The 72089-nt window shown below is 35.7% G+C and overlaps 4 protein-coding genes and 1 non-coding gene across 9 annotated transcripts; 3 read left to right on the top strand and 2 right to left on the bottom strand.

Moving 5' to 3' along the window:
- The first annotated feature begins 25832 nt into the window (after positions 1 to 25832).
- Positions 25833 to 28037, top strand: LOC121253966 (protein yippee-like At4g27740). The gene is made up of 2 exons (XM_041153916.1): positions 25833 to 26152; positions 27613 to 28037. Exons 1-2 carry the CDS (start codon positions 26057 to 26059, stop codon positions 27835 to 27837), a joined length of 321 nt encoding a protein of 106 aa, XP_041009850.1. The 5' UTR covers positions 25833 to 26056; the 3' UTR covers positions 27838 to 28037.
- A 10346-nt stretch (positions 28038 to 38383) lies between these two features.
- On the bottom strand, positions 38384 to 45001 carry LOC121253965 (protein MAIN-LIKE 2-like). Of its 4 annotated transcripts, XR_005938541.1 has the most exons (7): positions 44711 to 45001; positions 40726 to 40820; positions 39993 to 40631; positions 39734 to 39901; positions 39265 to 39654; positions 38839 to 39129; positions 38384 to 38667 (listed from the first exon to the last, which is right to left on the bottom strand). XR_005938541.1 is itself a non-coding variant. In XM_041153913.1 (6 exons), exons 2-6 carry the CDS (start codon positions 40813 to 40815, stop codon positions 38917 to 38919), a joined length of 1500 nt encoding a protein of 499 aa, XP_041009847.1. In that variant the 5' UTR covers positions 40816 to 40820; positions 44711 to 45000; the 3' UTR covers positions 38687 to 38916. The 4 variants fall into 4 exon arrangements, 3 of the variants coding, with proteins under 3 accessions (XP_041009847.1, XP_041009848.1, XP_041009849.1); XM_041153913.1 differs by lacking the exon at positions 38384 to 38667 and having other exon boundaries at positions 38687 to 39129; positions 44711 to 45000; XM_041153914.1 differs by lacking the exons at positions 38384 to 38667; positions 44711 to 45001 and adding an exon at positions 41500 to 41843 and having other exon boundaries at positions 38687 to 39129.
- On the top strand, positions 42892 to 43030 carry LOC121256836. Its single transcript, XR_005939122.1, has one exon. It is a non-coding gene; the product is annotated as a small nucleolar RNA Z247 (small nucleolar RNA).
- Positions 45002 to 49238: 4237 nt separating the features above from the next.
- On the top strand, positions 49239 to 52033 carry LOC121253964 (protein yippee-like At4g27745). Of its 2 annotated transcripts, XM_041153911.1 has the most exons (4): positions 49248 to 49387; positions 49928 to 49941; positions 50086 to 50211; positions 51519 to 52033. In XM_041153911.1, exons 3-4 carry the CDS (start codon positions 50116 to 50118, stop codon positions 51744 to 51746), a joined length of 324 nt encoding a protein of 107 aa, XP_041009845.1. In that variant the 5' UTR covers positions 49248 to 49387; positions 49928 to 49941; positions 50086 to 50115; the 3' UTR covers positions 51747 to 52033. The 2 variants fall into 2 exon arrangements, with proteins under 2 accessions (XP_041009846.1, XP_041009845.1); XM_041153912.1 differs by lacking the exon at positions 49928 to 49941 and having other exon boundaries at positions 49239 to 49383; positions 50077 to 50211.
- A 10741-nt stretch (positions 52034 to 62774) lies between these two features.
- Positions 62775 to 64958, bottom strand: LOC121253963 (dof zinc finger protein 1-like). Its single transcript, XM_041153910.1, has 2 exons — positions 64734 to 64958; positions 62775 to 64226 (listed from the first exon to the last, which is right to left on the bottom strand). The coding sequence occupies exons 1-2, from the start codon at positions 64755 to 64757 to the stop codon at positions 63345 to 63347; spliced, it is 906 nt and encodes a 301-aa protein (XP_041009844.1). The 5' UTR covers positions 64758 to 64958; the 3' UTR covers positions 62775 to 63344.
- Between the last annotated feature and the right edge of the window lie 7131 nt (positions 64959 to 72089).

The raw sequence follows: 72089 nt of genomic DNA, 5'->3' as shown, positions 1-72089 counted from the left end.
CTGGCGTATCCCCCATTGCTTAGCCATATCAAATGGGGGGAACCTTTGCTATTGTACCTAGCTGCGAATCTAGATAATGTGTCTGCCTCATTGGTAAGGGAGGAAGGAACGGAGAAGAAGCCTGTATATTACATAAGCAGAGATCTAAGGGAAGTTGAAACACGGTAGCCAAAGATGAATTGATCGTCTTTGTTGCTGTAACAGTCGCACACTAACTACTACCCTATTTTTAGGTGTATCCCATAAGTGTAGTTACGACAGCACCCTTATAGAGGGTGCTACAATGACCCGACACCTCAGGTTGACTAGTCAAGTGGTCCATTGAACTCAATGAATACGTCATTAGCTACATTCCCAGAACAGTCATAAAAGGGCAAATCCAGCTGATTTTGTAGCAAAGCTCACAAACTTTCAAGAAGAGATACCAAAAGCCCCTAAGGGAAGTCATGGCAAGTATACGTGGACAAATCGTCTTGCCGAACAAAAGGAGGAATAGGTGTAGATATGATAATAGACAAGGGTGTAGAGACGCACCATGCAATAAGATTAAACTTCAAAGTAACAAATAACAAGGCTGAATACAAAGCGATACTTGCGAGGATAGCTATAGCAGAGACCTCGGGAGGAAGGGAGGTCAAAATGAAGGCAGACTCACAAGTCGTGGTTGGCCAAGTGATGGGGAGTATTTGACGAAGGGCGAAAAATTAATAAAATATCTCCATCAGGTTCATGAGGGGCGTATCCGCCTTCTGTATTTCTAGATCGAGCGCATCCCACGGTCTGACAATTGGAAAGCTGACCAGTTAGTACGAGTAGCCTTGGCAAAGCAAGAAGAGGCTCTATCGCGGGAGGTCAACACCAGAGCTATTGACATGCCGGCTATAGGAATTGAGATTCTGGAGGTAGGTAAAGGCACAATGGAGTAGAAGGATGACATAGTCGGATACCTAGAGACTAGGAACCTCCCCACCCTCGAGAACAGGCAAGGAAGTTAAAAATAGGGCCACCCATTTCACCTTGATGGATGGGATATTATACAAATAAGGGTTCTCAGCACCACTATTCAGGTGCATTTTGAAAAAAGAAGCCAACTACGTCATGGAGGAAGCGCACAAAAGAATATGGGAAAATCATTCAGGGGGAGAGCCCTCGCAGCAAAGGTTATGAGAGTGGGGTACTACTGGCCGAAAGTCCTAAAAGACACTAGAGAATTTTTCAAAAGATGTGTCCAATGCGAGCTGCATGCGCCAATCCCAAGCAGTCCGCCCGAAGAGCTGAAATCAATTGTCGCCCCTTGGTCGTTCGCTCAGTGGGGGTGTAGATCTGGTCAACCCCATGCTGCCAAGTAAGGGAGGAACTAAGTTTATCATCATCGTCGTAGATTATTTCACAAAGTGGGTAGAAGCTGAAGCGATGGCGATGGTGATTGCACAAAGTGTTACTAAGTTCCTGTGGAAGACAATAATATGTACGTTCGGGATACTGCAAAGCATTATCTTTGACAATGGAAAACAGTTTGATTTCGAACATTACTGTGGGTGGTACACCGAACTTGGGATCAAGGCAAAATACTCGTCTCCAGGGCATCCACAGGCGAATGGACAAGTTGAAGCAACTAACAAGACTATTGTGGGAATATTAAAGAAGAATGTGGGCGAGAAAAAGGAGACATGGGCGGACAAACTCCCCGAAATATTATGGGCGTACAGAACAAGGCATCCTCCCGCTACAATCATCACCAGAGTTACATGGTCAAGGCACCTTCCCGCTACAATCTGATCGCCAAAAGTTACACGGTCGAGGTATCCTCCCACTACACTCATCACTAGAGTTACGCAGTCGAGGCACCCTCCCTCTAAACTCTTATCGCCAAGAGTTACACGATCAAGGCATCCTCCCGTTACACTCATTGCCAGAGTTACGCGATCGAGGCACCCTCCCGCTACACTCGCATTGCCAAGAGTGCAGCGGTTGAGGTATCCCCCTGCTGCACTCTCAACACTGAGTGCAACACTAAGAGTTACGCGGTCGAGGCATCCTCCTGCTACACTCACATCGCTAGAGTTACGTGGTCGAGGCACCCTCCCGCTACACTTACATCGCCATGAGTAATGTGGTCGAGGCATCCTCTTATTACACTCTCAGCGCTAAGAGTTACATGGTCGAGGCATCCTCCTGCTACACTCATTGCCAAAGTTATGCAGTTGAGGCACCCTCCCACTACACTTACATCGCCAAGAGTTACGCAATCAAGACATTTTCCTGCTACACTCATCGCTAGAGTTACGTGGTCGATGCACCCTCCCGCTACACTAACATCGCCATGAGTAATGTGGTTGAGGCATCCTCCCGCTATACTCCCAATGCCAAGAGTTACACGATCGATGCATCCTTCTGCTACACTTATTGCCAAAGTTATGCGGTTGAGGTACCCTCCCACTACACTTGCATCACCAAAGTTATGCAGCTGAGGCACCCTCCCACTACACTTGCATCGCCAAAGTTATGCGGTTGAGACATACTCCCACTACACTCATCGCCAAAGTTACGCAGTCGAGGCATCCTCTCGCTACACTCCTATTGCCAAAGTTATGCGGTCGATACATCCTCCCTCTACACTCACTGCCAAAGTTACGCGGTCGAGGCATACTCCCACTACACTCTCATCACCAAGAGTTATGCAGTCAAGGCATCCTCTCACTTAGGGTTGTAAATGAACCAGTCTGTTCGATAGCTCGCTTGGTACTCGTCCAGTTAAACTCGAATCAAATTCGACTCGTGAAAAAAAAAACTTGCCCATGAAAGCAGATACATACTCAATTAGTAAATGACACATACCTGACAAAACTCTACTCGACTCAGTTAAGGCCCACTCATTTATGCTCGAGTCGACTCATTAGCTCGACTCGATTAAAGTTCATTAATATATTGATAAATATATACATACACCTATGTATATATACATATATACATATTAGCTAATAATATAAGCATAGCACTTTTATAATTAAATATATAATATCTAAGCTAATTACTTATGCCTATATATTGAATATACTCCATAGCTATACTTTATAATTTATACAATAATTAGTCGATAAGATTTAATAATTTCATATACTAGTATATGATAATCATATGCGAAATAGATATATGCTATCATATTATGTGTATGTATTAATAATTTATGTAGGCATATAATATATTGTTATTATGGATAAATATCAACTAATTAGATATTAATTATTTATACAATTTTAAAATCTTATTATTCAATAGAGGTTCTACTTGTTAGTTGTAGAAATTTAATATTTAATATTTTATTTTTTATTTTTTTATTTATCTAATTTATTAATTATTAAATCTTATTTAAAAAATAAAAAAAATAAACAATTCAAGTCAAGCTCGAGCTCGAGTTGGGAGTTTTGCCTACTGAGTTGAGCTTGAACAAATAATAAATAAAAATCTCGAGCTTGGGCTTGAGCTTGGGCTTGAGTATTTTGAATTGAGCTGAGCTAGGCAAGCCAAAGACCAGCTTGACTCAGTTCGATTATAGCCTTACTCCCGCTACACTCGTCGCTAAGAGTTACACGGTCGAGACATTCCCTCGCTACAATTTCATTGCCAAAGTTACATGCTCGAGGTGTCCCCGCTATCTTATCGCCAAGACTTTCATTTGCCTAAATTACGTGGAAACGAGGTAAAGGAAAACAACGAAATAACAAGAATCATAAAAACAACACACTAGCACAATTTACACACAAGCAACAACATCATAATAGTCAAAACATCGTCTTCCACTAAGATGAAAATAATTGTCCCAACATAAATGGTATTCCACCAAAACATAAACATTTAAAATCTAAACAGAAAGACTAAAATTGGGCTTCAAGAATGACGAGGAGGGGGAAAGGCATCTGGCTTGGTATCTCGCCCAAGGGAGTCGAAAACATGGTAAGCAGAGGGGCTGGCTCGAATCGACTTCCATTTTAGAGTGCCAAGATCCGTCCCTGAATTGGCGAGCAGGAATTCCCTCAGTTGTTTGATCCCGAGCTTGTATCCAAGGCCCCGGGCTCAGCTCTGAATGGAGTAGGTAGCTATTAGTTGAGGTAGAATGCAAGCAACCTCACCTTGAGAGTGAGCTAGCTCAACGTTCAACTTGGTTACCTTCAACTTCGACTTTGACAACTATTGACCTTCTCACCCTCGGCAATACTCAGCCAAACGTTTGCCTCTCGACATCCCTCTTCGGAAGCAACCAAGCGAGTGGCATAATCGGCATTCTTTTGCCTCAACTTCTCTGCCTCCTTCTCCATCTGGCTAAGGCAGGCGAGTAGGGTATCCCATTAAGCTTCCCTGGCCTCTGCTTCGCGACTGCATTGACTAACTTCATCTACGCAGCTCGGCATCTCTGATTCAAGCCGATCGACTTGCCTGCGCAAGGATGCAAACTGACCCTCAAGTTGATGGGAGTAAGATTCCACCCAAGATAGCCCCTCGGCTATCTCCTCTTTCTTTGCCCTGACGGTGAGAACGACGTTGTGAGCATGGCCAATAAAACAACTCATGGACTGGTTTTCTTCTTCTAAGTCTAAGCGGTTGTCAACCAAAATAGCCGCAAGACGATCCACCCCTAGGGCTGTAATCAAGCTAAGCTGAGCCGTAACTTATTATTATTTTCAATAATATTTAATAATTAATAAGTTAGATAGATAAAAAATAAAAATATAATATTGAATTTGTACAACTAACAAGTAGAGTCTATATTGAATTATAAGATTTTAAAAATTTAAAAATAGATAATATCTAACTAGTTGATATTTATCTATAATAATAATATATTATATGCCTACATAAATTATTAATACATAGACATAATATGATAGCATATATCTATTTCATATATGGTTATCACATACTAGTATACGAAGTTATTAAATTTTACCAACTAATTATTGTACAAATTATAAAATATAACTATGAAGTATATTCAATATATAGACATAAGTTATTAGGTTATATATTATATATTTAATTATAAAAGTACAATGCTTATATTATTAGCTAATATGTATATATGTGTATATATACATAGGTATATGTATATATTTATTAATATATGAATGAGCTTTAATTGAGTCGAGTTAAGGAGTTGACTCGGGCATAAACAAGCGGGCCTTAATGAGTCATAACCGAGTCGAGTCGAGTTTTGTTGGATATATGTCATTTACTAATCGAACGGGTATTTGCTTTCACGGGTAATTTTTTTTTTCACAAATCCAATTCAATTCGAGTTTAACCGGGTGAGTACCGAGCGGGCTATCGAACAGACTGGTACATTTACAGCCCTATCCACCCCTTAGAAACACAACTAGATCACTATCAAATGGGCAGGGACCATGGAAAGGTGAAAATTCAAGGCAAGAGAAACTTACTGGAGACAGGATGCTACAAAGATTACGAATGATGGCACGAAAGGCCTCTTCCCGACAAGCGCTTGAGAGCTGAGATGCATCGTTAGGGAGAGAACTTGATGAACCATGAAAATAAGTGGATCAGAAGGACATGCCGGTGAAAGGTATGGAACCTTCTGGAGGTGGTGAGCCTTGGCTGAGCAAGGACTGAGCCTTGGCTGAGCAAGGACGAAGCCATGGTAGGATTAGGAGTGCTATGAGGAAAAGGAGTAGGTGCATTTACCTAAGTAGATGATGGCGGATGATCAGGAGGGACCACGATGTCTTCCCGGTCAAGTGATGCCTAAGGAGACTCGGTGAGAGGATGGTCAACTAGGAAAGTTGGAGAGGGCTCACCGCTTCCGAATGGGGAAACACTGAAGGGTGGATAAAAGGATGGTCAACAGGGAAAGGGTGGATAAGGGCCCGCCACTTCATCTGCGGGAAACTCCTAACCTTCACCATATATAAAGAAAAATTTCATTTACCAGTCTTTGGCGTGGGAATACTTGCGTTCCAGTTGAACCAATCGATTGTGAGCCCTGTGGGCTCTAGAACCTGCCGGCAAAGAATGCAAGTTGAACGAGATCTAGCACGACGTGCACAGGACAAACAAAAGGCAAACGAAGCTCAATCAAAAACATAACCAAGTATAAGGGCACAGAAACGACCAAACCTCTCATGTCCACGGCTCCGCGGTGCGGCTCAGGCAAGCCCAAAACAACGGAATCAAGGATCCTGTAACAATCCCTCGCAGAGTTTAGCTCGTGACGGGTTGCAGATGGAACCTACCAATGGCCTTCAAAGACAGAGCGAGGATTAGCGATCACCCCCTTAGAGCGAGGAGGTGGATTGTGGGGTAGTGAAGGCCTGTCTCTGCTAGACGATGAAGGGCGAGAAGATTTGGAAGAGGTCATTGTTTCAAAAGATAACTATTAGGGTTCACAGGAAAGCAGAGTGTCTAAGAAGAAGAGAAGAGTACCAAAAAGGTTGAAGTGAGGAGAAACAAATGAGTGTTTGGAGGAAAAAGGTAACTGAACATAAAACGACAAAGGGGAATGTGAAGAGGCACGAAAGTGGAACGACGCTTTGATAATGGCAACACGAAAGGACAAAAAAAAAAAAAGAATACGAAGCAACACCATCATTATAAGTCTCGTCAAGCCGCGCATGATGAGACTTCGTAGGGTAACTGGAAGGGATTTAATCCCCTCCCCTTTCGGGGCCTGCTGGACCGTATTGTGGGCCTAGGCCCAAGCCTAGCTCGATAAGCCCTAGGTCGAGAACTTGGCTCATTGAGATTATATGGTGATAACCATCCTAGAATCCCGAGTAAGTTGTTATCTATTATCCATTTCAAAAGGCAAAGGAAGTTCGTATAGCTATCCCATCACTTGAATTTCAAATGATAGATTAGGCGGTTATCACACCAAATAGAAGGCATTGTGGGTTCTATTTATACCCACCCAGGTACGACAATCATCATCTTCTACCTACTAAGAGATCCCTATTATCTTTTTTAACTTAGGCATCAGAGGCATTCTCACGCACCCTAAGCTCTTTCTCTCTATGCAAGCCAACATAAAGAGGGCGTGGGATCTCCAACTTGTTTGAGACTCTACAAGCTCTTCAATCTTCAATATAAATTAGCTTGGAGTATTGTTATTACTACTAAGTCCTTTTGGACAAACTTTTTAAAGCAAAAATACTCAGGAATATTTATCAGTATCTCTTAACTCTACAACAAGAAATTAAGCCTGTGGAAAGTTAAAATGGTTCTGTTAAATTTTGGTACAATAATTCGGTAGGAAATGGATCTCTTGCGTGCAAGTCTTTTGTAATCACTAACCCTAATACGTTCAGGATGTCTTGCTCTAAAGTAGGTTGGAATGTTTCAAAATTGGTAGGTTCGGGAGATAATGCTTTGATCCTTTAAGTGTTGAAGATCCCTATAAAATTAAAAATGAGATCAAGTTTAAGGACTAGAAAATACTCTGTTGACTGTGTGTTTATGTGAAATCACCACTTGTACCAAAAACTTAAGTTGATGGAAAGAGATAGATTTAATCATTTATATTTATCTTAACACTCTTCCTCACGTGTGAGCTAGACTCTCACTCAATAAGTGGATCCAACATGTGAAATATTTAATTAAATGGATAAAATGTAAAATCAATATTCGAATTCAGGACCTCAACTTTAGATTCAAATATATACACAGAAGTGTGTGTGGGATTTATTATCAATTGTAGCTCTTTAATCTCATTGTTGAAACTACTTCATTACTTCTTGTGCACCGCTTTAATGATCATAAATATCCTCGCCGGTAGTACTTTGGAATCTAAGAAGAAATCCTTACTGTTTACTCTTGGATGCCATTTGAGACTTTCCATACACATAGAGAGGGAAATGGGATAGCATATGGCCTTGCTCAAAATGGTGCGGTTAGTGAATGTGCTTCCTTTGACTTGAACTCCCTAAGAATGTACTTGGTTTGTATGCCATTCAAAATGCTTAGAACTTTCGACATTAGAACTCTTGCTTTTACTCTACTAGTTAAACATACATTTATTTAGGATTTTTGTAAAATCTTACATTTGAAGTCGTAATTTTATGAATGACCAATAACTCCTGCGCTTTTCCCGATTTGAGATTAAGCCCTTTGTTTTTTAGGATTAACACCCTATGACAAGTTTATAATTAACTCAATCGGTCACAAGTTGAGTTTATTCTACTCAACGAAAGACACATGTCACTTTCGAGAGCAGCTGAGTTGAATTTTCTTTTCTTACTTAAAAAAGATCCAAATAAAAATAAATAAATAATTATTTTAAATTAAAAACACAAAAAGAAAAAAAGTTATTAAGAAAATGTTGAACGGAGGGGAGGGACTCTCCCCCGCCAACCACCCGCGAACCAAACCAACCTGGTCTAGCGACGACTAGAGGTTAGAAAAGGGCCACCAAGTAGTGGCCGTGATGGAAACGAAACTTGAAAGTCTACTGCAAAGTGGAGCAGCCGCAGTAGAGTAGGACACGAAGTGGGTTGAAGTTGTGTTTCATTCTAGGAAGAGTTATTATGACTGTCAGTTATTTTATTACTTTAAATTAGTTCATATCAGTTAGGCTTGTTATTCTAATTAGAATAGGAGTATGATTGTTCTTTTTATTAGAATAGGAGTAGGTTTTTGTATATGGTTAGGTGTGGATGACTGTAAATACAAGGGTCTATAGTTTATTTGGAATTATTAGACAGAATATAAAATTGTGGTTTGTTCCAACCCTAAGTGGATCGCAATTTATCATTTTCATTGTAGTAAGATCATGGTTCCGTTAGTGGTATCAGAGCATGTCTACGACTAAAGAACGTCTTGAAAGCTTGGAATACAGTTTGCATGAGGAACGAGAAGGGGCCAAAGACACCAGTTCACTGCTTCAAGCAACGAAAGAAAGTTTGAAGGCAATCAAGGAGTTTTTGGAGGTATCACAGGAGCAACCCTTCCATCGACCAGACAAAGACTTTTCAAAGCGGGAAGAAGTGGGCTCACACTCATAGATTCCGCACCAAGGAGAAGGGGAACACCAACAATTCCATCCACGACAGTTTAAAATGGACTTTCCGCATTACTCTGGCAGTGATCCAGTGATGTGGGTAAACCGAGTGATATAGTTTTTTGAGTTTTAAGGCATTGTTGAGGATCATAAGGTGCGATTAGTCTCCTTCCACTTAGAAGGTGGGGTAAATTTATGGTGACAATGGGTTCAATGAGTCTACAAGGAGGACGAAAAGCTCATCACTGGAGATGACTTTGTGTGGGAGATATTTGTGCAGTTTGGACCAACCGAATACAAGGAATTTGATGAAGCACTATCTCGGATTCGTCAAACTGGGTCTCTTCAAGATTATCAGCATGAGTTTGAATGACTAGCAAGCAGAGTGGTTGGTTGGCCTCAATAGGCACTAAAAGCACATTTTTGGGAGGATTTAAGGACGAAATCACTACGGACGTCCGGATGTTCAAACCAAAAAACTGCGTGACACCATTAAATTGGCAAGAATGAGGGACGATTGGTTAAGTAAGCAAATGAAAAGTACACATCTAGAAGAAGTCGAACACCAGTTCAAGCAACAAGGGCCCTTCAAGTGGTCACTATGCTCTTACAACAAGTAATAGCAACAATCTAGAGTTCAAAAGATTAAGTTGAGAGGAGATGTAGAAGAAGCAAGAGAAAGGGGAATGTCTTAATTGCGATGAAAGGTTTACACCGGGACACAAGTGTTAGACACCTCAAGTCTTCCTTCTCGAAATAGTGGAAGATGCAAAGTGGGAAGAAATGGAACAGTTAAAATGACAGTTTCCATCATTGCACTTTGGGGACAAGGTTGTTGTGGAAGAGGATAGGAATGATGGAAACGGAACTTGGATGTCTACTACGAAGTGGAGAAGCCGCAGTGGAGTAGGACACGAAGTGGGTTGAAGTTGTATTTTATTCTAGGAAGATTTATTATTTAATTAGAGTAAGAAGAGTTATTATGACTGTCAATTGTTTTGTTGTTTTAAACTAGTTCATGTTAGTTAGGATTGTTATTCTAATTAAAATAGGAGTATGGTTGTTTTTTTTTTTAGAGAAAAGTGCAGAGCCAGTCGGGTGTTTAGCTCTCTTTTACACCAACCAATAAGATCTCAACAAATATGAGACTTATGTGATTTATGATATATACTAGTGCACTAAATCAACCCTATTTCATTTCTCTCCCCTCTCCCTTGTCTCCTCTCCCTTCTCCTTTCTTCTCTTTCCCATTTTCCCTTTCTCTTGTCTCTACCCACGCCCTATCCTGGAAAGAACCCTTCTAGTAAGTTTATTTTAGTCTTTTAGGGTTCGATTTATTCATGGTGATGCAATTTGTGGGTTCGATATAGTAGATCAAACTTGGTTTTCTGGGTTCGATTTCTACAATTTTTCGTGGGTTCGAGATAGTAGATCAAACTTGATTTTGTGGGTTCAATTTCTGCAATTTTTTGCAGGACCGAGGCAATAGATCGACCTCAGTTTTGTGGGTTTGATTTCTGCAATTTTTTAGTGTTCAGTTTTATTCATGGTGATCTAGGTTCTCTTTCTTGAATTCACTAGTCTCATGATACTTTTCCTAGAAAGTTTATCTCTTTCTTGAATGCATATTTGTCGCCTTGAAAAAAAAAAAGAATTTTTTCGAAGAGAATGTCGGGGAGTAATTTTGTTATTTGGTTGTTTCTTTTGCAATGCCAGACTCTCTTTTGCAATGGCATTTTGATCAAGGGCAGACTCTTTTTTGCAATGGCATATTGATAAAGGGACGATTCATTAAAGATGTCATTGTTTGTTTAATGGATAAGCCATTATGCAGGTCAAAGATAGAATAGTCTGAATATTTTTAAACTGTTGAGGGGGCAACAATCGGAAGAGAGGGAGGGGGTTTCGAATGAGAGATTATCTGCTTTAGAGAGAGAGTATGTATTTTAGAGAGAGAGAGAGGGGAGTAGGCGACGGGGGTGGAGAGAGAGAGGGGGGAGATCATTGGAAAAAAAATTTCAAGAATCATCTGCATGCGGATGTAAACTTGATTTTGCTAAAACGCCTGTGTGACAGCTACTCATTGGCGGGTGTAAAAGGGGACTACACACCTGACCGGCTGGGAGCTTCTCTCTTTTTTTTTTATTAGAATAAGAGTAGGTTTCTGTATATGGTTAGGAGTTTATAACTATAAATACAAGAGTTTTTAGTTTATTTGGAATTATCAGAAAGAATATAAAACTTGTGGCTTGTTCCAGCGTTAAGTGGATCACAATTTATCACATTTCATCAGGCCGCCACCTGGACCACCACAGGGTGGGTGGAGGGGAGCCTCTAATGCTATTTTCTTATATTTGTTTTGTATTTTTTAAATTTAAAATTATTCAAATTGATGTTTTATTTTTATTTAAAGTTTTTAAGTAAGAAAAAAAAACTTCTACCACGTGACAACTCTAGAGAGTAGTGGCGGAACCAACAAGTTTTGGAGGGGGGCCAACTTTTCCATCATGTGTTTGATTTTATGTACAATAAAAAGAGATTAAAAAAATCATAAAAACATAGCTACATATAAAATTAGCTCTTGATAATTTGCTACATACACAAAAATAAAATTCTAAAAACAGAATTTAATATATGTTTCGGATTTCTGACAAGCATTTTCCATGGAATAATATTCATTTATTATTATATTAGTAATTAAATATTTAGAATTTATTTTCTTCATAGAAATTATCAAGTATTTTTTTGAAGATCATCTTTTATTCTAGTATGTAAGCTAGCTTATCAAATTTCATGTAAAATCTAGATATTTTCGTATCACACTAAACATATAATGTTATAATTGAGACCTTACATAAATTTTTTCTTGCTCAATGAAGTTTAAACAATAATACCTATCAACTATTTTTTTTTAGGGATAAGAATATACTTACTACCTCCTACCACCCTTTCACTACTCTATAGTGTATTTGAAATTTTTTATTATTTTATTATTTTCTTTTAAGTATTTTTTAACATCCTTAATCATTAAGAAAAAAATTAAAAAATATATACAACTTTACTAATAGTCACTTTTTTAACCATTAAGTAAAAAAATCTAAAAAAATCTAAAAAATCTAAAAAAACTAAAAAATAAAAAGTAAAAAGAATAGTAAAATGGTGGTATGAGGGTAATAAGCCTATTATTATCTTTTATATATATATATATATAGATCATCAACCTTAAATATTTTTTCTTATATTTTCACTTTGGATTTTGTATTTAAGAAGCCCAATATTGTATAACAAAAAACCTTGGAATCCAAATTAATAAGTTTATTATTTCTTTTAAACTTAATTTTAATTTAATTTTGATGAGGCCGTATCCTTAAAAATTGATAATATATGGAAATCATATAAAGCTTTGGGACTATACGAAAAAAAAACTGAGAGAGGTATTTCTAGATATATTGAAATTTTAGAAATTTTAAAGAGTATATGGGGATTATAAATTTTTTGAGGGAACATTTTTATATTTACAGAATTTTGAATAACATATGGGAGGGCGTTTTTGAATTTTCAAAAAATCTTATGTATGGCATTTCTCTATTGAGCAGTGCTAGCACGGACCAGTCCTGAGAAGAACGAAAGTTTTTTTATTTTTTCTGATTTTTTTTATTCATTTTTTTGATATTTTTTAATCTTTTTAAAAAAAATCATAATATTATTAAAAAACACTACATTAATCATTAAATAAAAAAAATACTGAAGAAATGCTCGAACCCATTATCGGGGGGGATCCCAAGCATTTTTAGGACAAGTTTGGGGAGTGGGATGAGACACAAAATTCTCATCTCATCTCATTTCATCATTTTATATTTTTCAAATCTCCATACAAAATACAATAAACAATTCAATTTTTTCAAATCTCAATTTAACTTTTTCAAATCCCAATATAATAATAATACTAAAACATAATATTTTAAACACTAAAACAAAACACAAAATTCTCATCTCACCCCCCACTGCTAGTGAGTGACACGCATGGGTCCACCACTGCTAGAGAGTGACACGCGTCTTCCATTAAATAGGATGGGTGGAATATATTACGAGAGGTTAAACATGTGAAAGCATAAAATGTTCATCCTAAAAGAAATTGTTGTCTCCCCTACCCTATTTGTGTAAAACTAAAAAAAATAAAATAAAATTTTTCTCAATAAAAAAAGCTTTGTCCAAAAAAAAAAAAACTTTATCTTATATCTATTACTTATATAATTCTTGAAATCTTTCCTTTGCCGTTATTGAGATATCTAACGCTCTGTTTTAATACTAAAAGTATTTTAGATTATTAATAAATAGTAATTAATAGTTTATAAATAATAATGAACTGTTTGTAAATAGTATTAAAATATTTTTGAGAATAATTATATTTTCAAACAGACCTTGATTATCTTAAATTCTTTTATTATTTTATTGGTTTCTTAATTTTTTTTATTATTCTCTTAATTACAACACCAACTTCTCCACTTCACCCGTTAAGAACATTCACTCGCCTATCTCTTATATACACTTCCCTTACTTTTTTTTGTTTTTTTGAAAATCACTTCCCTTACCATTTAAATGCTCATTTGTTGCATAAAAAACCCTTTTGATTTCAATTCTAAAAAACGTTTCATAATTTTCATGTCGAGAAGACTTTTCAAGTTCCACTTCAATTGTAGTTACTATACAAAAATAATGATTTTCTTTTCATTTTTCTTTTCTTATAATAAATTCAGGGACTTCTTTCTCGCTTATAGGGCGAGCCTAAGACTAGTGCTATATAATTTTCAGAGTAGAGGAGTTCATTTTGGTCTGGCCCAAACTAGGGGCCCAAGTCCCATCATCCACAAAGGATAGTTACTCAAAGGAGTCGTGTAGCTTAATGTAAATCCTAGCCGCCTTGATTATTAGAGAGTGAATATGGGTAATGTGGTGATTAGATAACTTCGATTCATCAAGAATAAGCTTTATAATGGTTAAATATTGTGCAAAGTTAATCATTTTATAGTATTCATCCAATATTCTCAATACCTATATATAGGAGCAATAGATAACCTTCGAATCACTTGATTGTATATTTTTGAATTATTAACTCTCACTTATTATTGATTTAAGCATCAGATGTGTCATAGGCATATCGCGCCACCCACTTAAAGATTTGCAGGTTAACGATCACGATCAGTGGTGGGACACGTCCTTTACACATAGCATAAGCTTTATTTTCATGAAATAAGATAATAAAACTCATCCTACTTTTAATAAATAATAATTAGTGCTACAAAGCAACATAATAATTTATCATTATTGTTGCATTTAAACTTTGACTCAAAATATTGAATCAAAAATTTAGAATAGTTTTACCTGCAAGTATACAGGTGTTGTAGTATCGAACATGGTTGAATCCACAGAGATTGACTTACATGATATAGAGAATAAAATTAAAAAATGAAAACATATTATTAAAAGGAACATGCAATCAAATGGAGAGGGAATTACTGAGATGATGATTTTTAAAGTAATAGAATATAACTGAAATGATAAAATAAATCAATAAGGAGAACGACTAAGGTTTTGAGGATCTGTCTAATAATTTAGAATATTGTTTCCAATCAATTTAGCTTAGTTAAACTAGAATAAGGATTCCGTCTAACTGAAAAATTTAACATTTAAGCCCATGAAAACTAATCACTAAAGATTAAGTTTGAACAATTGATGGTAGAAACATTCACAGATCTATTTGAATATCACATGAATTTTTCAAGCACCTAATGTATTCGGAAATCACAATGGATCAAGATAAATATATAGATAATCAAAGTATCCAATAATAACACCATTCAATAGATCAAACTCACAATATAAACTCTATTGTTGATCCAAAACAATATCTAAATCATTAGACTTCACCTCTAACCTTAGTACCAAAATTTAGCCAACCATGTTCATCACAAGAGCCATGGATTTCAAGGACAAATTCACCATAAGAAAACTAAAATAAAACACAAAACCAAATATTACAAAACAAGCTTGAAAAAAACAAACTAACTCTCAAATAAAATGAACTCTCAAATAAAATGAATGTAGAGAAACTAAAAATGACTTCTCCCCAAACTCTCATGATCTTCCCCCTCTTCGTCAGCCCTTTATATAGAACTCCTGCGTCCTCGCTGGCCCCTTTCTCTCTTATATTTTTTTCTTCTTCCGTGTCTTGCGTCGATGGCCATTATGTTAGGGGCCTTGATCTATTCTCTAAACATTAAGGTCCACGAGCTCGCCTTGGTGATGGTGATGACCGAATGGGCCTTGCTAACTTGCTTGGCCTTCAACTTTCGTGGCAATAGAGGGTCCCTAGATTGATGAAGGTTTAGTGTTGAAGTGATGAAAGTGATGATGATGATGATGATGCAATTAGGTGATCTAAGTGTTTGATGAATGCAATGCAACGTGGTACGGCTTGTGCTTGTCCTTGAGGATGGTGCCGAATGGAATGAGCTAGGGTTGGATGGGAAAAGTGAGGTTAGGGTTTCGGGGCTAGGGCAACTAGGGCTGTCATGATTTGGGGTTTGGATAGGGGTTGGACGGTTTGAAAATGAAGAAGGAAAGATTCCTAAATGGTAGGAATCTTTTAAAGGATGATAGGAATTCAGTTTTGGGCAATTATGGTAAGTCTTGGCTGACTTGAGATAATGTAGGGATGGAAAGATTTAAAGAATTGAAGATGGGATGGAAAGTCCTTAAATCAAGGGATGAGATTTGGATGAAGTCAAGAATTCCTAAATTATAGGAATTACCTTATTGGGAACTAGGGTATTTCGGCTAGGGTTTATGGGTATGGAAGGAAGGCTAATAATCGTAAGTGGAGATATGGATATTGGCTTGGACGTGGGAATGAAGCAGTGTTTGTTTAGTGGGAAAGCTCAAGAAAATTATAAGAACAACGCAAGCATAATAAAGATGAACAATAAAAGATAATAGAAGACAAGAGAATGAATGAATAATACTCATAAGATTGGATAACTTGAATCACACCTATTTATGAATTGCAATGTGTGATTCTCTCTTTAGGGATTCATGAATTGCACCCAAAAGAGCCCGAGTGCAAAGACACCGAAAATGACCTTAAGAACAATAATAGTCTCCACAAGCAAATTGTCAAAATGTGAAAATGAAATGGCTAATTGCCTTATTTATAACAAAAGCATAAGAGGAAACCCTAAAGTGGTTCCTTGTAAATGATGGCTTGGGTGGCCCCCACGTGGCCCTTGGCAGGCCTTGGGCCACGGCATGGGCCATGTGCTGGTTGGCTTGAATTGGACTTGGTTGGCATGGCACAGCCCAGGCTGGGAGGCTGGCCGTTGGCCTGCTAGTGCTGGTGTTGGCCTGGCATGGCCTAGGCAGGGGCTTAGGCATGGGCATGCTGCTACGGCTGCTGCTGATGACACTTCATGGCTTAGGCATGGGCCTGGGCCTGGGCATTGTCATGGCATGAGCATGGGCGTGCGGCGCAGGGGCGTGCGCATGGGTGTGCGTTGTTTTCACACAGTCACTAACCTCACTAGGCATGCGCATGTTGGGCAACTGTTAGGGACCCCGGTCTTGTCCCTAACACTAAGGTCCACGAGCTTGCCTTGGTGAAGATGATGAGCGAGTGATCTTGCTATCTTGCTTGGCTTTCACCAAAGAAATGATGTTTGAGTAATGGAATGATGAAGATGATACACTTTGGGTAGGCTAAGTGTTTAGGCTAAGGCAAATTAATGTGGGTGGCTAAACTTGTTCTTGAGTGAGGTGCCAAGATGATGGAGGCTAGGGTTGAATGGACGAGATGAGGTTAGGGTTTGTTCTTGGAGAGTGGCGCCAAGTTGATGGAGTGGGAGTGTTCTAAGAGTTGATTAGGGTTGTTTGATGCAATGGGGATGCCTTGGGGGTTGCCCTTGATGTTTGGGCCACTTGGATGGTGATTAGGGTAGGAATGGTAAAGTGTAGCTAGGGTTTTGTGAGGTGGCTAAGGTGAATTTCGAGGTTTGGATGAGTTGGCTTAGGGTTGGAGTTTAGGATGATGCTAGAGTTTGAGAATGATATGGAAGAGTGAGGCTAGGGTTTGGAGGCTAAGGTGGGCGGATTGGGATTGACTTGGTCTTAGGAAGATTGGCTAGATTTGGTTGGTTTAGTAGTGGATAGAGGAAGTTTGTAAGATGGAAGGAATCTTTGAGTGAAGAGGAGAATTTGAATTTGAATTAAGATGACAAGTCAATAGTTGACTTAGAGAGATTGTAGGAAGAGTGATTTAAAGAATTGAAGAGGATTTGCAATTCCTTAAATTAAGAGATTTGAATTTGAATTGGAATTTGAATTTGAATTTGAATTTGAATTTGAATTTTGAATTTTGAATTTTGAATTTGAATATGGTAAGAGTTGTATAGGGCTAGGGTTTGATGGATGGGCGACTTTGGTGTGGTTGGATTTGGAAAGTGGAATGGGCGGCTATGAGGATTTGATTGAGTCAACTAGGGTTCCTAAATTATAGGAACACTAGTATGACAAGTGTAATGGGCGGCTAGGTCACTCCTAATATGGCAAGTAGTTGCCGAAATTGAGTGGGACTTGGTAAGGGTTATGTGTTTCGGTTAGGGAATAGTTTGATAAGGCAAACCAATTATGGAAAGTAACAAACTTATGGAATGGATGACAAACAATATGGTGGTCGAGTATGTGGGATGGAATGGATCAAATGAGCAATGGAATGGATGAACACCAAGAACAAAATGAAGAACACGATGAACAAATGATAAGTAATCAAGAACAAAGTGAACAAAAGATAGCCAATTGAACTATGATTCACATATTGCACATAGATGAAATAAACCTATTTATTGATGAACTTGAAAATAACAAAGAGAACAACAACTTGGATTCACAAATTGCACCAAGTTGCAAGAACAAAATAGATTAAACCACACATATTCAAGAATTGCAAGGTGTGATCTTCTCTTAAGGGATTCACGTATTGTACCCCAAAGAGCCCAAGTGCTTTGGCACCAAATGGTGATCTCAAGAACAAAATAGTCTATCCACTAGGGAATTTGCCAAAAGATGTCAATGCAAAGACTAAGGGTCCCATTTATAAGGATTACAACTTGAAAACCCCCAATAGGTCCCTTGGAAAATAAATAATTAAATAATAAAAAATAACATAGTTGGTATGTGCCAAGTTAACCCATGGCATGCATGAGCCCATGGTTGGGCTAGGCTAGCCCATGGCATGAGCCATGGGCATGGCTAGAATGGCTGTTGGCATGTGGCTGACATGCTCGTGGGGCTGTTTTGGGACTATTTTGGGGCTGTCCAACCTTGTCTCGACATGTCTAGTGTCTTGGCCATGGGTCACAACACATAGGCTCCTACCAGCAACGTACTGGGCTGTGCGCGGCCAGTAGCCTCGCTGGGCACCTCATGCTTATAAAACATGGGCTATGGCATGTATGTAGGCTGGTTGTGGGGCTATTTCGGTATATCAATGGCAGTGTCAAGGGTTGTCCTTGGCATGTCCCTGACATGGCCAAGACATGGGCTACTCGGCCATGGGCGACTTTCTACATCTGACCCACTAGTTCGTGTCCTCCTGGGTTGCATCGCACTTCTTTTTTTTTTATTTCTTGGTTCTCCACGTGGCTCCCACCATCTTGCTCTTCGTGAGTTGGCCAACATGCATGGGTTTTAAAAATAAAAAATACCCCATAGAATTTTTAGCCCATCAATTAATGCTTTGTCTTCGTGTCTTCTATCCACCAGCTAGAAAAAGTCTTTTTTGGGTCCCTGATGGCTTCCAATTTATCACTACCAAGCATAGGAATGGATCAGTTGTAATAGAAAAATACTATATGCAATCGGCTTAGGGAACCCCGAGGGAACCTTTGCCCCCGTTGAAAATGAAATGAGACGTTTTGGCCCTATTTTTCTGTTTCTTCCCTTTGTGTTTTTTCTTCCTTCCGTTTTCGTATCCCTCTATTAGTCTTCAACAAGCTTCGTTTTCACTCTAACTCTATTCCTCTTCAACCCCTTCAGCACGACGACTCCCTCCTGGTACTCGAGCCCCATACGGATCTCCTTCTGCGTCGGAAAACTATTCCCCACATTGGACCCTCTCCAGCACCCATCTTTCAAACTTAACCCGAAACTACCACTGTTGAACCCAGGGCTTGCACCGCTGCTCCCACGAACTGCATGCAAACTCGAATTGCCCGTTCGTATCACCATCTTGTCCCCGGACCACACCTCTTGTGTGTCCCCATTTAAGCTCAGTACGGTACAACACTTAGTGCTCAATTTCTCCCTCGAATTATTATCAAGATTACAACTCTGAGTTTTATTTTCTGACTGTCGTCGAATACTTCGATACCCTTTTCGATGAACTTGCCACATAAATTAGACACACGGGTTTAAAGGTAGTGAATGGTAGGGGGTGTTCATATAGAGGTCATCCCACTTGGTACGATGAGTGCAGTGAGAGCTAGCAACGCGACCAGCGTGCATGTGGTTAAATATGAAGCAACGGAACAGGGCGACGAGAATGAAGTTGTTTCCTTGGAAGGTCTGGATCTGAGCGCAGCAACCATTGGGTCGCAAGAATTTCCTATCCCTCAGAAAACGAAGAAAAGTGAGGGAAAACTTTAAGCTAATAAAATCATAAATCTGGGGCATATAGGGCTCATAAAGGTGTAAAAATGAGATTTTCTGAAAGAGATTTAAGAGAATCAAAGTGGAATCATGTGTTTTAGAATATGGGATTATACCATGTATGGCTGGAGAATTTTGAAGATGCAAATGGATTAAAGAGAGAAAAATATCTCGACTGACATGACACAATCGATTTCCTGGGAGTTCCCCACCCCGATTGCCTGTAGCAGTTTTGGTTGTAATAAAATGTAGCATCTAAGTTCATCTCCACAGGAATAAGAGGGACTCAAACAATTTGATTCAATGAAAATGTAGGATTGCAGATTTGGAAAGAAATTGGGTGAATAATCAAGCGGAAAAATGAGAGTTGCAAGAAAATAGAAAATGAACCAAGAAATGATTTATTTACAAAGAAGAATCTGTTGTCATTGAAATGTATAGTTGAACTTTAGAAAATCTTGGATTTGGAAATTTTGGAAAGATGGACTAAACCAGGAAGGTTTACATTTCCCGGCGTGCATGTGGTTAAATATGAAGCAACGGAACAGGGCGACGAGAATGAAGTTGTTTCCTTGGAAGGTCTGGATCTGAGCGCAGCAGCCATTGGGTCGCGAGAATTTCCTATCCCTCAGAAAACAAAGAAAAGTGAGGGAAAACTTTAAGCTAATAGAATCATAAATCTGGACCATATGGGGCGCATAAAGCTGTAAAAACGAGATTTTCTGAAAGAGATTTAAGAGAATCAAAGTGGAATCATGTGTTTTAGAATATGGGATTATTACCATGTATGGTTGGAGAATTTTGAAGATGCAAATGGATTAAAGAGATAAAAATATCTCGGCTGATATGACACAATTGATTTCCGGGGGTTCCCCACCCCGATTGCCTGTAGCAGTTTTGATTGTAATAAAATGTAGCATCTAAGTTCATCTCTACAGGAATAAGAGGGACTCAAACAATTTGATTCAACGAAAATGTAGGAATGCAAATTTGGAAAGAAGTTGAGTGAATAATCATGTGGAAAAATGAGAGTTGCACGAAAATAGAAAATGAACCAAGAAATGATTTATTTATAAAGAAGAATCTGTTGTCATTGAAATGTATGGTTGAACTTTAGAGAATCTTGGATTTAGAAATTTTGGAAAGATGGACTAAACCAGAAAGGTTTACATTTCAAGAAATTAAAATATTCAAGTTAAAATAAACTGTAATTTATAAAGCTCACCAATTGCATTCAGAAATATAATTGAGTAATTGAAAACCACAGACTTAACAGAAACAATTTGACAAACACCTGGATTGCGGTTTTAGAATTTCTTTTGACTCCACACATCACTTAGATTTATGAGTATTACTCATCTTTTATTAACCCAATCAAGGTATCAACAAAATGTAATTTGAAAAATATAAGCTTAGAGATCATGTACCAAGACTGTAAAAATTCATCACTAATCATCAACCAAATTACTTTATCATTCGGCTGGGAGAAATCTCGATTGATTCGAAGTTCTGATATGCCTAGTGTCGACAATAGAACAAGATCAAGATGAAGAGAATCCAACAAAAACCCAATTACAGAATTTGATTTCCGCTAGTGTGAAGTGTATAAGTTAAGAACTATAGAAATCCATCAAACATGAGGAACAAATGAAAGCTTTACCGCAATCCAGGCTTCAGACCCTTGAATTAATCGAGGTTTCTCCAGCTCACCTAGCCAACTTCTCTTACAGCGCGCGTGAGTTTCTTTTTATTTCCTGTGGCTCCCACCGAAAAGCAAACATGAAAAGAAGTCGAACAAGTTGGTGCCCCTTAAGAGCATTAGCAATGGCCTAGCCATTGCCAAGTCTAAATTTTAGCTAGAATTTCAAGTTTTAGCTATAGCATTAACCTTTAGCTAGGTGAATCCATATTGGACTAGCCATTTTAAAGTCAAAATAATAATATAATATTATATATTTTAATAATATTTTACAATTTTTTTTTTTTTTTATATTTTGCAAATACACTTCATATATTAATTAATAATTTATATTTTACTTAAAATTATTATTTCCTAACTATTTGTTTCCTCAACCTAATATTAACATTTCATACTAATATTAACCGAGATATTTAACCACATCCATTAGAATACTATAATGCTAATATACAAACAGATGCATGGCTGAACCACCCATATTACTATATAATATCACTTCTAATAAAATTACAAGTGTAATCAAATCTCACAATGAATCATGTAGATATGGACATCAAAATTGTGTGAGAGAAAGATAGAGACCTGAGCATAAAGAACAAATCAGAAACTCTATTCTCATTCATGAAAATGAATAAAAAATACAAATGTTATCTTCTACCTAGCACTCGACTATACTGTCCACTATACTAAAAATCAAACCTACTAAAAATACTAAGAAGGACACTAACAGAAATTTATTTACAAGAAACAAGCCAAAACAGAGTGGTCCTTTGGTAAGGAATGATCTCTGTTGCATCATGCATTCCCTGGTGGCTGTTGTGCATCACTTGGTGGCTGCACCTTCATGTCAGGATCATTGAGAGCCTCAACCTGATGGTGAGCATGATCATCATGCTTCAATATATATGGAGGGTTAACAAGAACAATAGAAAAGTGCTTGTTAACAAGGCCTAGTTGTTAAACCTTTGAAAGAACTTTCTTAATCAAGACAATAAGCTCAAATGAGGAGTTGGCAGATAAATATCTAATAGAATGAGAAGGTAGTTATGGATTAGTACAGTGCCAGTGGAGGATTAGGGAGGGATATAGAGTATATTTCAGAATGGAAGCAATACCATGTCTTTGATTTTTTTTAAATGGGTAATAGATAATTTATTAAAGCTGCAGCCACTGTACACAGGTGGCAAATCTACAAGCAGTAAGCTAAGGTTATCATATGCCACTGTCCAAACATAGAGAGACTAAAGCATAATGGAATCATTCACCACACAGCTAGGTAACAAAGATTACTACTTTCCCTTTCAGCTCCACCCTTCCCAAGGGCATAACCCAAACTATCCCAAGACATTTGAAAATTCTGACCAAAGTGCTCTGGCAATGAATTAATTAGAAATATGAAAACGACAACGACATAACAGTGGATGAAAGCTATCAAGAATCAATGGAATCAATTTGCTTTACCTCGCTCATCCTCGAGGGGCTTTAGCCTAAAGGAATCCACTGTCTCAAAGTCTATATATTCTGTTTTGTTTTGCTGATCTGGTATGCAAAGAAATAAAAGTCATCACAAAAAAGTCATCCAAAAAAAAAACCATATGCAGATGCCAGCAACAAAATTCAGACCTACTAAAAATACTAAGAAGGACACTATAAGAGAAATTTATTTACAAGCAACAAGCCAAAACTGAGTCCACAATCCACAAACCATATATATATAGAGAGAGAGAGAAAGACCAAATCAGACCAGACCATATATTCATTATTGGCTTTCAAGACATAGACCATATATATATACAGACCAAATCAGTATCATTTTATATGCAAGTCCACTTGGACTTTATTCACATGTTCATTAATGAATTTATTCACATGCAAGTCCAAGAGTTTGGTACTGGAGTTCCATTATCCTTTACATGCATTCTAAAACATCTTTTCACAAAATGTTGACTCAAGATAATGAATTATTATAAATAGAATACCTTTCATATGAAATTCCCACCATTGGCTGAGGTATTTAGTAAAATTGTTCAGACAGGGGAGGCTCTAGTGGTGCTCTCACTAGTGACTGGAACAAGGGAACCATATCAACAAATGAAGCTGGTGAAAGTAGGGGAAACAATTGGGGATCAACAGATGCTTCTAGTGGGAACCAGTGGAGCAAATTGACCATAACCATGGAAATTAAAGAAACTAATCAGTAAGGGGAACTGTATGGGTACTACAGAAATTAAAGAAACTAATCAACAAATTGACCATAACCAATATGAGAAATATGAGAAAGAAACCAACTTTAACTTTTGGTGTATCGGTACTACTTTAATAGGGGAACTGTATCGGTACTACTTTCTGGTGTACACGGGAAGGTTCTAAGTGAACTGTATGGAAGGTTCTAGTTTACCAGTCCCCAAAGACACCAACTTTTGCACCAACTATCACAACCCATAAACCCAATATCTCAAAAATCAATCAAAATTTACACCAATATGAGCATGAATGCAGACATGGGTCAACTGAAATTGCACAAACAAACATACAAATAGTTAGGTTAGGATACTTGGAGATAGATGAGAAATACGAGAAAGAAGAAAGAGAAAGTGAACCGAAGACAAACGAAGAGAGAGAGAGAGAGAGAGAGAGAGAGAGAGAGGCATACAAATACCGAATCGCTGGAGTTGCAGGATGGTTTGAAGAAGATGCAGGTACTGCTGGGAGCTTTCGGGAAATTGTATGGAAAGAACGAGGGAAATGTTCGGGATGAAGAAAGAGAAAAGAACGAGGGAAAGAGAGAGAGAGGTAGATGAAATAATAAAATATATTTATTCAGTATAAATAGTAACTCGCCAAGTTTGGAGAGCATCTAAGAATTACTGTAGATAAAGTCTTAAATTTTAGAGAATTGGCTAGTCCAATGTGGAAACTTTTTCTCACATCTAGCTAAAGTTTGAACTTATATTAATATTTGACTAGTCTATTGCCAATACTCCGCAGCCAAGTTCACCATAGTAGGATTGAAGGGGTCCCACCCATGTGCTTCATAGTGGGATCGATCTTCATTTGTTTGCAAGTCTTTTCCATTTTTGGCTATTGTGCATTTATTGATCTAAAAAATATTAAATAAATAAATAAATAATAGAATATTAAAGATATGTTATATATGTGAAAAATATTATCAAATTAAATCATAAATTATAAAATTAAACATAAACCATGCTATTAACTAATTTAAACCACAACTTAGACTTATACCTTTTAACTATTTATTCATCCAAAAACTAATAATAATATCATGAAATAATTAAACTATGTTGATTATAAATGTATAAAATATACGATAATTGAACCCAATCAATTATGTTGGTATCATATTACATATCATTAAATTAAACCCATAAACATATATCTAATTAAGTTGTTAAAGTATACTAATTTTCTGAGTATGGATCCTTATCCTTGATCCTTATGAGGCAAGGCAATGGTATTACAGCTAGGCTAAGAAATTGAGTCCCGAATCCCGATTGAATGGTAGGAAATTAGAATGGTACTGATTGAGAATAAACTAGCAGTCGATAAACTAGAAGACAATATATATATATATATATATATATATATATATATACTCTAGCCACAAAGTGATTACATAAAAGTAACTTTATAAATTAATGTGATTTATCAGATTATAAAATTATTTTTATTGTAAAATAAATCTGACGAATCAAATGAAACTACATCAGTTTGTGAGATTACTTTTATGTAATTCTTTATAAGTATAGCACTTCTCATATATAAATATATATATTGATTATATAAACTTAGCAGTAAATTAAACTCGTGTGATTCATTGATTAAAGAAGTGATTATTAATGAATTTGTGAATTTTTTAAATATTTAAAAATGTTTAAAAAGTATTTGAAAAAAAGAAATACAATTGCATTAGGAGAAACGTCCAGCCGCAGCAGAGTGGTATTGCTCCCTCTCTCTTTCTCTCTCTATATTATATATATATATATATAAATATAAATATGACCCGAACAAATGCCTTCACCTGCAAGCGAACTTAGGAAGAGAGCATTTCTTTGAATCTACCATTGCTCCCTCTCTCTTTCTCTCTCTATATTATATTTATATATATATAAATATAAATATGACCCGAACAAATGCCTTCACCTGCAAGCGAACTTAGGAAGAGAGCATTTCTTTGAATCTACCATTTCTAAATAAGTGGGTCCTGTTGACTTGTAATGCAAACAGTGAGAAAAAAAACAAAGAAAGATTCTGTCTTGGGAAATACTCTAACAATCGATGTAATTTACTATTAGTTGGTCAGATTTAAAAATTATTTTTATTATAGAAAAGATGTAATTGATCAGACGACTTTATTCTTCTGTCTTTGTATACATTTTTTTTCTTCCCCGCTGTTTGCGACCCCTAACATTATCCTTAACAGCCTCATTTTTCATTAAGGCTTATCTTCTTCTTGTTCTTCTAAGTTCTAATCACTCCCCTCTTATAAATACACACACACACACATACATCACCCCAGGTTCTGGATTCAAATCATTTTTCTAAGCTTTCGCGGTTTAGAAAAGTTTCTCCTTGTTCTCTCTTGCTATATGTTTTGATCTTATTTGTTCCTTGGGTCCTAAGTTTTCAGTTCAATGGCGGGGGTTGCTGGTAATCAGCCTTTGTACATCTGCAGGAATTGCAAAAATCCTATTGCACTTCGCAGTGACCTTCTTTCTAAAGCTTTTATTGTATAAACTCACATCCCTCAACTTTTTCTCTGTGACTTAGTAATTTACCTTTTGTAACGACTCCATTTTTATTATTTTTTTTGTTTATTTATGTGAATTGATCCTTGATAATTATGTTGGAAAAGGTCAGCAGTTGATTGTCAAACTGTTTATTTGGTCTTCTCCAGATTAGTGCAAAATGCTCATTCTCAGAGATACCTTTCTTTAGAGGAAAGAAGGTATCGATTGTTGCGAGCTGCTAGATTTGAAGTACCACAAATTTATTGAGCAAGTTCAAGGGAGAAAGGTTCATAATTGAAAGATCATAGATTGTTAATCACTGAGTTTTTGTTCTTGGTGCCTAAATAATCTAAAACCCACCAGGAAGATTCTTTTTTGGAAAAAACTACAGACAGAAAAGAATCCGGATTCCAGCACACTACCGTCTCCCCCTCACCTTTTATTTTTATTTTTTCTTCTTTCTCCCCCTCTCCCGTGCCTCTCCCTTCCCCTCCTTCCCCTTTCGCTCTCTTTCTCCCCCCTCCCCGTGCCTGCCATGGTGGTCGGGGACCACCTCAGGGTAGGTAGAAGCCGCTGCGGTCCAAGTGGCACCATCGGCGGGGACATGGGACTTGGGAGCTCACGGTAGTGCCGTGAGCTTGCCGTGCACGTTTTGTGCACTGTGTCGTGGTCCACATTTTGCACGGTAGTGCCTCCAGCTTAGCACTTTAAGAGCAGAATGGCCATCATTCATCTGTGGAAAGTCAATAGTCTTATCCCTTTTCTTATTCCGAAGACTTATACAGAAAGTTCAGTTTCCCTGATTGATACTGTAATTTGAATGCTCTTCTTTTTATTTTTATTTTTAATTTTAAACTCTGTTCCTCTGGTCCTAAGTTCTTAGTTCAATGGCAGAATTCAGGGATCATCCTTCGTACATCTGTAAAAATTGCCGCAATCCTCTTGCCCTGCAGAGGGCCCTGCCGACCTGCTATCAAAAGACTTTTGGTTGAAGAGAAACATAAAACTCCGCATACATATGTTTGTGTGTGTAATTGAAATGCTGTAATGTTTAACGTTTATAGTTCTTTAGTTTATAAGGGATACATAGAAAGTAGCAAGTAGTTGATGGCCTAAAAGTTCAGCTTTCTCCAAGAAAGCTTTCAGTGATCATTTATGGCAACTCTATATAATCTTTAGTACTGCACAGCATCTATTCAATTAATTATTTTTCTAGCTAGATTTATTTGGACTACTACTTTTTGCCAGAAACAAGCTCTTCTGTAGATATGACTTTGAACATAAATTGGCTAAGAGATTGCATGCTATTCTGCAATTTGATTTATTATGTTCAAGCTGAGGTTTTTGGGTACCCATATACATGCTAAATTTGTGTTTTGGTATCTTCATATATATGTTTGTCTATATCTATATGTTCTAATTGACATGTCCCCAATCTCTTCATCCATTACATTGTTCAGGGAAAATATGGGCCAGCATATATGTTTTCTCACGCAATGAACATCATTGCTGGGCAAAAAGAGGACAGGAAGCTCATAACTGGTGCATACAGTGTTGCTGACATCTATTGCTGCAACTGTGGGGAGATCCTAGGCTGGAAATACTTACGTGCTTATGAGATGCAACAAAAGTCCAAGGAAGGGAAGTTCATAATCGAGACAGCGAAGATCGCCAAGGAATATTAATAATCCTAAATGTGAAGACAATATCCATAACAGATTCCATTAGAAAAAAGATCCTTGCTTCATTTGTCCCAGATAGAATATGAGCATGTTGGTTCCACATTTTCAGCTGTACTCACTCTACGTGTGCGCCATACTATTGGTGCTTTGTACCCAAAACTTGAAGGTTTTATTGGACAATGAAGTTCTATATTGCATAAAAACTTGTGACTCTTTGGTTCTGAAATCAAGTATAAGAATCTTATTCTCCTAACAAGATGGCTGCATTAATCAAAATATGTCAGGAAACCTGATATGGCATACACCTAATGAAAGGGAATTTGATTTCCTTGCTGAATGCTGGTTGTTGAAATCATGGAAAATGAATCCTCATCCAAATTAATGCACACAGTCTCTCTCTCTTTTTGTCTATGGACTACAATAAAGGGCAGCGTAGATACTTAATACCGAATATACTCATTTCCTTGTAAAACACATCATCTCTGTTTCCATGTATATATTAGCCGTGTAGGTTTATTGCATTGATTTCCTCCTCTGTACTTACCTTAGTTAGAGGCTTGATTTGCTCCTTTTTGTACTATATATTATATAACCTAGTCGCTCTTCTGTAAATGAATCGTTGAGGTTTATCCATCATTCTTTGTTCTTATTTTAATATGGCATTAGGATCCCTACTCTTTTTTTTTTTCATCAATGGCCAATGCTAGCAACCCAGGGTCTTCCCACATTCCAACATCTGCAGCCAGCTAGGATCCGACATCCCCTTATTTCCTCCATTCCTCTGATCATCCAGGAGCCATTCTTGTGTCCACGCCACTCAAAGAATCCAATTATCCCACTTGGCAACGAGCCATGAAAATGGCCCTTAATGCAAAAAACAAGTTTGGCTTTGTCGATGGGACTCTTCAACCACCAACGATCCAAAAGAATTTATCAGGATGGGAACGTTAAACGACATGATTTTGTCCTGGATCCTCAAGTTTCAACTCCATTGACAAATCCTTGGCCTCTAGTATGATTTACTGCAATAGCCCTTGAGAAGTATGGATTGATTTAGAAAATCGGTTTTCTCAAAGCCAAAATCCACAATTTTTCAAGTTGAAGCGCGATATCAGCACTTTGCAGAAAGGTACCATGTCCATTGCCGCATACTATAATACCATCAAATCTTATTGGGATGAATTGAGTATTTTAACAAATCTTCCACAAGTTCAGTTGTTGTTGCAGCAACTTCAGCAGACAGGGCACGTCTTTGAACTTTTAGGTTTAGTTTGGATGTTTAGTTAAGTTGAGATGAGTTAAATTCTTTATGAATAGTAATGAGTTGAGATGGTAGAGTGAGTTTTGTAGGGCCCACCTAAGATAAGTTTAGATGTGATTGGATGTTAAGATAGGTTTAGATGTATTTATGAAAAATTAAAAAAGGTTGTGGGTCCTGTGTGTAAAGAGGTATTGAGTTGAAACAGGTTGTGGATTTCACGTGTAAAGGACCTTGAGTTGAGTGATTTTTAGTGATTTGGAAGTGTATTTAGATGTTGAACTAAGCTTAAATTTTAATTCAACTCAGATGAGCTCAGTTGCTTCCATGTTCCAAACTACCTTAATGGGGCTCAACAACTCTTACACCTCAATCTGGAGTCAAATTTTTGCCATGGACACTCTCCCAACTGTCAGTAAAGTCTATTTGATTCTCAATCAAGAAGCGCAACAGAGAATTCTACATCTTCCACATCCAGCTACATAATCTATTGTCATGGCAACAAATCGTCCAAATTTATCTAATTCTTCTACTTGTGCCTCTAATTCCAAGGGGTGTGGACGAGATCTACCGAAATGTGAGCATTGTGGTAATCTTGGGCATTGGAAAGATACGAGCTACAAGTTAGTTGACTATCCTCTAAACTGGGATCATTCACTTGGGAATCAACGCTTTGGCAGTAGCAAACTCGGCACTCTTTATCTTGCCAACAATGTTGCCACCAATCCAAGTCCTCCCACACCGACTGAAAGTTCCATCCCAAGTTTGAATGCTACCCAATATTGCCAAGTTGATGGACTCCTTATCTTTACCCCTCCCACATTGGCAAATTTTGTTGGTAATCTTTCTTCTCTCTCCTGTAAATCTATTTATCATTCCGATAACACTGATTGGGTAATTGGCAGTGACACAAATGAACATATGGCATTGACTATCTTTGTTTCACAAAACTCAACCCTTTGGTCATGCTAATCCCATCCAATTATCCAGTTGCTCCCATTAGTCTAACACTTGTCCTTAGATAATGTTCTCTATGTTCCTGTCTTCAAATTCAATCTTCTTTCTATTAGACAACTCACCTAATCTTTGAATTGTTCCGCTTTTATTTCTATACTTTTGCATTTTTCAGGACCTACGCACAAGGAAGCTGATTGGAATGGATGAAGTTCGCAATTTACTCTACTACGAGCCTTCATCGTTATGGCACCAATATTTAGGTCATCTGTCTATTTCATTTTTTAATAAAGTCATTAATATGACTAGTCATAAATTTCATTGTGATGTTTGTGTCAGAGGCAAACAACCTCGACATCTATTTCAAATAAATTCTAATAAAAATGTTGTTCCTTTCAATTGAATTTATTGTGCATTTGTGGAGGTTATCCCACACCATCTCATTCTGGAGCCCATTATTTTTTAACCATTGTTGATGACTTTTCTCGCAATACACAGGTTTATTTTATGCGTTTTAAATTAGAAACTTATGCATGTCTCAAACACTTTCATGCTCTTGGTCAAAATCAGTTTCAATGCACCATACATCACATTCAAACTGACAATGGACAAGAATTTTTATCTCGTAACATGCAACAATTCTTCACTAACCATGGCATTCTTCAGGGGCATAGAAACTCCTCAACAAAATGGTGTTACAGAACTTAAATATCATCATCTTCTCAATGTTGCACGATGTTTATGTTTCCAAGCTCATCTTTCAATCTCTTTTTGGGGTGATTGTTTCCTCACGGCCACTTATCTCATCAATTGTATCTCCTCTCCTAGTTTAGACAATAAATCCCCTTAAAAAATTCTTTTCCACCACCCACCATCTTATGATCACCTACGCATTTTTGGTTGTTTTTGTTATGTCCAAACTTTGCATTCCAATTGTGATAAATTTTCTCTTCTCTCAATCAAATGTGCATTCTTAGGTTATCCAGTTGGTCACAAAGAATATCACATCTACAATCTCGAAAAAAATGCATCTCTGTTTTTTGAGACATCACCTTTGTCGAAATAGTTTTTCTTTTACTAAACTTCCCTTCCGCTAGCTCCACCTCCATCTTCATACCTCTCCCACTTTTTTATATGCCTATATCCTAACCATTCCCTAACCCTCTCATCCCTGAACCTCCACCTACCACCTTTCTCCCTCCTCCATGGGTCTCATCATCTTGGCCTTGTCATCACATCACACGGACCACCTACCTCCTAGACTATATCGTTCTCACAAGCACAACCCTCCAATTCTTCCTCACCAGTTAACCCTCACTCTCTTGCCTCTTTTCTTTCTTATGCTCGTTTAATACTAAACACATGGATTTTCTTTCTGCTCTATCACAATATGAGGAACTCCGAAGTTACTCCCAAGCCATATATCATCCCCACTGGCATGATGCCATGGGTTCTAAAACACAAGTATTAGAGGATAACCATACTTGGACTCTTCAAACCCTTACCCCCGGCAAGAAACACATTGGTTGTAAATGAGTCTTTAAAATCAAAACTAAAAGCTTATGGTACCATTGAGCATCACAAGGCCTGCCTTGTGGCCAAAGGCTACACTCAAGTTGAGTGTCTTGATTACCATGACACTTTTGCTCTTATGGCCAAACTAGTCATTGTCTATTGTGTTCTTGCCGTTGCTGCTGCTCACCATTGGTTGCTACATCAACTTGGCACTCATAATGCATTTCTTTACGGCGACCTTGACAAAGAGGTCTACATGACTCTTCCTCCAAAATATCACACATAGGGGGACATAGGTTTGAGGTTGAACAAGTCTCTTTATGGGCTAAAGCAAGCCTCACGGAATTGATTCTCTAAATTTTCATCTGTTGTTACTTTAACTGGTTTTACTCTATCTCAAGCTGACCACTCTCTGTTCACTCAATCTTAGGGTAGTTCTTTTACTGCCATACTTGTCTATGTAGATGATATTCTTCTTGTAGGCAATGATCCCCTTGTCATCACCAAGTTCAAGAGCTTTTTAGCTCACCAATTTTGTCTCAAGAACCATGAACACTTTGAAGTATTTATTGGGTTTAGAAGTTGCTCGTTCTCTTACAGGCATCTTTCTTAATCAACAAAAATACATACCTGACATTTTGGATGATAGTGGCTATCTTGGCTCCCGACCTACAACATTTCTCATGGAGCAACATCTCAAACTCACCAATCAAGATGGTGACCTACTTTTCAATCCCAATCCTAACCGTCACCTAGTTGGTCGCTTGATCCACATCACCATCACTTGGTTTGACATTCTCTATGCTGTCAACATTCTGTCAATTCATGCACCAGCCTCGCAAAGCACATTATGATGCTGCCATTTGTCTTCTTCGCTACTAGCTGACTTTTTTTCCGTCTAGATCTGATTTTCAAATTCATGCTTACATTGATTCAGATTGGGCCAATTTTCCTACTACTCGTCGCTCCACCACAGGTTATTTCATTCAGTTTGGTAGGAGCCCCATTTCATGGAAGGGTAGTGCTACTATGCCCCCTCAATTTGCCCACTTGGTGTGCCCTTAGTGCAAATTGTATTTTTTTTTTTTTACTTTTTATTTCAAACATTTTTTAAAATGTTTAAACATTTTAAAAAAATATCATTACACTAATAGTCCATTCCTTAACCATTAAACAAAAAATAAAATTAAATATATGAGTGGTCAAAATGAGGGGACATACTAGCATTATTCTTTCATGGAAAACAAAGAAACAAGTTATTGTCTCACGTTCATCTGTTGAAGCTAAATACCGTGCCATGGCTACTACAACTTATGAATTTATTTGGTTAAAAACTCTCCTTAATGATCTTCGAGTTCCACATCCTCAACCCATGCATCTCTATTGTGACAATCAAGCAGCTCTCAATATCGCAAAAAATTCAGTTTTTCATGAACATGCACTAAACACATTGAAATTTATTGCCACATCGTTCGAGAAAAATTACGTGAACACCCCATCTCTACGTCTCATGTTTCCACTACTTTTCAACTTGCAAACGTTTTCACCAAGGGCATGGGTTGTGAAAAATTTCTACATATCATTGGCAAGTTGGGCATTCAAAACCTTCAAGCTCCAACTTGAGAAGGAGTAAATTTCCTTGTAAAACTTGTCCCTGTTTCCATGTAACCCTTGTCAAATTAGTCCAGAAATGTAACTCTTGTCCTTGGAACTTGAAGGTTGTATTGGATAATTAAGTTCTATATTACTGATCTAATAAATTCTTATGGCTCTTTGGTCTTGAAATCAATGATAATAATCTTATTCTCCTGATAAGATGGCTACATTATTCCAAAATTGTCAGGAAACTGATAAGAGCGATGATAGAGCTACTACTCATACACAACTTTAATATAATTATTTTTCTCATTTTGATTCAATTGCATCATATGACAAAAACGGTTAAAAATTACTGAAAAACTTTTTTTTAATCATAGTTGTGTTAAAGTTGTCTCAAAATTGTAACTCTATCAATTTTCAACCTGATAAGACATACAACTATTGTTTTTTTTTTTCTTTTTTTAAATGAAACTAATCTTTATTAATGTTGAAAACTTATAACATCTCACTTAAAACAGTGGAATGAATACATTGAGGATAATCCTCCAAATCAAACAAGTCTTCATCAAAACTGAGAGCATCTTTAGCAAGGTGATGAGCAGCCACATTAGCACCTCTGTTGGTATTTGTCACAAACTAAGAGGTGAAAGAATTCAAAATTCTCCTTGCATCCTCTATCAGTAAACCCCCTAAGCTCCAGTTTGATTTGTTCTTCTTCAACAAGTTCACCACTTGCAATGCATCACCCTCTACAATGATATGTGTTAAGCCCATTTCTTTGCAAAAAAAAGCAGCTAACACTAGGGAATGAGCTTCTGCATCAAATGAGTTACCACTCAGACTTCTCGAGGCTCTAAGAGTACCAATGACTTGTCCCTTAAAATCCCCAACAATCATACCTATGCCAATTCTACCTTCTACACTATTTACAGCAGCATCCTAGTTTAGTTTGTATACTCCTTCTCTTGATTTTTGCCACTTAGGTTGCGTAGGTGCTATTTGAATGGATCTCTTCTGAGATGGTTGTATTCAACTTTCAAATAACTCCAATTCATCACTAGCCTTTTTGAGCAGAATAGTAGGATGTTTGAAGCCTTTCCCACGTGAAAACTCATTTCTTCTAGTCCCAATCAATCTCGATATTATAGCAGCCTCCTCAAGTTCCTCTTGTGTGAGAAGATCAACCATATTGTTCCAGATGTCAAGAAAGAACTCACTGTGGCATACCATCTTTTGGACTTTTCTGCAGCTTTGGCTCCACACATCTCTAGCAGCACCACACTCCCATAAAACATGTCCTGAGGTTTCAGGCTCCAATCTACAAATGTGGCATAAGCTATCCTCAACCACTTTTCTTTTCCTTAAATTGGATAGAGTGGGGAGAGCTTCATTGCAAGCCCTCCAAATGAACATCATCACTACATTTGGAACCTTCATTCTCCACACTACTTTCCAACCTTTCCGACCTACCCTTCCATTCAATGATTCTCTCTTATTACTAGTCTCAAGCTCTCTGTGAAGGTGATAAGCACTTCTGGAAGAATACTTGCCATTCGTAGTATGTAACCATACCAGTTTATCTGCCCTATCACCAAGACTAATTGGTATGGACTTGATCAACTCAGCTTTCTGAGTAGAGAACAGTTGTTGCAATGACTCTTCCTTCCACTACTTCAGATTAGGATCAATTAAATCAGCCACTTTCTCACAGCATTCTAAATCAGCTCTAGATTATACCACTTTGTAAGATTGTGGTCTTGGCAACTACCTATCTGTCCAAATGTTTACACTTTTGTCATTGTCAATCCTCCAAAATAGCCCATTTTAGCAGCTACAAACCTACATAAGTGCTCCTCCAAGCATAAGAAGGCCCTGACCCCAATTTAGCTTCCAACATATTTAACTTCCTAAAATATTTCTGCTTGAAAACCTGTGCCAGCAAAGAATTTGGATTCTAAATTATTCTCCAACTTTGCTTGGAAAGCATGGCCAAATTTGAAATCTCTAAATCTCAGCCCACCTTTGTCTTTTGAATGACTCATCTTGTTCCATTTCACCTACTGAATATTCGAGTGATCCTTATTGTATCTCCACCAAAACCTTTTAAGCAGCTTGTTTAGTCTTTGAGTGATTGAGAAAGAGAGTAAGAAAATCCCCATGGTATAGGTAGGGATTGCTTGAAGAACTACCTTTAACAACACTTATTGCCCTGCTGCTAACAGGAACTTTGTCTTTCAACTAGCAATTCTTGCTCAAGTTCTATCAATAAGAGAGTGAAAAGCTGCTATCTTTGATCTTCCCACCACTGTAGGTAACCCAAGATATTTCTCAAAAACTCTAGTAGAATTTACCCCAGTCATCCTTAGGATTGTTCTTTGCACCTCTGTAGCTGTGTTCTTGCTAAAATAAATTGAAGTCTTTTATTTATTTAGGACTTGTCCAGAGGCTTGTTCATATAATTCAAAAATCTGAAACACATGATCCCACTCTTTAGGATTAGCCTTACAAATAAGAGATTAGCCCTTACCAACTGGAACACTGATTATATCTCCACAAGCTTCAACCTTAAATAAAAGAGAAGATAGCACTTTTGTACAGAATAAACAGATAGGGAGATAGGGGATCTCTCTGTCTAAGTCCCCTAGAATGTATGAATTTCTGTTGAGGCTCTCCATTAACCAAAATGAAATAAACGATTGATGATATGCATGATCTAATAAGGGTAATCCAGTGTTGGTTAAACCTCATCTTGGTCATCACAGCTTCCACAAAACACCATTCTACTCGATTATAGGCCTTACTTATGTCCAACTTTAGATCCATAAACCCTGTCTTCCCATTCTGGATGCTAGTTGTTGAAATCTTGGAAAAGAAAATACTCATCCAAATCTATGCACACGGTCTTTTATCATTATCTATAGGCTAGAAAAAGGATAGTATAGATACTGCATAGGGGAATGGGGGCAAAAAATGGCCTAAAGCCACAGATTATACAATCTGGAAATGTAGTTCTTTTCCTTGGCATTTTTAGACTATATTTTTTTCCCAAGCTTGTGCTATTGTAGTGCTTGCGTAGTCTACATTTTTTTTATGAAGACCAATAATAGAAAAAGGAATTAGGGTTGAAGAAACTCAAGTTGTAGACTTTCAATAGTTGGCCTTTATCATTTTCCATGTTTTACAATTGAAGTTCTTCAAAATTATTATAAAAAGAGGGGGAAAAAAACTAATCTTTTAAGCAATGTAAGATCCTATACACTCCGTTTTTGTACTCAATTCGAGATATTAGAGTAATAATTCTACATGTTGGGTTGAATATCTATGCCTGATATGGTCTGTTATATTATGAGACATGACATTATGCTACAAGTGCAGATAAAAGAAGGAAACCCAAAAAAATCAACTATTAGACAAGAGCTAGCTAGTCAGGTGATAAAGTGGTTCAAAAATATCATTATAGTTAACCAAGCAGTCAATACAGTCATTAAGCTGAATTGTAGCTTATCAATGGAATTTCCTTCCTGTTTCTTTTCCCCTAGTTTTTTATCATTCTTTTCTATACCAAGAAAGGAAATATGGCCATAGTTTTTCTTTTACTTTTTTCTGTTTTTCTTATCTTTTGCCAATAAATATACAGTTCTATGAGTTGAATACAAACCTTCTTCTCTTTTAGGACAAGAAAAAAGAGATCATTATTAGACTTGAAAACCATTTTTTAAGTTGATAGAAAAGACAACAACTTTTGCCCCTTGGTCAAGGGACAAAAACTAGAGACATTGAGCAGTATTATGATTTTTCTAATATTTTCATTTAGGTTTGGTCCTTTACCAAACTTGAAAACCATTTTCATTATCCGAATCTGAGTATTTCAAGTGGGAGTGTTAAACAAATAAAGTGGGTCTTATAATATTTATTGCTTATTTAATGTTGTGCAAAATAAATAGTGTATAGCTTAATTTTATGTGTTTATCTCTCTCTTATTTGAAGAGATCTTAATCAATAAAATTATATAGTCCAATATAGATAGCGATAAATGTAACATTAGATACTCGTGTATCATTCACATGATTGAGACTCTATCATGTTTTTGTCCCGAATATGAGAGCTTCAAGTAGGAAAAAGATAGAGCCATTAAGTGGACCTTATAACGTTTCTTTTTGTTAGTATAAATATTAAGAAATGCTTTAGCCACAGGAGACTTGCTACACACAAGTTGGTTTGCTAATACACCACATATAGTGGGACCCATTATAAGTTTAAAAAAGCCAAAACACCAATCAATCCTTGACCTAACTCATGTGCAAGGTTTCCAAATCAGCGATGTGTTAAGTATGTAAAAAATGAGACTTATAAATAAATTTTCGATTGAGAAATGATATTTACAGTTCTAGAATGTGCAAACTCCACGCATTCTATTTAAAAAAAGTGAGTAAATCAGTAACACATTAAAAAATTATTTTTTTAATGGTAGACTCCACTCTTTTTCAAAAAAAGTATACGAGACTTACATACTCTAAGACTGTATTTAGAATTACTATTTTCTATTTGTTGAAAGTTTTTATTTCTTCTACTTGTGCTCAATCTGATAAAATTAACATAACAAATTAAGGTGAAAATTCACAATTAACAAATCAATTTAAAGAAATTTCTTGGATACCTTCTCAATGGAAAGATAAGATGATAACTTCTCCCTCAATGAATCCGTCAATAATAACCTCACATCACACATAGTGCATATGCATGCATGTTCTAAATATACATGACAAATGATTTCACATCACACGTATCTTCGTTTTTGACATTCTTGAAATCTCATTTCTTGTTTTCTCATTAAATATAGAAGGAAAGGGGATTTGTATCATTTTGGGAGGGATACATGCAACAAAGCTATTCCCCAAAATTTTGCCACTTTTAGAGGGGAGAATGCATGAATGGACAAGTAAAAAGGACGTATGCTGTGAATTAATGTCGACAACTATATAAGTTCAAGTCCATTTTTCTTTTTTTTCCAACAGCTAGCAATTGAATAAAGTAAATGACCTCTAATTGGATTTCTCGTCGAATAGAGGTTGCCTTTTGACAGATGTTGTCGTGTTATGAGAAATGTCTCCAGGATAAACTCTTTTTTCCCTTTATTATTTTAAATCCCATCCAGATCATTGTACTTGGCAAGCTAGGATTTTGTAGCTGATGGCATCTCTCAGTTTGAATAAAAGTAGGAAATAAAAGAGAATATAAATAGCAATTTATCATCATGATCTGTAAGGAATACAGGGTGCTGGAGATCTTATTCATACCAACTTTTTGCATTGACCCATTTTAGTCATTAATTCCCCATTCATCGACCAAAAGTACATGACCTTCACGTTCTTAGGCAATCATAGGAGTTGGGAAGCACTCCTTTTTGCTTTCATTCAAGAATCCTTATGTATTTATTACCATACGTTTGAGATGCGAATGTTCCTTACCATTTGGAGGTGTATTTATCTTCTGAATTTTCCATAAAGCTGCATAAAGATTCTGGGATCGATGAATATTTGACATCTAAAATTTAGAATATTGTACATGATTGACATACAAGGTGACTATATTATGAGCACTATGAACCTAAGTTTAGTAAAAATGATCCACTATAGTCTACAGGTAGCAATGCATTACTGATGAGGAAAAAAGCACACCTGAATCGCTTTGCAATAAACTCTTCAATTCATCTGAATAACCATAGTTTCCTCCATATGATTACTGCATCAACTGTTCTAGCATTGACCATCCTCACAATTTAAATCATCCTTTCGCTTACGTTTCTTTGTACTCTTTGTTCCAATTTTCTTCTGTGACTCTCCAACTTCATCTATCAAATAGTTGTGCACAATATTCTTTACCTCGTCGAGTAACTTCCTATCCTGGGAATCCATCCCATCTTCTGAAAATCTATCTAGCATGCTTGCAATTTCATTCAAAGCTTCAACCTGTAAAGTTAACGAATAACCAAGTATCAAGAACCAAAAAGCCCATAAAGAAAACAAACAAACAAACATACATAAAATCTATGAGTAGCCTAGTAAACATCAGATAGCTAATAGCCTAATTATGCATAGCCTTACTTTTCCCTTAAACTCGGACTCAACAGATGTAAGCCTCCCTACAAATTTACGAGTAATTCTCTGGTACCACTGCATATACTCCCTCTCATCCACGTCATCATCACCTTCCACAATATGAAGTCGACGCATTGACCACTCGTCAAGCTCAGATTGCATTTTGCCCAAGATGTCAACCCCATGATCATATGCACGGCTCTTTCTCTCCCATCGCTGTACATCCCTTGGGATTCCTTGAAGCATGCCAAATTGCCTAAGGCAACGGTCTGGGAGATGTCTTTCTGCCTTCTCAAAGCATATGAGCATAGTCTTTGATGCTCGTAAGGTCAAAGTATTTTTAATATCTTCCGGTATTTCTGTATGGTCGATATCTTTGTAAGGAAGCCACTCTATCTGTACAACATCGTACAGGATGGATTATATCCTTCCCGAAAATACGTTTTAGAATCGCCCAAAATCTATGTAAACTTACATCAGTAGGGTTGAGAGAATCCAAGGCCTTGCGGTAGGAAACTATATTACATCTCATTCTTGAACCGCTTTGTTTTCCTTTCCACCAAAGCACCAATGGAAAGCAACCTTGGTTTGGCTCCTGATTGAATCTTGGTCGACCGACATTCAGGTGATAATAACTCCAACACTGGAAAAATGAGAAACAATTCAAGTCAGCATTATAATTGAAAGTCATCAACACAACCATATGGCAGCTGCTTTACTAAAATATCTGGAACCTGCAGTAGAGTCAAAGAGCCGCTAATGGTGCTTTGAGTCTTAAGTGAAGCATTGCCGAGTGCTCTATAAAGGAATGCCAGTGCTGCTGCACCCCAGGCAAACCTTCCTGCTTTGTCAAAATCCTCAAACAATGACAGGTACATGACAGGGACTTTGTTTCCGGTTGTTGTGGAAAATATTGTACTGCCTACCAGGTATAGGAGGTAAGCACGTGTTCGGCATTCAATCTCTTCAATCGGTGCATCTTTGGGACACTGAGAAAAGAACTCTTTCAACCAGGTAAGCTTCACCATTCCACCACTTAGGTCTTCTGGTACTCTTCCTAGTAATTTTGCACACAACGAGCTAGGAGTGCTGCTTGTTGTACCTATAACAGGCTCTCCATCAATAGCTAGTCCAAGCAAGAGTGCTACATCTCCGAGGGTAATTGTCATTTCTCCACCAGGCAAGTGAAAGGTATTTGTCTCTCTCCTCCACCTCTCAACTAGTGCTGCTATGAGTGCACTGTCAAAATTAATTGCAGGAATCATTCGTAAGTACTGAAATCCTGCCTTCACAACCAACTCAATTTGTTTAGGTGTGAGCTTCCATTGATCAAGTAGTGACGTGTGTTCATGACATCTAAGAACTCCTCGCTCCTGCAAATGTGTAAGTAATAAGTAACTAAGTCAAAAAGAAATATTACAAAAAAAAGATTTGGAAACAAAAAGAAAGATATGATAGAGGTCAAACCTGCCCATCCCAAACAGCTGAAGAGACATGGTTATCTTGATCATAAAGTACCGAATTATCAATGGGCCCAGGATCTCCAGGAGGCTCCATTTGAACTAAGCAAATTACAACAAAAATTGGAATGTTAAAAATTAAACTCCATATAGCACCTCAAGAGAAATAACTAAGCAACCTTTTGTACCATGCAGTAGTTCTACACTAGTTTTTAATTTTATAAGTTCTGCACTAACTACAGTATTTCTTTTCAGAAAATTGGAGAGTATATTATAGCTAAACAGTCAGAAACACCAAATGGGGAACGTCATTAAAATTAAGACCTTTTTACAAAAGGACCCAGAACTTGCACTTGAGGTTATAAAGCCGACCTTCCTTCCAATATATAAAAAGAAAAAGATTAATAAGATAAGGACCAGCCTCAATTACATTTAGTTTATCTAAAAATAACAACCAGCAATTGAAAAGGTAAACTAACCGATTTAAAATATATATATATATATATATATATATATATATATATATATATATATAGCACGCGGCTTAACCCACTAAAACAATGCCCAGGCTATGATTGCACATACTTCAAACAGATCTCCTCAATCGATAGTTGCCTTTATTAGAGCAGCATCAGCTTAAGAGATGCATCCCTTTAACTCATTTCGGGCTTAGTTGTATCCTAATTAGTTGAGACAGGATAAGAACAACAAAATGCGTTGGCCAAAGTCTGAGAGAGGAGTGTTCGAAGTCAAGCTGTTCTATAATGCATCAATCACTCACAGTAGTACTAACTTCTCATGGAAGTCCATCTTGAAAACTAAGACCCTACCAAAAAGCAACTTCCTTTGTTTAGACTGCTGCACTAGCCTTCATCAAATAGACTGCAAATTTAATAATTGGAGATCTAACCTTAAATCCTTCCAATTTCCAGTATGTCCAAAAGCAAAGATTAACAGCAAAAGCCTAGCTCCATTTAGTTTGTCCAAAAAACCCACATTCTCTAAGTTCACCTTCCTTTTTCAGTTGTTTCTTCTGCCCCAATCCCCCACCCAACAAAAATCCTTCAAATTGTTTAGTTCCCAGAAAAGAAGGAAGAAGTAAAGGGTCTTTGATTCTTGAAACTGGGATTTCTTAAGATTTATCTACAATCATCTCCCTTCCCTTTCAATCATACTTTTCATAAACCAACCGATAAATATCCCAGTGTTTCACTGAGAAATTTGAATGGGAATTTTAGTTCCCATAGAGACATGCAAAACATTAACAAGAACTCAGAGAGCAACTAGAGCCCAACAGACAAAAACAAAAACAAAAAAATAACTCGGAACTATTGAAGACCAACTCTTACCAGACTTACCAGACTCAAAGGATGCTGACTCACTTGCTGAAACCGTTCCTATCACGTAGGAGTAGGACATGAGATCCTGCTGCGACCAAGTGTTTGAATTTTAAATATTGTAGTGTAAACAAACTTTTGATTTTTGAATACTTGTTAAGAGCCTAACGGTAGCTTTAGAAGCGGCTCTCTGTTAACAAGTGATGTGTGTATAAACAAGCCTATGTACATGTTTAATATATAGCAGAAAGCACTTTCACATACTGACTCTATCGTATTTTTCTATATGGTATCAGATATAGCCATTTGACCTACGTCCTTCCATATCCTCTCCTTCCTCAACTATGTCAAACCACTCTTCCCCTCTTTCTTCCTCTCTAATAACCCCTCCAACCATTAATGTCACCAAACTTTCTCGTGATAATTACCATGTCTGGAAAGCTCAACTCATTCCTTTCTTCCGTGGCCAAGGTCTTTTCGGTTATCTTGATGGCACCGCCACAATACCTCCTAAAGAAATTGCCGTTACCAATCCCGAATCACATACCACTTCATTTATTCCTAACCCTCTCTATGATCACTGGCTAAGGCAAGATGCCATTGTTCTTGCTGTCCTTTTCTCTGCAATTACCGAAACAATCTTAGTCCAAGTTGTTTCCCATACAACCTCTGCTAAAGTTTGGCAAGCACTTGAAACATCATTCTCTTCTCAGTCACATGCACGTATCATTTAGTTGCGTACTGACCTTGCTAATGCCCACAAAGGTGCCCTTTCTGCTACTGATTATTTTATGCAAATTAAGCGCTACACTGATGAACTGGCCATTGCTGGGCACTCCCTCAGCTGTGACGAAATTGTCACCTACATTCTTGCTGGTCTTGGTCATGATTATGACCACTTTGTTACTACCATTTCTGCGCGCAAAGACCCTGTCACTCTGGAGGAAGTTTACTCTCTTCTTCTCATTACAGAGTCTCGCCTGTCCCACCACAATTCACCAATGCCACAAGCATCGGTCAATGTTGCTACGCGACGAAGTCCACAACATTTTTCCCGTGGTCGTGGTGGATATCGTGGCAGGGGGCGCAGTTTCCGTGGAAGTTCTCAGCAGTATTCATCTTCTAGTCGTGGTCCTTCCACTCGAGATACTGTCATTTGTCAAGTATGTGGTAAACAGGGCCACACAGCGAGGAAATGCTTTCACAGGTTTGATATTACCTACTCTGCTAATTCTGACCAGCGCAATCCCATGGCCCTCGTTGCCTCTAGCAACTCACAGTCTGAACCCGATTGGCACCCTAACATTGGTGCCACCCATCACTTAACCAACGACATCGCCAATCTCAATCTGAGGAGTGAAGACTATGATGGTACTGATCAAATTCATGTTGGCAATGGTGCAGGTTTGCAAATCTCCAAAATTGGTTCTTCTTCCATTTCTAATTCTGCCAAACCGTTCATCTTAAATCACGTTCTACTTGTTCCTGAAATTCAAAAAAATCTAGTTTCCGTCCAACAGTTTTGTAAAGACAATAATGTGTATTTTGAGTTTCACCATGATTTTTTTGATGTCAAGGATTACTTGGGGAGCCTCCTTCATCATGGCATATTTAGAGATGGATTATATTCCTTCTCTACCTCTGCCCAAACTATTCATCCTCGCTGTTTTTCTGCCGTTCGTGCTTCATACCAGCTGTGGCATCAACGACTTGGTCATGCGTCTCCACCTGTTGTCAACAAAGCTGTGTCTACTTTCACTCTTTCTCATTCCAATAAAAGCATTCCAGTATGTTCGGATTGCCAACATGCGAAAAGCTGTTCTCTACCGTTTCGTTCAAGTCATCATCCATCCCAGTTTCCTCTTGATTTAATTTATAGTGATGTATGGGGGCCAGCATCAGTTCTTTCCAACTCTAGTTGTCGTTATTATGTTTCCTTTTTAGATGATTGCACAAAATTTTTATGGCTCTTTCCACTCAAATTAAAATCCGATGTAGAGACTATTTTTCTTCAGTTTCAGTCTTATGTTGAACGCATGTTTGAGCGCAAAATCAAAATGTTTCAATCTGATTGGGGAGGTAAGTTCTGCAAATTAACAAATCACTTCAAACACACTGGTATTCAACATCGTATCGCCTGTCCACATACTCATCAACAAATGGGTGCGATTGAACGGTGCCATAGACAAATTGTTGAGGTTGGTTTTCCCTACTATCTCATTCCAATCTTCCCCAACAATTCTGGGAAGATGCCTTCCTTACAGCCACGTATTTGATAAATAGGCTACCTACGTCTATCTTACAAAATAAATCACCTTATCAGCTTGTCTATCGCCATAAACCCGACTATCAATTTCTTAAAGTATTCGGATGTGCATGTTGGCCTTACTTTCATCCCTTTAATAAACACAAAATCGACTTCTACTCAAAAACTTGTATTTTCATAGGCTACAGTCTTAACCATCATGGTTACAAATTTTTCTATAGGAACCAAGTCAATTACTTTTTTGAATTAAAGTTAAGACTTTGTTAGGGTTTAAGCTTTCAGTGATTTTCAGATTTGGAAATGATAAATAAGTTTGCATACAGAAAACCTAGACAACATGTAGGAGAAAAAGAAGAGGACAACGAACGACATGAGTAAAACTGACCTACCTCAAGAAAAGGAAAATATCAATCTGCCGAAACGACGACGGGCGAAGGTGGAAAATTTTGTTGACGACGGCCACGGAGGTGTCGTACTTTGATTTCAAATGGAGCGACGACCAAATCGAAACACGATATAATATATATTCATTTCTGGAAACTATTTGGAACGGCAATTCCGTTCTCAGTTAACGGCCACAAGTAAAATGCTGACACATCAGCAACCCACACAAAAGTTACATGAGGCGCATCACATGTTAGTAAAAGAAAATTTAGAAACAACGCGTGTGAGCCATCGAGAGAAACAACTATCCCAACCCTGTAAACACAAAGCCACCCTTGAGTCTGACTCTACCCACACCGCCGCACACCTTCATACCGGCACAGGAGCTCCGATGGCACTAACCCAATACTAAACAATTTGTTATGAATCCATTAGGTAGAACTCACTCTTAAAAACTAGTTTATAAGAGAATGGTGCCTAAGGACTTATAAACTATCGACTAATCTCATACTTAATCGATATGAGATTGTAACAATCACCACGCTCCGCAGCCAACGTCCACGGCGGTCCCAGCGCTCACAGGCTGGCTATGCGTAAAGTCTTTTTCCTAATTCTGAGTCATCACTGTCATGCCGGCATCACCTCCCGTGATGCACGATTGCAACTGTCGCAACATAGCCTTAGACACGTAGAGTGACTCTGATATCATTTGTTATGAACTCACTAGATAGAACTCACTCTTAAAAACTACCTTATAAGAGAATGGTACTTAAAGGCTTATAAACCATCAACCAATCTCATGCTTAGTCGACGTGGGATTATAACATAAATATTGTAAAATGACATTAAACACTTTCAGATCAGATTAAAAAAAAAAAAAAAACTAAATGATCAGAAGATTATCAAGCACGAAAAATCCTGGCCATGAAATCGGGGTAAGAAGATATTCTCAAATCTGATATATGTTCCCCAAATCAACGACGAGGATAAGAAATAAAATTTTCAGGAGAGAGAGGAGAGAGGGAGGGAGGGAGTGTCGGTTTCGTTTCTCGTGGGCCATGTTTGCCAAGTGGAGTCATGGGTTGTAAGGGGCTCTATTGCCCGAGTCCTTGGGAAGATAGTATTAGTAGTTGGTTGCTTAATTGTTGGGCCATGTTCTAATGATCAATCGGAATTTTAAGTCCAATTTGGTTTTAGAGGTTTGGTCCCTCCGACTACCAATTCTTATTATTGTTCATTTTAGCCAGAGCCCGCCAGCCATGTAATTTGAATTTGTAACAAGGTCTCTCTCCTGATGCAAATTATTAAAAATCCAATCACTGATTCAAAAATCCTAGTTAAAGATCTAACTATTGATCCAAAAATCTTAAAACCATCGAATACTAAACAACCGGGACGGGGTGCGAGCGTGATGTTATTGATTTTTTTTTTTTTTAAACATTCCATTTCCGCATTCTAGGATTGATGCAAATAAAGTTTTTCTTTTGTTTTCTTGTTTCTGTGGCATAAAAAGCTTTTCGGTAGAGGCAGTTCATGATTGTCAAGTATCTATGCTGCATGTAGACCCAATTGATAGGAACTGATTCATATAAGCATGCCCTTGTATTTGGACTAGGTGTTATTAAGTTTAGTTGAGTTGCAGAAATTGTTTCTATAGGCCCTGCTTGGTTATCTGAGCTCATTGCAGCCCCCCTCCCCTGATTACAGGGTGTGGCTTTTGTGTGCCTGTGTAGATGAGCTGGCCGTATTGTCGAGCAGTCTATTCAAATTGTGCAGGCGAAACAGTTAAAAAAAAGTAGAACATTTGATGATTATGGCCTATGGTCCAAGAGAAATTCACGAGCTATGAAACAATAACAACATTTGGTCACAAAAATTCCCACTCCTTATCTATCCATTTCTTTTATGGTTGGATTACTTATTTGATGAGATTCAGTTTTACCGTCTATCTCTCTCACTTAGGTTTCGTTTGAATATAAAAACGGTTTGATATTATCTCATATCATTATTATAATTTTTTTAATTTTTATATAAAATATAATAAATAATTTAATTTTTTCAAATTTTAAAATAATAATAATATTAAAAAATAATATTTTATTTAACTTTTATTTAAAATCATCTCATCTTATCTCACTATCCAAACGAGACTTTAAGGTGTTCAAGTTCAAATAATAATCAGTTTTCGTATCCAAATACGTTACTATTAATCCTAATTTATGTTATATTAATGAGATGAAATGAAGATTTTGTGAATAATAGTAAAATGATTTGACTTAAGATTTTATTCGATTTTGGAAAATGAGTAAAAAAATAAATAAAAAATATTATAAAATTAAAATATTGTTAGAATATAATTTTTTAATATAATCTTTATTTTGATATTTGAAAAAGTTAAATTATTTTACGTACTTTGTTTAAAAATTTGAAAATTTATAATGATTAGATAATAATTAGATAAAAAATGAAAGATTTAAAATTAAAAATTATTTATGTTTGAACGATGTTGAGAAGAAAATTATAAAAAAAAATTTAGATAAGACAAGAATAGCTATATTTTCCAAACAACCCCTAATTTGTGTAGAATATATGTTTCTTTAAATCCCAACTATCTAAATTCAAATAGAAAATTTTGAAAGGTTTTCTAGCAAGAGAAAAACAATCATTCCAGCTATTTTTTTCATTCAAAATTACCTGTAACACCGCCAATATAATAATGACGTAATATTTTTTATGTGGCCAATATGCATACGAATTGTACATACTCTTCAATACAGTGTTACATCAGTAATGTTTCATAAATGTAAGAGTCGTACTACACCGCGAGCATGGTTCTAGATAAGGTTAAGGTACCGTTTAGTTGTTAGGTTCGACTAAGAATAATTCAGTTCAGTTTAATTTTAAATTGAATATAATATTTAAATATCTAATTCTTAAATTATTAATCTCATCTCAATTTAAAACTTTTTTATATATAAGACTCATAATTTTTTTCAATTCAATACTTATTTATATACTAGACTAATAACCTTTTTTAACTTCTGATAAATATATCTAAACTCATCTTAGGTAGATTCCACAAAATTTATTGTACCATCTTAACTCACTACTATTTATAAAGAACTTAACTCAATTCATTTCCACTCAACATTTAAATGAAGTCTAAATTTTTTTTGTTATATATTTTTTAAATATTAAAAAAATCATAATATTATTAAAAAATACTTACTTAATCGCTAAATAAAAACAAATTCTTGATAGAAATGCTCGGGATCCAAACTGGAGACCCCATGCATTTCTCTAAATATTATGACCACGATATTCTTAAACCTAAAACGTTAAGAGAAAAGCTTCAAGTCGGAACCGGTGTAAACTTTAGAATTTCACCGGCCAATAAACAACGGCCACATAGGAGACTCACTTAATTTATCATGGGTGTGCATAGAGAGTAATTCTTTCCTTTTAGTCGTCTCTCTCCCTCTGTCGCGCTCTCTCTCTCTTTATATATCCAAACAAATCCAATTCGTAGTATTTCTCAGCACTCTCTCTCTCTCTATCCAAATAGATCCCGTTTGGAATAGAGTTTCCATTTTTCTGTCCAAAAAAGGGGTTAAAGTGCATAGGAGTTAAGTGAAGGTTGATATCCTGATCTACAATCAGAATATGATTATATGTTTATGATCGGGCAATTGATTAAAAGGGACCGATTGAAGGCCAACAAGCACTTCTTCTTGGAGATATATGGACTTGAGACATGATATAGCTTGATTAATCTAACATACACACCATATTGTTCAATGGCATTTGCAAAATAAGAATAAATTGGTTCAAAACTCATGGAAAACCTGATCAAATGGGCATCAACCGCTTTCGCCGCTTAGAGTTGGCCACAAGACAACAACCTGAGATTTTTCTATGGATTTTTTACTTCCTTCTTGAAAGCTCCTAGTGCTGCGACTAGAGAGAGAGAGAGAGAGGTGAAAACATTGAAGAGGGAAAAAAGCCTAGATATTGGGTAGAGGTCCTCAAAAATTCCTACGGATTCACTGAAACCAGTTTTATTTCACTTTTGAAGAATTTCTTATGTGTCATCTTTTGATTGGAGGGTGTAAAAGGTGTAATTGTGAAGTATGTAAGTATTGTACAATTTTTTTAAAAAAATGAATAATACAGAATCCACATAAAAAAATAGAAAAGTCTTATTGCAAGCGATTTTGCACACCAAACCGCGCATCAATATTAAATGTAAGACATTCGCTTAATGAAACAATACGAATTAAATATGATAATAATTTTCATGCGATAAATGATATTGCTATTCATAAACCCCACACATTATAATTTCTTTTATTTTTTTATTTTTTAAAATTTTAAAATATTTTTTTTTGTTTTATTCTTTTTAAAATAGTTGAATCTTTTTACTAATCATTCATATACCATACATTTTATAAGAGTAAAAAATTAAAAAAATAACAAAAAAAGGTGGTTGTGGTATATGTGGCTTGTGAATATAAATATTTTTACTCAAATATAAAACGTGGAGCGTGTCAGCGAATAGGTTGGTTGGCGCGTGAGTCTCGTCCGCCAACTCAAAATATTGCAGAAAATTCTCTCACTCTCTCTCTCTCTCTCTCATTTCAAAGTCCGATGCCGGCTGCCGCAATGAATCTATATTAGATCCGAAAAGAGGGAACTTTATCATATATGAATTCATTTTCTCAATCCTTTCCTTGTACTGTTTACTTCTGGGTAAACACTAAACAGAAACAGTTCTAATTTTCATCCTATAAGCAAAGAATAAAACACTTCCCTTAATTAATTCCTTGAAACCAGATTTTACAGCTCAGGTTCTTATCCATTCTGCATAATCATACTCATCTTGTTATATATTGGGTGTTTCTCTTTACTTTCCATAGTCTTTATCAAAGACTTTTAAAACTTTTTCTACCATTTGTTTCTATTTTTCCAAAAAGAAATTTGTGAACTTTTATGTATATTCCAATAACTAGTTAACATATTTTATTCTTGTTGTCTAAAGTTTATCACCGATCGTGTCTCCATCAGACTCCTTTCTTTATTCAAACTCTCAACATATTAGGTGGAGAATCTTTACTCAACAACCTTGTAATTTAGTCTGGTCTAATCTTGTACGCCAACCCCGCTTTCTGTGTTCTTATCTTTCTTTCTTTCTTTCTTCTGGCTGCATACTTTTGGGTCATCACTCAGATTACTGTGGGTAAGCAATGCTCTTTACCTGTCTTTCTTCCTTATTTTGGTCTTGCAGAATTGTACTCTAAATTGGGTTTCCATTTTTAAAGCTTTCTGTTTCTGTGTTAATGATCTTTTGTTTCTCCTGTTTTGGGCTTTTGGGTTGGCAAAGGTTGGTGTTCGGAGCTGAAATTGTCCGTTAATGGCGGAATTTATCATAGGGCCTCGAGTGTACAGCTGTTGTAATTGTCGGAGCCATGTTTCGCTTCACGACGATATAATTTCTAAGGCCTTTCAGGTGAAGCACCTCAATTCTCAGCATAATATATTCTCTTCGGCCACAATATCCAACTTATTATCGTTTTTTATTTTTTATTTTTTATTTTGTACTTCGCCTATGATCGTTGGTTTCAGAATGAATTTGGTAATGGGATTATCCCAGGTAAGATTCAAGTGTAGAGATGATTGTTCTTGAAACATATTAGGGACCCTTGAATGGAGGGCTCTCTAATTACGCATACCATCTCTCGTCTTACCAGAACATGAAATGAAAAAAAAAAAAAAAAAACTCTTCGATTGAGGAACATTGCTAAGAATCTATTTGGGATTCAGACCCAAATAAAGGTGGGGAGAACAGAGAGAAATGGACAAAGTAAAAGAAGTGAACTCGGTACTACTTTCATTTAACTCCAGTTCAAACTACACGCTACAAAATAAATGAGAATCTCAGCAATCCACCAACCAAAACAAAGAGGATTTAATCTATAAAAATTCTATTTACAGTCACTTTTACGCACTCTATTAATGTGATTGGCTGCATTATTTATTTAAATATAAAATAACTGTTTTGATCAATAATCATATCAGTAGAGTGTGCAAGAAGTACGTAAAAGTGACTGTATGTATACTTATTATGTCATACCCAGGCAGCTACACTCAAAACAGTTATAGATATGACAATATTCAACCCTGTTGCAGCAATTCTCTGCAAGAGCCTTCCTTTGCAATGTCACCTTCCTGTGTACACTCTTAACTTCTTAAGGGTATACTGTACCATTTGAATATAGAATTCACACAAACACACACACACATTGCTGGTTTCTTTCTTTCTTTCTTCTTTTTTTTTTTTTTTTTTTTGGCCTGGGTGAAAAGGGTAGGAGGTGACCTCCCTACTTGGGCATGACCATAGTAGCACCCTATGGAAATAAATGAGAGAGGCCTAGACGACGGGATGCTGCAGACACTACCTCAAACCAGGTTTGAGCCATAACCTAGACCCCAAAACCACCAGAGAATTCAAAGAATCCTTAAAGCAAGTAATAAGAATAGTTCATGACAAATCCATATTTGAATTCGGACTAGTACATACCAAACTACATTAGAGTAACCCAAGGACCATTGTGCCGTCACCCTTGGCGGTACGCCCACATTGCTGTTTGTGCTTGTTATCAGTAACTCTTTTTGCATCTTTTGCTAAAACTCCAGAATCCCAGATGTTGTTTTTAGTTTATTCTTGACTGGTTTTTTTATATTCAGTCTCGACTATGGTAATATGTTTTCAGTGGATTTCCCTTCCAACATTCCTTTCCATAACAATTTTATCAGGGAAGACATGGCCGAGCATTTTTGTTCTCCCATGCAATGAACATCGTGGTTGGACCAAAAGAAGATAGACATCTCCTGACTGGTCTCCACACTGTTGCTGATATCTGTTGTGCTGATTGCAATGAGGTTTTGGGTTGGAAGTACGAGCGAGCTTATGAAGCATTGCAGAAGTACAAAGAAGGAAAGTTCATATTTGAGAAGTTAAAGATTGTTAAAGAGAACTGGTGACACTACATTATTCAGGTCCTTGTTCCATTAATTCCAGCCTTCAAGTAACTTTCTAATGGTTCATGAAGCTCATCTTGTACAGGAACAGGAAGTTCTACCCTTTCAAATATTTTTCATTGCTTCTCATTTCTCAATCTGGAAATTGTAAATTGGATACTCAATTTTTGTTCTTGGGATTTTTCAAATATGCAACTTCTTTTTACCTGATATGATTGTTAGATGTGAAACATTTATCCTGTTCTGCTTATCCAAATAAATAACGAAATAAATAAAACCTTAAACTGTCATGTTTAGTTGTTCAAAAGTCAGAGGAAAGGAAAAGAAAATATCGAATCTCAAATGCTTGTTGTCAAGTGGTAGTAAGTAAACATTGACAATGACAAACAAGGTGAAGGTATATGCTTATCCTCACTCAATCCACAGATTGGAAAATACCGATGAATTCTCCTGACAAATTTTACCGATTTTATTTTTTATTTTTTTTACTTAATAATTAAATAAATGTTTTTTAACGAGTTTGTGATTTTTTAAATGATTAAAAGTGATTTAAGAAATGCTTGAAAAAAAAATACACAAAATAAAAAAGTGTAAAATGCACTTACCGGCGGGAACTCTCGGGACACCTCTCGGTTGCCCTAGCAGTCCCCTCTTGTAATATCGTTCCCTTCTAAAGGTTGGACTTGGACCGAGCTTGTAAGATGTTGCTGCAGGCTTTCCACATGGAATTCTTAACTACATTAGGAACATTTGAATTCCAAACTCCACAACCATTACCAATGCTGCTGCTCTCGTATCTTTGATGTGAGAAGGACCTCCATTATTCCTTATCAATAACTCCTTTTGAAGGTGGGTAGTAGGCATTCTAGACCCCATTAGCAATACACCTCAATACTTGTTTATCCGCTGCCTGCAGTAGACTTAAATGAGAGATTTAAAAATAACATCAGCTTTCTCATCTATGTTCAAACCTATTCGTGGTTGATTTGCTCCTTTTGCCACTGTCGGATTAACGATTATTCTGTTAATATTCTTTGTTTCTCCCCAACGATTTTTAGTATTAATGTCTGTTCTTATTGATATGCATCTATAAGTTTATGTTTTGCTACATAAAAAGAGCTTTGCTATCCAGTTGCTTACACCACACATGTTTTAATTTTTTTTTTTTTTTTTTTGTTAAATTAATTGAGTTTTTCTACTCATCATCCTTACACCACATACCTGCTAAGATAAAAATAAAAAATAAAAATAAAAAAAAAAAGAAGAAGAAGATAATGAGTATAATTTTTCATATAAAAAAGTAGACGTGTAGTATAGGAATAATAAGTAGAATTTTTTATATAAAAAATACTGCAACACTTAAATAGGGCATACATACATAATGCCTTGCACGCAAAGATTGAAAACCCTAAATTAATTTTGGATTTTGGATTAAAACCCTAAACTAATTTAGGATTCGGATTAAAATCAAAATACACATATACACACAAAATCATAACATCAAACACATGCACAATCAAATCTCCACAACGCACAGTTCACAAATCTCATCATTCATCTCCATTTAATCCCAACCTTCCTCCAATCTCCATAACTCAACAAAAAAAAAAAAAAAAACATAAAATACTAAAAGGGCTTTCATATTTGGGGCTTACCTTGGGCGACAATGATGCAGACAACTGCGACGGCGATGACAACTGCGATGGACACAAAGAGCGACAGAGATGAACAGACACACTGACAAAGATAAGAGAGCGATGGAGAAAGAACTGAGAGAGAGAAGTGAGATTCGAGAACGAGAAGGGGCCAAGGGGGAGTCGAAGGAAGGGAGGACTTAACACCCCAGACCAAACGGCGACGTTTTGTCTATAATGACCAAACGGCGACGTTTTGTCTATAATGACAAAACGGTGTCGTTTGGTCTGGGCTATTTTTTTTAAAAAAAAATCCATAAAAAAAGACGTTGTTTTGTCTATATATGTATAATATAAATTATAGGGTGCGAGGTTGGGCCCCCTGCATCCCCAGACACCGCTGGGGGCCGCAGATGAGAGTGGGGCCACCTGCCCCCCACATCTACAGCGCGGATCCCCCACCCCACCCAAGCATGGGCGGGGCCCCATTGCCCACTCTTAGTACAAAGGCTAAATTTTACAAAGATGTTTGACCAAGTTATAAATTTTAAAATAATAAGAATAATAATAAGTAAATACACTAAGCATGCAACATGCACACATGATCAATTTTCAGAATTTCAATACAATTCACAACTTGTTTTTGTGAGTAATATCATCACAACTTGATATCAACCTAGAATTACACAATCACTTCATTTTCATTAATGGGTAATTCTAGGTGAATAACATTGACCTATAATTACCCCCAAATTTTATACCACAAGTAACACTGTCACTCCAAAGAGAGCAAAAGGACATGAAAATAATATAGAACTAGAACCAGCAATCAATCAAAACTCGACTTCCTATCCTTACAAAGACAAATAAGTAAAACTTTTAGAGTACACATATACAAATTTCCCTGTCTTAAGAGTGACAATACCAAACATAATACCTAATCTGAGTCCAACAATATATAATAGTTTTTCGAAAAAAAAAATTAAAATTTCCAATCTTGTTCAGTGGTTAAGTTAAAGTAGCACCCATATTAATACAAATAACAAAAACATCCACAACACTATAAGTGCTATCCTATATCTACGAATGAGAATCTTCTTTTTACGTTCTTTATTTTGAATTGATACTTGATGTCTGGTAGTTTCTATTTCCATTGTTGAAGTTTTGAACTTAGATGCCGCTTGCTCAAATGGTATATCATTTTGGGGAATATTTGCCACAAATTATTCGTTCATTGTTTAGAGATGTTCTATTATAGTCATACCATATTCACGAATCTCAAGATCTATCCAAGTGAAAAACTTGAATGACTGGCCATATCGCAAAACAAAATACCAAACATGTGGGTCAGGCTTCATTTCCAAACACAACAACATGGTTAAAATATGGCATCTTACTTGCCAATTCTTACAAGTAAAAAAAACATCTGCCATAATTTGCACCCTTACGACAAGTCTTTAGACTTGCTTTAACACTGCACCGACATATTGGATCGTCAGATATTGATCTAGAAGCTGAGCTTGACACAGAATTCGTAGACATTTTACATTACCAAAGCTGTCACATAGCAAAAAGCATGCACTATCTAGTCTCCGTCAACATGTGGGTGTGGTTGTTATTGATTCTGCCTCAAGATTAACTCATGTTGTTGCTTCATGGCCTCCGTCATCTGGCAAATTGCGTTCGCCAAATCGCATCCTCCATTCAAACAGTGGTTCTACTCCTGACGAGCATGGGACCCTTCAAGATTTCTTTCCCTTCTCTTACGTACCATTCTACTTCAGTTTTAAATCCTGTGAAGCACATGTATCAAATGCATTTCTTGCAGCAAGACTCAAGCGTACCCAATCTAAAGGTCAAAACCTATATTTGGCATATCATTCCGAAGAATATGTGGGTTTACCCATAGATGTAATGGCTTTATACCACCCTGTGATGCCCCCAACTTCAGCTTAGGATGGATCAGAGACTTAGAGCGTCAGGACATGTAACACAAGGTTACATATTCCAATTCATGACAGTTAATATGCAATGCATCCTATAAATACATCTAGCAGTATGTAATAACAGCAGCAGAATAAAGGTGACTGAATAAAACTTATGTCAGGATAAACTAAAACATCCCAATTTCATTTATAACCATCATTAGTTGAAATCATAAGGTAGCATAATCTTAATACAATTATTCTTGCTAAGAAATCTCCATGGCTAAATCAGTTGCTTCATGCATTCTAAAGCATGAAGGATTAGGGCTACTTATTAAAAAAAAAGGGGGGGGGGGGGTTAAGGCGCCTATAAACATCAAGATAAGGTCCAATATTTTGTTAAGGTCTAACTCCTCTTCAATCAATCAGATTCACTGGTTCATCTGGTCCATTTTCATCAAGTCTTAATACAACTTCTATCATTTCAAGTAGAATGACAGTGGGTCCATAAGGGATGAGATTTATTTGAAGTCTCAGTAAGTTAGACATCCAACATGCACAAAGATAACTTATGCATAATGGATGATAAATATGAAATGTATGCAATGCAGAAAAAAATCCGAATTTGTCTCTCATCCTAATTCCTTAGCATTTTTATAAAACTGTGACACACATTTTCTTACAGCGAACATTTTTTTCATTTCAACCGTCAAAAACATAATTTCATCATTTTTAGCAGTTCATAATTAATCATAACATTAACATAATAACGTATGGTATCGTCACAGTTTTTCATATGCACTATAAGTACTTGCTGATGACCATAGTACAACTCATGTTTAGACTATGTTATGTGCAGACTCGTTCTCAATGCATTGGTAACATAACATAAAATGAAGAAAATGTCACATCTCATGTATGCAAGTAGTCATGTACTTAATGTATCATATAACATGGTGTTTTATGTTCAAAATGACAATTAGAATATGAATATGGCACTTATCAATAAATCATAAATAACTTATCAAGATGTAAGTTTATAGGCCAACTTACAAACTGCCCGAGTTTGAAACAATGTAGCGGATGTAATCAAAGTCATAGTAAGTTAAAATCTATGCTATTAAGGAAGATGTTCATAATCAAAAGGTTTCAAACATGAATATTTACAAAAATACTCCTAGACTTTCAAAAATTTCCACTAAAGCCATAATTTTTTACTAATTGCAAACTAACTCCAAATTTAACCAAACCTCATAGACCTCATATTTTCCATATTCTAAAATAATCTATCCCTTAGAATTCAAAAAATCAAAGTGGAACTAATTAACCCAAACACACTCAACCCATGGCATGCACCCTAATTGATGCCAAAGTATAACTTCAACTATTGATCCCTATGAATGCATGCATATTTAATTTTATTTCATTTCAAATAATCACTATAATCCTTAATGGCATGTTAAAGCTTAATCTTTCGTGAACAAGTTCATCCCAACACTTAATCATGGCTAGAAACCTTAATCTATATTAAACTAGTCCTTAAGCATGCATGATATTTCTTAATCTTATCACCAATAAAAGTTTCAAAAACTAGAATTAAATCATGCATTTCTCTCCTTATCCCAATCATAAGGTTTTTCTAAATACTCATATTTCAAACCTAGGTGAAATAAATCAAAATTTTACAACTTAAGCACGATTTAACCACACCTTGCATGCTTTGATGATCAACACAAGATAGACATTAAAGTCTATCATGGCTTGCTTTTAACCTCAAATCTAAAACTTCAAAAATCATTATAAGACATTAATAAATCATATCAAAAAATTCTAAGACATTCCATAGCTAAAATTTTAACTTAAAAAATAATTTAAATGCTTAATCTAACCTTACTGACCCATGAATTATGTATGGTAACATTTTCTAAATTCATCCAAAAATTCCTCCAATACTTAAAATACAACTTGACATGTAAACTAAGATCTAGGAAAAGAAGACTCACAAATTTCGTGGCCCTCTATAGCTCTTAACGCAAGAACTCAAGAACTTCCAAGAACACTCACTCTGTTTCTACTCTTTTGTACTCTAAGAGAAGAAGATCTCTCAAGAACTCAAGAAGAGCTTGGAGAAGAGGTGTGGAGGAAATGAGGAAATTTAATAGTGCTCAATGGAGGGGAGGGGCGCCGGTCATGGCTTGGAAGGGTGACTTGTGATTGGTGGAGTGGGGCTGTGGTGGTGATGATGGCCTTCCTTTAGCTTGGGCCATGCTTTGCAGGGTAAATAGTGTTCTGAACTTCCATGATCTCATCATGGCAAGTACTGCAAGGTTGCTAAAGAGGTAGAGCTACCATGGTGTAGCAAGGAAGAAGAGAGAAAAATAAAAACCAAGGCATGATGCCTTGCCATGATGCATCGGGTATAGACCTGGAAGCTGGGCAAATTTTCATTTTGTTTTTGCATCCCTTTGGTCTATCTCCATGGCTATTTTGTGTAGTTGTCAAGTTACTTCTTGAAAGCTTTTTCATGTCGTATAAGGTGGAGGGTTGGTTGTCATGTGATGATGAAGGTGCAGCTCAAAAAAGATGGTGCAATGGATGGTGGTTGCCGAGTGGGATTGTGCACAAAAACCATTCGGTTTTGGCTCTTCATGAGGGATGATTTGGGTCAAATTTATCATGATAATTTGAGGGGCTTATGGGGATTGGCTACTATAATTCAGAAACCATTGAAACATTTTAAATTAGCTGATTTCATATGAGCTTGATGTTTAAATTAGATTCGTTTTACTTTTCAAAATCTATGTTAACGATTTTTAATGAACTTTATTTTATTGTATTAAAATTTTAACTTAGGTTGTGTTTGGTATTTTTAAATTAGGCATGATCTTATTCAGAAAAAAAAAATATTAGCCATAAACTTGATTTCACAAAAAATATTTAAAGACTTTAATTATATTACTTAGTATTAATTTTACAATTTGATTTCGATAGTAAATTGTAAGTATTTAATATTTTATTTTAAACACTTTAAGCCTATTATATGAAATAAACCTTGTATAGTTTTAAATTAGATATTATTAGTAGTTTGCAATGATTTTTAATATAAGTATTATTAAAAATATTTTATGAACTACTATTGTTTAAGAAATTTATGATTTCCTACTAGATTGTATGTTGGAAGTATTAAATTATCATTTTAATAATAGTTTATAGAGAAATGAGTTTTAAATATGATTAAGTTCATTTTCGAAATGAATTTATAAAGTTGTTTTGCATATTTGATATTATATTTATTAGATTTCTGATAACTAGATATTTATCAAAACTATTTTCGTAGTATGAATTTAAGTAGATGGATAGTTTTAGCAGTCCTTTTAGAAGTTTAGTAACGTTTAGTATTCCGTATAAGTGACGATTGGTATTCATTCGGCACGATTGTGAAAAAATTCAGAAAGGCTAAAAGGTCCAGGTAAGCGAGGTTGATCCTATGCTACATTTGCATAAAAAAGAAAATGAACTAAGGTTGGTTTGTAAATTGTGCATGATATGTTTTAAAAGAAAAACGTGAAAACAACCTCTGTATATGTGTTTTACATTCACTTATGAAAATCTATATGAAAGAGAAAAATATTTTTTGACATGAATAGTGTGGACATGAGCAATATTTGACATGTTTCTGAAATATGCAAAAGAGCAAATATGAAAATTGAGATTTTTATACATGTGTTATGAAATATTTTGGATCTATTATTGATCATCTGAAAATGATATAATTGTATTCAGCACGTGGTTTGATATGATATGGATATGAAAAACACTTGGCATACTTATTTGTTTTGATTCTGATTCTGGTTCACGTGATATGGTTAGTACTAATATGATATGAGTGCACCTACTTTGGAAACAAAGTGGTCTTTTATGTATTCTTTCCTGTGTGCACACTTGGGGTTCTGAGAATGAATAAAGAAAAGTTTCACAATATGATACTACATCATTTGGTCACCGGGGATGGCACAACCCTACCAAGGGAATTAAACATGGTATATGATATGATATGGTGACATGATATAATATGGTATGATATGATAAGATGAAGATGTTCAGTTATATTATGCTAAAGTGTTTTTGATTATGAACCGCTTGTTTTTTAATATGAAAATGGTCTTTGAATATGAAAATAATATTTGAATATGAACAGTTGGTTTTTTAGTATGAAAAGATTGAAAAGTTGTTCTGATTTTTTGATAACACGTTTCTAAGGTTTGCATATGAAAATGAAATGTTTTATTTCTACATACTGAACTTTCTAAAAAGGCTCATGTTTACTGTTGCCTCGATGACTAATACAAGAGGGGTGATTTGAGTTGTATTTAAAAATCCGCAATTATAATTCAAATACACAATATAAAATATGAATAAAATACGAAGTAGTAATAAATATAAAGAGTAAGAGTAAGAGAAAGCAAACTCAGTATTTTAATGAGATTCAGCTCCACTGCCTACGTCCTTACCTTAAGTGACCCCTTGAAGATTCTCAAATTCACTATTCAACCTCCTTTAAGTGGAGATAAAAACCTATTACACCTTTGAGCAGTACCGCTACACAGAATCCGTGTATAACACCCTCTATACTTGCAATCACCTTACACGTGGTGATTCAACGTCTATTCCATGTGTAGAACATCTTCTATACGCACAAGAGTTATATACACCCTTTTACTGATACAAGAACTGATAGTGAGTAGGTTATTAGAAAACACTCCTCAATGAGTAAAATAAAAACAATACAACGCAAACTATATTTCTCTCGAAATGAATAAGGGTTAAGGCTCAATGTTTAGAAAAGAGAGAGTGAAAGCTTTGAATGAATGTTGTAAAAATTACAATGATGTGCGTATGCTCTTATTGTAGTTATTGATTTTGAAGATCTCACATAAGCTATTTATAGGTATATGAGATTTCATTTTAAATTTAAAAAGATTCACTTATCAAAGACAACATCATTCATTTTTTAAAAATTTTCAAATCAAAGTTTTATTTTTTGTAATTGTCAAAAACAACATCATTCACTTTTCAAAATATTCAAATCAAAGTTTTACTTTTCGTAATTGTCAAAGACAACATCATTTATTTTTCAGATAATTTTGATGGTACAACTGAGGATCAAGACTAGAAATCATGTATAAGGCTACGTGAGCATAGTGGAATAAGTATAAAGATGGTACTTTGGTTATCTGAACATTTTATTCAATAGTTTTGTTTTACTTTATCAATTGAGTGTTTTGTAAGGTTGAGGTTTATTTTGAGATTTTGTGGTATTTTAGATTATTCATATTGGAATAGTTGATTTGAAAAAGCAAGTTGTATTTGTCATTGAAAATTTTAGAGTCTATGACTATATGATTGAGACATGATTTTGAGTTACAAGTATTCTCTCTAACCCATCCGGAACCGGGACATTACACTTCAACTATTCATCGCATTCATATCTAGTTTTTCTTCTAATCAGGATCGTGTGGGTCGTCAACATATCAAGATCAAGACAACCATCACATTTTTTTTTTATCACTCATAAACTCAGAATATAATTTTTTAAATAGATGGTGTGTATATATATCATTGGATTAATTCTTCTAAATTTATAATTAACTTAAAGGAAACATACTACTCTACAAAAAGAAGTAAACTTTAATTTATATTAGTACGAACCAAGAAAGTAGCTAGCTAGATTGAAGTACTTTCCTCTAATATTAACTTTATCCACCAATTAAGTTAATTATTATCTTCTTGTATTTTCTCTAATTAATTCGAAAGAGGATTACAAAAGTAATTTTACACGTTGACGTAGTAGCTAACTAGTAATTAACTTTTTAGTTAACTTTTTTTGTTAAGCTAAAAACTTACCAAATCATGAGCATGTAACTTAATTTTTATAGGAATTAAGCTTGTGTAGACATATAAGTTATTCTCTTAATCCAGACGCATGATAAAGTAAAAGACCAATTACAAGTAATTGGAGACTAACGGTCGACATGATCATGAGTTAATGTTGGAATCGAAGTTGGAGTCATGTAATGCATGAAAGCGGCCGTAATTAATGGTTGGATTGACGAACAAAAAATGGATAATTATCAGCAAATTATAATAAACATTAATAATAATTAATTAGTAGAGATCTAAATGCATTCATTCATGCATGCATGCATGCATGGATGGCATAATTAATGGAATCCACATGAACCCGAATTATTTGACTCTAATAAACGCCGACACTAGGGGCCGAATAAGTTGAGTGCAAAGTCTTTAATATTTTCACCCATCTCATTGACAAATTTGTAAGGGCAAAGGAAAGAGATTTAAAGAGAGAGTGATGGAGTAGATAACTACGTTTGGCAAAAGAAAAGGACTGCCTCCATCATCGTCGTCATCTCGTGGTGCCCCCTCTCTTTCCGGCCTCTACTCTCTTTTTTCCCCATCATCCATCCAGTACTACTACTCCACTTTAATAAAAAAACCCTAGCTAGCTAGTGCTAAACAGTACCTTAGACGAGGAAAAAAAAAAAAAAAAAAACCAACAAACTAAAAGGGTACGTATGATCAATGGAAGTTTAACGAACATGAAGGACATTAAAAAATGGAGGATTTTTTTTTTTTTACTTATGTAAATCTGCAGGAGGATTTGCGGAGTGGAGGACATTATTCCACATGAGCACGCTTAACAAGGAGAATGTTTGTGGGGTCCGCGCTGCCAAGTCAAGCTCTAGGGCTTTTTCTACCTCTTTTAAATATGAGGAAGAAGAGAATTATATGTATATATATATATATGTATATGTATATGTGGGGTGGGGTGGCATGGAAAGGGTAATTATCATTCATGGAAATGGAGCACAATTTGAATGAATGGGCCTTCGACCATGTGTGGCTACAAAAAGTAACCATCTGGTGAGATCGATCAGACACTGGTTCATGATTTCTAAGTTTTATTCAGACAACAAAAAAGGTGGGGAGACACTGTTACAGACAGATATATAAAAAAACTGCAAAAATGATAGGATTTTGTTGTTTTTTTCATTTTCTGGTTTTTTAATAAAGTGGTGTGGCATGTGAAGTAATCTTTCATGGGTCATACCTATATTTCATTCTGGTAGCTCTTCAGAATTCAGATCCTATTTGCTTGATGGAGGTGGTGCTTTAATTGAGTGGAAGAATCTCTTATACGACCCAGATAGTGCTGATAAAAGACCTGACACTACTTCTGGACCTGTTTGGCAAGCAAAAAGAGAAAAGGAGGAGAGAAAAAGAGAAACCTTTTTTCTGTAAAGGATTGACAGCCATCATTCCAACTCACTTTATTAATTCGAGGAAATATATAATTCATGCACATATATATAATAATTACATCAATTAATCAAGCCCACAAATCCCAGTACTCATGTACTGATTTAAAAATAATCAAAGTGATGAAGTCAAGGTTTCGTACATATTTTATAATAGTATTAATACTAGCGCGAGCTACATGGAACATATATTATTGATTTCTAGCAACTAGCAAGATCAGCCACATCATCATCATCATCATACAGTACGACTGAACAACTCAGCTTGTTTTGATAGAAGAAACATAAGATCAAGGAAGATAAAGGTGTGAAGCTAGCTAGCCAAGAACTAGAAGTCAGATTTCTCTTCTGACCAAATGCATGATCCCTAAAATAGAGATATCGATCGTTCTTAGCCTCGTGTTCGTTCCATCTTTTGAAGCCAACCTAAAATAAAGCTTCAAACATCCACATTGATCATGGTGCAAAGGAAGACAAGAAAGCAAAAGAAGTACAGCTAGAGCAAAGAAAAATAAGTGGAAAGAGGATGAAAAAAAAAAAAAAATAGATTAAAAAAGAAAGCATGTACCCTATTAATTTGTTAGTTTTGATTAACTCAAAACAAGTCACCCATCTGGCAGAAGAAAAACAAATTGAAACACAAACTCCTCCTGATCATCCTCGATCGTTCATCCGTTTCTCTTTCTGGGCTTTATTAATTATTATTTACCATGATCCTCCTAGCATTCCATTCCAGCAGCCAGTAGAATGATCAGCTCCTTGTCCTCTATTCTGCTCAAACTCGCTTGTGTTTGTTGGGACCTGTTTCAAATCCTCAATAGGAAACAAGAGCCTCGCACCAGTCTCTTGCACCCCTTGAAGAGTACTAGTACTACTCCCATACCCACCTGCTTCAAATCCCTCTAGAGAAAAATTCAGGGTTGGCTTATTGAATCCTTGCAAAGGGAACCCAGCTGTATATATGGTACTGGAATCGGACACAGACATGGGTATGAAGGAACTCAACCCTCTTGAAGTACCGATCCCAGTCTTGAGCAGTTCCATGGCTGAGAGTTGAGATGAAGAAGTAGTACAGGAGGAGCTAGGGTTTTGACGGTGGCTTTTGTTGTACTGGTCAGTAGTAGTAGTACTAAAGGGTAGATGATCCACATGATATTTAGATATGTTATTGTAGTCCTGATGATGATCAGTGGGTGGGTATGCTAGGTTAAGGTCTTGGCCCTGATGGATCTTAGGGTTTTGAGAAGCAGAGTGAGGGAAAGCAGCAGGTGGGGTCAGATCATCAGGAAGCTTCTTTGAAGATGAAGAAGCAGGTGATGATATTGTTGATGAGGAAGTAGTACTAGTTGACGATCTCTTGTTCTTCCTTGAACCTCCTCCAACAGGAACATTTCTCAAGGACCCACCTTCAGTCCAATACCTTCTACAAGTCTTGCAGAAGTATCTTGGCTGAGTGAGACTATAGTTATTGTAGTAACAAAACTTGGTATTAGTTGAATTGCACCTTGGGCAGTTCAAGGCTTGATCTTTTTGAGGTCTTGCCCTCACAGGCCTTGAACCCTCCATGGGTTTAACCACTCCAATTCCCTGAAATTACAACAAAAAAACACCAAGATAGGACAGGAAAAGGCCATAAGTTGATGATCAAAAACAAAAGTATCTGTCCCAGAAGAAGAATTTAAAAGACAATGAAAGAGAAAGAAAGCAGGAAACAAACAAGACAGAGAAAACAAGGAAGCCGCTTTACACTTTGAGGATTACATTCACACCAGAAATAAAAACAAATTATAATAACTTTTCTGGTTGCTTTATCAGATGGTGGAAAAAAGGAAGAAAAAGGTCAAGTACTTTCAAGAACAAAGCGAGAAAAAAAAAAGACAGCAACACAAATTCAAAGATTAGGGGGGAGGGGTCTGAGCTGAACAACATCACCTCATGGGAAAAAAAAAAAAGGTTGTGCTTTTAAAACAAGAAATCAGAGAGAAAATTTAAGAGCTCAAACCAAAATATCCTTTATTTAGCTTTGGAAACCCCAAGCCCAGAAGAAAATATCAGAATTTCTCAGAGGGGATAAAAAGAAAAAAGTCCTTTTACCTGTGGCCACTGAGCAGTATCCATGGATTAAGAGGGAGAAAAAGGAAGAGGAAAAGCTTTGGTCTTCCAAGAGATGAAAATCACCCGCTTTTCAAGCTGATTGTCTTAAAGCAATCCGGAACGCTAGACACGGTATATGTGGTGGTTCCATGTGTTGGCCAACTACATCTATTTCTCAGAGAGAGAGAGAGAGAGGGTAGTTTTGTCGTTTCGGCTCTTTCATTATCATTCCCCACAGCTTTTTTCCCCCCTAACCCCTAAGCATTTCTAGATCATCATATATAGGTTGTATGTGTAAGTTTTTTCCAGCGTATATATACGAGGTTTGAATAAGTGTGGATGATCTCAGTTTACTTTCTTTAGCAAACAAAGTTAATAGATCCATGAATAAATGCATAGATTTTATCGAACTAATACCAGATTTCACCAATGTTTGGAAAATGTAACTAATTAAAAATGAAAATTAATTTAGGATAAAAAGTGATCCGTACTCATTAAAATATGAGAAATGATAATTACAGTCGTGAGTGTGTAAGCGCCACGTAAACACTTTAAAAAAAAGTAAATAAATATAGAATTTATATGAAAATAATTAATTTTTTAATAATGAATCTCACTCTTATTCAATGCAACTGCACGATACTTATATATTTTATAATTATATATAATATTATTTAAGATATACGTATAGCTATATGTATATTTTTTATGAAAATTAGAATCATCATCTGTGTATAACACGCATGCAGTACAAAGTTACCATATAAACTTTGTTCTCGTACGTCCAGTTTAGTCAATCTTTGTAGGTGCTTTGTGCTCATGACATTGGACTTTAGTGGGTTCCTTTTTCTGACCAGAGAACGAGGAAGGCACTAGGATTCTTCCTCTTCTCACGTTCTCTTCAAGAATTACCGTTCAGTTCCAAGGCTAAATTTTTCATTTTATCATTTCTAGTTATATTTGTTACGTGACATGTTCTAAATTATTTCATATGTTAATCAGTACTTAAATGACAGTTAATTAGACCAGTATGCATTAGGGGTACGTGGCAGATAATGTTCGTCGCAGGTCATGTTCATGTCGTATCAAGTCATAGGTATTAGATTATAGGGATTAACCTGATCACAATCCGATTAATTAAATAAGTCAGATTCTAAAAATCTAATATGACCCATATGAAGAACTGATGATAGGACACAACCAACATAATTCATTTAATAATTAGCTTTTATTTGATTAATTTGAACATGACTTGTTTACCCGTTTCATATATATAAAAAGGGTTGAGCTGACCTGTATATTTATTTTGACTCAATTAATATAATTTCACATATAATACATGGATAACTATATAAATTATCATTTATAATTACAACTGGATTCATGATAAAATATTTTATAATTAATATCCAAACTAATAATATATAAAAAATAATATTTTACAAAATAATTAAGTAGTCAATATTAATATTAATATTACATCTCAACAACTATAAAGGCATATCAGATTAAATATTACTTATAGAATGTGAAAATAGAATTTAATCGTGTTATTCGAATTGATTGCGGGTTTCCCGGGTTGACTCACAATTTACTCGTTTATTAATTTTGTCTATTCGAGTAAATTTGTTTTCACTCATACCCAATTATATCAAACTCAAATCTATTTATTTCATATCGTATTCGTGTTGAGTTAACAGATTGTATCATATATTTTCATCTATAGTATACATGCATGTCACGTACATAACAAGTGCAAATAATTATGATTAATTAAACTCATTTATATCAAACTCAAATCCGCTTATTTCATATCGTATTCATATTATGTCAACAGATTGTATCATATATTTTCATTTATAGTATACATGCATGTCACGTACATAAAAAGTGCATATAATTATGATTAATTAAAGATAATAAAATCTATGATGTAAATTAAAAGGCATTTGATCTCTAAACTATTTATACATCACAAAACATCCCAAGTTCTTCCTCAACCCTAATAAAATTAAAGAAAGAAAACAAATAGGCAAGAAAAATGTTTAATAGACAAATGAGAATGAATCTAGAAGGACCCCACTTGCCGAAGAAAGTAGAAATATCAGAGAGTGAAACACACTAGGGTTGCCATGTTACCAAGAAAGCGACAAGACCAAAATCGTGGTGGATTTTGTATCATGGACTCAAAAAAACAAAATAAGTTTCAGAGGTCTCTAGTTGTGAAAATGACTGCTTCTAAAGCTGAGAGGTAGTCTCTCAAAGGAAAGCTATTGCATCCATCCCATCCCTATGAACATGTGTATGTATCAAATTAATTATGAACATGTGAATATAATATTTTTTTAATCATATATATCCACGCCATACCTAATATTCTTTTTGTCATTTTAGTATACATGATCTCTGTTCAATTGAAAATGTTTTTTTCAAAAAATAAAAATAATATTTTTTTTAATTTATTGCGGCTACGACTGTATCATCAAAACCGTGCATCGAAAAATATTATGAAGTGTAAGTCTGAGCTTGAGCATTACTTTATAGAAGATTTCGAGGCACCTAGTGAAACATTCCAAATATTAACTTGGTAGAAGGTTAATTCTGTCAAGTTTCTAGTCTTTTCCCAAATAGCCAGGGATTTACTAGTCATTCCTATCACTACGGTTGTCTCTGAGTTCTTGGATGCTTATCGAAGTTCATTGTCTTCGACCACCGTCGAGGCCTTCATTTGCACACAGAACTGGTTAAGTTCAACGCCCACTGGAGTAGATACCGTTGATGCCGAGAGTTATAGATTTGAATCAGGTAACTTTATGATTTTAATTGATTATTTACATAATTTTAGTGTTTTCATTATTTAATTTATAATTTATATGATTTTGTAGACTTAGATGTGAACCCTAAACTAATTGTGGATTACTGAAATGGACACACCGAGGGATGACTCCTTTATTGGTGAGAAACTTAATACCATGATTACCATTATGCAAAATTCGTCATAGTTAGAGGTGGAGGTGAGTACATAATATGTCTTATTTTATGTCATATATCACTTGAATAGTTTAGAAGTACTAAAGAAAATATAGTGCATCTGATCAATAAAACTTCATGCAAAAAAGTTAGAAATAATGATCGAGTCATCGACTCAAATGCATGGACTGTTAGGACTAATGTGGAGGATATAAATTATATTTTGGTGCTGTAAATTTAAATTTATTGTGAATTTGTAGTTTTAAATTTAAGTTTATTGTTTGCACACATTAAATCAACTATTTTGTATTGTAAAGGATTTAGTCATTGTATTTAAATTTTAGTTTTTAAATTTTAATTTTTTAACTTATTTTTTACAGCATTTTAGATTTTTTAAATTATTTTTTGACATTATTTTGTTCTTTTTTATAATATTTTTTTTGTATTAAATCAACTTCGATCGGAGCTCCCAGCTCTGATCAGAGTCGAACTCCGACTCCAATTGGAGTCGAAGTAGAAGAACATTTTGATCTCCGACCTCAATCGGAGTCAGAGGTCGGAGGTGGGCATTCCGACTCAATCAGAGTTGGAGCCCACCCCTAATTACAACAACCACACTGTGCAGCCACCGGTGGAGGCAGTGGAAGTCGAATGTGCACTTCGGCTTGTTGTCTTGAGATGTTTCTTGAAAAGTCTTGTATTCCCTTCCTCAAGATCATCAGTTAGGAAATCGAAAATATAGTAGGAAGACTGGCATCGGATGGATTGGATTGTGGCGGGACAAATTTCTTCACACGCACCTGTGGTGGCGCGTGGAGACCACGCATTGGTGGTTGTGAGATGTGGTAGGGCAAATTTGGAAAATCTTGAGGTGGGGAATCTACTGTTGAAGGCCACGCGTGGAGTAAGCCGTGTGTGAGCGTCACGTGCTGAGATTTTCGTCGCAATTCCACTTCATCTCAATAGATTGGCGGATGAAGAGTTGCATGGTGGGGCGCGTGTTGATAATTGGTCGTCGGAGTGTGTTAAATCTGACTAAAATAGAACCGGTGGAAAATAGAAAGAAAAAATACTATCACGAAAATATATATACAAATTAATATTAAAAAAGAAACGGAGAAGAAGATGGGAGCCCAGGTTCCACGTTCCGCTCGGCAAAACACTCGAAAATAATAAATAGTTTTTTTTTTCTAAAGTGAAGCCTAGGTGGTCAATTAATTTGCTCGCAATATAATGGTCTGGCATTGAGACCTGATAAAAGCAACACGTAATTAATGTTTATACTAACTATTTGGCTTCTCGATAATATGATCTAAAGGTCTTTTCTTTTTATTTTTTTTAAAAAAAAAAATTTAAACTAAAACTTATTGGAAAAAAAACATAATAATAATAATAAAGAAATTCATAATAGTTAAAATTTTTCTCTCTAAGTTTCCACATCATTCTAAAGTCTATAATCAGAAAGTTTTTTTTTAATGATATCATTCTGCCAAAAGTGTCAATATATGATACGACTTGTGAGATCGATATGAATAAAACACGAAATAATTGGGTTTGGGCATTATATAAATGGGTTTGAATCAAAACAATATGATATGGTAAAACACTATTAATAAACGAGTCAATTGCAAGCCAACACGTGTAACTCGCAATCAACTCGTATAACAAAAATAAATTCTACTTTTAAATTTTATAAATGTTTAGTCTTGTATGTATGTTTTTATTATTGGGAACAACTGATATTAATATTAGTATTTGACTAAATTATATCACAAACTATTATATATTTTTTTGTTCATATCTAGTTTTATTTTATGAAAATATTAGTTTTCGAGAATTGCTACAGTCATAAAGAGATATCAAAAAAGTAAATTCACAAGCTGACGTAGCTTCCTATGATAGGTTAGATCTACTTTACAATAAAAGTAGCTTCAGAATATAACATATAACATCAAACCACATTAATTTGTGTGATTACTTTTGTGGAATATTTTTGTAGCTAAAATATTACTCTATTTATATAGTTATTCTTGCATTATATATAAAATTATATTAATTTGGTTAAAAAATAAATATACAGATTAATTCAACCCATGTATATGAAACGGATTGAAGTGAATCAAGATAGTGAATTAAGATGAGATGAGTTGAGATGAGATGAGAGTTGAATAAAATATTGTTAGAATATTATTTTTTAATATTATTATTATTTTAAGATTTGAAAAAGTTGAATTGTTTATTATATTTTGTGTGAAAAGTTAAAAAAATTATAATGATGAGATGATATGAGATGAAATACTTTCACTATCTAAACGAAAAAACGGATTAAATGGGTCATGTCCAAGTTAACTAGTAAAAGTTAATTACTAAACGAGTTAAGTGATGTGTCATGCCACCCTTTAATTAAACGGGTCGGATTCGAGTTTTAGGATTTGATCCGATAATTAAACAGATTAGGTTTGAGTTAGACTCAAATAGTTTAACACTCATGACTTGACATGATACGGATAGGAATTACAAGGTTTTAATTTTAATCAGCCTTTTTTAATTAAAAAGGATTCAGATTTATTCAAGTTTTACCATATACTGATACGTATTATATCTATGACAATAATAAATATTTACACAATTTAATAACAATTACAAGGTTCTCCTAATATTTTTTTTTTTTTTTGAACAACCTAATATTCTAATTTCTAAGTATGAAAAAGAAAGGAACAGAGGAAAATAAAGAAAGTTATCTTGTACACGCGGCAGAAAAGCCAGTGCAACAAGAATGTCCCCACACAAAATAGCCAATAGGACCGCACAACGTACGTGTCTTGACATGAGAGAGAAGAGTGGCTCAAATCTTACCGCTGGGTGTATTGTCGAGTAATTTTTTTTTTTTAATTTTTTTAATATATTTAAATATTTTTAAAATTTAAAAAAGTTATAAAATAAAAAATAAAAAAAATTGACAAGCGATCAAATAGATGGAACGGTTAAAGTGGGAGGCATACTAATTCTATTCGAGATAGAATATTTAGAGAGAGAGAGAGAGAGAGAGATGGGAGTCGGGACCCATCCTATAAAATAGAGCGTGCGCATGTGAAGCCGTGCTTGAGAATCTATCATGACCGTCGATTCACGTCAGGTGGTCGGGGGAGGTTCGACGCACGTGGACGCCCTTGGTGCTGGTGCGTCACACGTCGGCTTCGCACCGTGATTCGTTATTCTTTAATCTTTATAACTTTCGCATAACAGAAATAATTCGGGACCTAAAAGGTGTCTCGAATTTTTTTATTTTTTTTTATCAAGTGATTAAGAAAGTATTTTTTAATGATATTATGAATTTTTTATTTTTTTAAAAAATATTTATGATGATTAAAAAAATACATAAAAAAATAAAAAAGTAAAATGTACTATTCGGTGAACTAATTCGGACTATTTTTTCAGTGGCTGTAGTAGAATTCTTCACATAATAAAAGTTGTATTCATAATTCTCACACTACATATTATTTCTTTATTTTTTTTTATCAAATATGTGGTATATAAAAAATAAGTAAAAAAATTCAATTAATTCAGAAATAATAAAACTAAAAAAAATTAAAAATAAATATAGTATATGATGTATAGAGATGATGAGTAGTAAAACTCTATTATAAATCTTTAATAAATATTATAATTTTTTTAATTCATAAATTTATTCTATTTTTAAATTTAAGATAATAATATATTATTATAAAATTGTGTAAAGTTTGTAAAATAAATTATCTAAATATCATTTTCTAAATGCATGTTTGAATTGGGTGAAGCTTGAGAGAGAGAGAGAGAGAGAGAAATAGTGGTTTCCTTTTTAAGAAAGAAGAAATGTATAAAACATTGACAATTAAACGTGATATCCATTAAATCATTAGTTTGATTTTGATTTAATGGGATAGTGTTTTCTTATTAATCTAATGTACCATCAACTCGAAAACTCAATATTAATAACTAACACAAATATAATTATAGCTCGATATGTCGATATGTCTTGTTCGTTTGTCTATGAAATCTTTTATACCGTTCTTAACAGCCATAAACTTTATTGTCACTATGCCAATCTAAAGAATTCCAAATTTAAATCTCACATTTTTAATCATTTTTACTTAAAAATAAAAATATGCATTCGCGTCGCGCGTATATATATATATATATATATATATTATATCTATAGTTAAGAAAGCATATTTTCAAATTAAGCGGGAGATTCATTAAGAAAGGCTATCATATCTTACACCTAGTTTAGATGCTGAGTTAAGATTAGATAAATTACAAATGGTTTGAGTTAAAATATTTTATGGGATTAAAAAATGATAAAGAAAAAGTTGAATAATAATATTATAAAATTAAAATATTGTTAGA

Source organism: Juglans microcarpa x Juglans regia, chromosome 3D (assembly GCF_004785595.1).
Source record: "Juglans microcarpa x Juglans regia isolate MS1-56 chromosome 3D, Jm3101_v1.0, whole genome shotgun sequence".
In the NCBI taxonomy this organism is placed as follows: Eukaryota; Viridiplantae; Streptophyta; class Magnoliopsida; order Fagales; family Juglandaceae; genus Juglans; species Juglans microcarpa x Juglans regia.
Note: the sequence above shows the minus strand (reverse complement) of the source record. Positions and strands in the feature narration are given on the sequence as shown.

What these genes read in the sequence shown, in the direction of transcription:
- LOC121253966 (XM_041153916.1), top strand. Translation starts at nt 26,057, where the DNA reads ATGGCGGGGGTTGCTGGTAATCAGCCTTTGTACATCTGCAGGAATTGC. An exon ending in TTCTTTCTAAAGCTTTTATT is followed by an intron (nt 26,153 to 27,612) that starts GTATAAACTCAC and finishes TACATTGTTCAG; the next exon opens with GGAAAATATGGGCCAGCATA.
- LOC121253965 (XM_041153913.1), bottom strand. Translation starts at nt 40,815, where the DNA reads ATGGAGCCTCCTGGAGATCCTGGGCCCATTGATAATTCGGTACTTTAT. An exon ending in CAGCTGTTTGGGATGGGCAG is followed by an intron (nt 40,632 to 40,725) that starts GTTTGACCTCTA and finishes ACACATTTGCAG; the next exon opens with GAGCGAGGAGTTCTTAGATG. An exon ending in ATTCTCTCAACCCTACTGAT is followed by an intron (nt 39,655 to 39,733) that starts GTAAGTTTACAT and finishes GATGTTGTACAG; the next exon opens with ATAGAGTGGCTTCCTTACAA.
- LOC121253964 (XM_041153912.1), top strand. Translation starts at nt 50,116, where the DNA reads ATGGCGGAATTTATCATAGGGCCTCGAGTGTACAGCTGTTGTAATTGT. An exon ending in TAATTTCTAAGGCCTTTCAG is followed by an intron (nt 50,212 to 51,518) that starts GTGAAGCACCTC and finishes CAATTTTATCAG; the next exon opens with GGAAGACATGGCCGAGCATT.
- LOC121253963 (XM_041153910.1), bottom strand. Translation starts at nt 64,757, where the DNA reads ATGGATACTGCTCAGTGGCCACAG. An exon ending in ATACTGCTCAGTGGCCACAG is followed by an intron (nt 64,227 to 64,733) that starts GTAAAAGGACTT and finishes TTGTAATTTCAG; the next exon opens with GGAATTGGAGTGGTTAAACC.